The following is a 72,089-nucleotide window of genomic DNA, read 5'->3' on the forward strand; positions in this document are numbered from 1 at the left end:
CACCACCGTAGGGGATAACTCATTCAGAGGCATCTCACCCACACAAGTTGGTCAAGCACAAGAACACCTCAACCTCAGGAGGCTGTTCTTCCCCTTGTACTGTTCATCATCAGCCCAAGAGGCAATCCACCACCACACTGGAGTAGGGTACTACACCCCAACGGTGGCCCGAACCAGTATAAATCTTGTGTCTTTGTCTTGTGAGTTCGTCGGGTTCGTCCGCGAGATCTTAGAGAACTAGGGCGTGGATCGGTAGGGAGGAGATCTTCGCGCGCACCCCAGTGTTCGAACCTCAAGGGTTTTGCCGGAACCTGTAATCCGACATTTGGCGCGCCAGCTAGGGGTGCGCCGGAGCCTCTTCCCCGCCAATCGACCCGCCGACGCTCCGCGGCCCCGATGTCTGGCGACCCAAGGGCCGACTCCGACCACTGGGCAGCCTAGCCAGCCCGGGCGGCGCCACCTGCCCATGAAGACCTCAACCCCGCGCTCCAGGCGGCACGAGCGCCACCTAACGCTGCGGGGCGCGGGCGGCGCAGCCAGGCGTCGTCCACCCTCACTCCACGACAAGCGCGAGCCACTGCAAGGGCAGCAAGCCATGCCGCAGCAACGGCGCCACACACCTGGCGGGAGCAGGCGAACATGCGGGCCGCGCTCACGGTGGCGCGGGAGTTGCTGCGGTGCCAGCTGATGGGGAGCGGCCGCGACGCACTGCTGGAACGTGTCGCTGAGCTGCTGGATGCGGCGGCGTCAGGAGCGCCGCCTTTCTGCTATCTGCTCCCTTCCCGGGCCGCTACTGGACCTCACGACGGGCCTCGCCGCAACCACGCGCCCTCGGGTGCGCCTGGGGGCTTCATCGACACCAGGACGGCCGGCGGCGCCGGGGACACTTTGCCCCCACGCCGCCTCCGATGAGCATGGGCACGAGCGTTGCCCCCCATGGCCCCAGCGAGGCGTCGCGCTATCATCCTCAAGACGCCGTGCTGGGCCGGGCGACGTGGAGTGTGGGGCACTACGGCGAGGTGTTTGGGGTGACAGCCCTGGAAGCCTATGTGCCCCGCATGATGGACCAGGAGTACACGCCGGAGGACGACCCTGGCTCATTTCTCGGGCCAGGTTGGGAGGAGGAGGCATTAGGAGCTAAAGCCTTCCAGGAGCCGCCGGAGAGCCCCGCCAACTGCGCCGTCGACAACAGATACAGGGTACCACTAATCCCTTAGGAGCAAGCTTACGCTAACCATGGGTCGCAGGAGAATCAGGTCACCACAGCGGCTGGCGGCCCCAGCTCGGCGACCTCCCTCCCGCCATGAGGATCGCGCTGGGGGCAGCAGGAGAGAAGCCGGGAGCCAGATCCCTCGCTGTGTCGCACGGAGAAAGGTCCCCCCCAGAGGTAGGCCCTCTGCTGGGGAGGTGCTGAAAAGCCTACCCCCGGCAGAGGAGCCGTGGTCGCCGAGGGCACCGCTGGCGTCCCCTTTCCCCCCTTTGTGTCGTCCTGGTTGCCGGTCGGCTCAAAGGTGGTCGAGGGCGGCGCAAGGCGGGGCCCTCGCCTGGCGATATGAAGTAAGGCCGGTAGCTGTGAAGAAGGCCCAGTGCCTGTGAAGATCGCCGCCCGTGACACTCTCACGTAATAATGAGTGGGGCTGTACACGCCCCGGAGTCTCCGGAGAGCCGCCCTCGGGCCTCGGGGGCTCCCTCCCACGCCTAGTTGCAGCACTTAGCTCCGCGCTGGTGAGAAGACTTGAAGACAAGAAGACTAGACTAGGTGCCGAACGCGGCCATTTGCTTTGAATCTCTTTTCTGTAACCTTGCCTTCTGGATTTGGATTTAAGTTGAAGTTGAGTTTTCATCGATGCACGCGGGGGGTGCCTTTTCTCGTTCAAGCGATTTATTGCCATCCGGTTTTTGCCTTGCTCTAAAGCTCGTGCTCGCTGCCTTCCCCTCGCGGACCCCTCACGAGCGGGGCTGGGTGCGGCACACGCACCGAACGTGCTGGTTGGCGCTACATCCTCGTGAGGCCTGCTCGGGCGGATCTGCAGGCCTTTCGGGAGCTCCGCGGCAACTCTCAATCTTGCAATTCGATTCGGGGCCCGCCCCAGCCAAGGTAAGCCGCAGCAGCAAAACTTGACCCCAGGCTCGTGGATCCATGAAGGCGCACACTTGGCTTGGCATAACAGAGTAAAATTGCGATTTGTTTACATGAGGGGCTCCCCCTCTCAAAATGCTCTCACAAATCTTTAAGGGCCACGCCCAGGTTTTTGCATACAGGATAAAACAGCAGGGGAACATGAGATCAGCCAGATATGTCGCTCGCCGCATCGCCTTCGGACGCGTCACTCGCGTCGTTGCCGTCTTCGCCGGCATTGTCACCACCTTCGGCGACGCCTCCGTTGCCGTTGTTGACCACGTCACCTTCGTCTCCCGCGACTACCACCGCTTCGTCTTCGGAAGTGAAGGCCCTGACCAGCGCGTCCACGTTGTCCTCCACCCACCACGCCAGGTGATAAAGGCAAAGGTGTCCCGTCTTTCGATGAGATGATGAATATCGCTTTGATGGAAGTCGACTTTGACGATCCGACTACGAACGTGCGAGGACGTCGCGCCTTAGCAATCGCTAAACCAACTCCGAGAGGTTATCGACCACGCCGGAGCACGATCAACCTGACCACGAGGGTCTGTTTCCTGCGAGCAAACGAAGAACAGGCAAGAAACTGAGATTGCAATCTGGATATTGCGAATATAAGATGAAAGCTTTATTGATCAAGGTGGGGTTCTGTGACGCCTTTGTCTGGTCGCTGAACACAAACGAAGTACGCGAAGTTGCAGCTATGGCGAACTTTTAATCTAAACAAAACCCAAAGTCTAAACGACGCCCTAAGGGCTGTATATATGGAGGAAGAGGGGGGGGAACTTCGTGGCCCTTGAGGAAGGGGTCCGAAACCAACCCTATCTCTTGTTTCCCCACACATACGGACTCTAAAAACAGCCTATACTTATGTATTTCGAAATTACATGGGTCTGGCCCAATAATAAGGTGACGCAGCACCTAGAATAGCCTCTGGACGAAAGTTATGAAGTAGCATCTTGTATATTTCGTCCAAGGCTTCATGCACGCATTATGGTGGCTTCAACGTCCTGAAATCATCACTTGTAACTCCGTTCTTGTTCCCCATGCGCATGCCATCATCTCCATGCTTGTTCTTGCTCCAATGTTCATCCTTCTCAAAGCTAGGCCCTTCATTTGTAAGCAAAACAAATGTATCCAATTTAGGCAGCATCATATTCTCATGAACATTAGAATCATTAGCAAGAAACGAAAGTACCTGGTAATTTAATTGGCGTGCGCGAGCTCTAGTAATTGGTCCAGTATGTATAGCAGCAGGGCCTGTGGGTGTAATAATTGTATTGATGTCCTCATCATCCTCCCCTTCTTGAAATGAAGTCGTCCTCGGCGGAAGCTCATCTTCCTCACCCAAATAAGGCTTCAAATCTGCAATATTAAAAGTGGGACTAACCCCAAAATCTGCAGGCAGCTCAAGTTTATATGCATTATCATTTATTTTCTCTAACACCTTAAAAGGACCATCAGCACGTGGCATTAGCTTTGATTTGCGCAAATCAGGAAATCTATCCTTACGCAAATGTAACCAAACAAGATCTCCAGGTGCAAACACAACATGTTTTCTACCCTTATCTCCAGCAAGTTTATATTTAGCATTCATACGCTCAATGTTTTCCTTAGTTAACTCATGCATTTTTAAGATCAATTCAGCACGTTGTTTAGCATCAAAATTAACCTTCTCCGAAGATGGAAGAGGCAACAAATCAATAGGTGCACGAGGTAGGAAACCATACAATTTCAAAAGGGCACATCTTAGTAGTAGAATGCAATGAACGATTATAAGCAAACTCAATATGAGGCAAGCAGTCTTCCCACATTTTCTTATTATTCTTCAAAACAGCCCTAAGCATAGTAGACAATGTTCTATTGACTACTTCAGTTTGTCCATCAGTTTGGGGGTGACAAGTAGTACTAAAAAGCAGTTTAGTCCCCAACTTAGCCCATAAACATCTCCAAAAGTGGCTAAGAAATTTAGTATCACGATCTGAAACAATAGTATTTGGCACACCATGCAAGCGAATAATTTCACGAAAGAACAAATCAGCAACATTAACAGCATCATCGCTTTTATGACATGGTATAAAGTGCGCCATTTTCGAGAATCTATCCACGACAACAAATATGCTATCCCTCCCCTTCTTTGTTCGAGGTAAACCTAAAACAAAGTCCATAGATATATCCTACCAAGGAACACTAGGTACAGGCAAAGGCATATATAAACCATGAGGATTGAGTCGTGACTTAGCTTTTTGACATGTAGTGCAGCGAGCAACAAAACGCTCAACATCCCGTCTCATCTTTGGCCAAAAGAAATGTGTAGCAAGTACGTCCTCCGTCTTCTTCACGCCAAAGTGTCCCATTAATCCTCCTCCATGCGCCTCCTGCAACAACAAAAGACGAAGAGAGCTAGCTGGAATGCATAGCTTGTTAGCACGGAACACAAATCCATCATTAACGACAAACTTGTTCCAGGTTCTTCCTTCTTTACAATTCTGCAATACATCTTTAAAATCAGCATCATGCACATATTGATCTTTGATGGTCTCCAAACCAAATATTTTGAAGTCAAGTTGTGAAAGCATAGTATAGCGACGAGGCAATGCATCAGCAATAACATTTTCTTTACCCTTCTTGTGTTTAATGACATAAGGGAAAGTTTCAATGAATTCAACCCATTTAGCATGTCTACGATTCAGTTTAGCTTGACTTTTAATATGTTTCAAAGATTCATGATCAGAATGTATAACAAATTCTTTGGGCCATAAATAATGTTGCCATGTTTCTAAAGTCTGAACAAGAGCATATAGTTCTTTATCATAAGTAGAATAATTCAGACTAGGCCCACTCAATTTTTCAGAAAAGTATGCAACAGGTTTGCCATCTTGTAATAACACACCTCCTAATCCAATGCCACTAGCATCACATTCAAGCTCAAAAGTCTTATTAAAATCAGGAAGTTGGAGTAAAGGAGCATGTGTCAACTTATCTTTCAATACCGTGAAGGCTTCTTCCTGTGCGGTACCCCAAACAAAAGGCACATCCTTCTTTGTAAGCTCGTTGAGAGGTGCAGCAATGGTGCTAAAATCTCTCACAAAACGCCTATAGAAACCAGCGAGTCCAAGAAAACTCCGCACTTGTGTGACCGTTTTGGGCTGCGGCCAACTCTCAATAGCTTCAATCTTGGCTTTATCAACTTCAATTCCCTGTGGAGTAACAACATAGCCAAGAAAAGATACTCGGTCTGATAGAGGCAAAGGTGTCCCGTCTTTCGATGAGATGATGAATATCGCTTTGATGGAAGTCGACTTTGACGATCCGACTACGTACGTGCGAGGACGTCGCGCCTTAGCAATCGCTAAACCAACTCCGAGAGGTTATCGACCACGCCGGAGCACGATCAACCTGACCACGAGGGTCTGTTTCCTGCGAGCAAACGAAGAACAGGCAAGAAACTGAGATTGCAATCTGGATATTGCGAATATAAGATGAAAGCTTTATTGATCAAGGTGGGGTTCTGTGACGCCTTTGTCTGGTCGCTGAACACAAACGAAGTACGCGAAGTTGCAGCTATGGCGAACTTTTAATCTAAACAAAACCCAAAGTCTAAACGACGCCCTAAGGGCTGTATATATGGAGGAAGAGGGGGGGGAACTTCGTGGCCCTTGAGGAAGGGGTCCGAAACCAACCCTATCTCTTGTTTCCCCACACATACGGACTCTAAAAACAGCCTATACTTATGTATTTCGAAATTACATGGGCCTGGCCCAATAATAAGGTGACGCAGCACCTAGAATAGCCTCTGGACGAAAGTTATGAAGTAGCATCTTGTATATTTCGTCCAAGGCTTCATGCACGCATTATGGTTGCTTCAACGTCCTGAAATCATCACTTGTAACTCCGTTCTTGTTCCCCATGCGCATGCCATCATCTCCATGCTTGTTCTTGCTCCAATGTTCATCCTTCTCAAAGCTAGGCCCTTCATTTGTAAGCAAAACAAATGTATCCAATTTAGGCAGCATCATATTCTCATGAACATTAGAATCATTAGCAAGAAACGAAAGTACCTGGTAATTTAATTGGCGTGCGCGAGCTCTAGTAATTGGTCCAGTATGTATAGCAGCAGGGACTGTGGGTGTAATAATTGTATTGATGTCCTCATCACAGGCCCGGCAGGTGCGCTCTTGGCAGATAGTGGTGGTTGTGCCTGCTTTCTTGTATCACGGCTGGAGGTGGAACCTGATGGAGGTGCTGGTGCAGTGGAAGTAGAAGATGCACGCGGTGTCCATGATGAAGGTCGACCTGCAGAAAAGTTAGTTCGCGCCAATGCTTGTCGATCCTGCACTTCACGTTCACCTTTACAAGCAAGATGGAATAAACGAGTGATATTATTATAATCCTTATACTCTAGAATGGTCTGAATCTCTTTATTTAATCCACCCATAAAACGTGCAAGCATAGCTTCATTCTCCTCAACAATACCACATCTAATCATGCTAGTTTGTAATTCCTGATAATATTCTTCTACAAAAAATTTCCCTTGTCGTAAACGCTGCAGTTTTTGAAGCAATTCACGTTGATAATATGGTGGAACCCAACGAGTACGCATAGCAGTTTTCAAAGCAGCCCAAGTAGCTGGAATAGGATATAATCTACAATGTTCAGACCACCATACACATGCAAAACTAGTGAAAGCACAAATAGCAGCAGCAACCCGTCTCTCCTCGGGATATTGTAAACATGTAAAACGTTGTTCAGTTTCTAACTCCCAAGTAAGATATATATCAGGAACATATCTACCCTCAAATGGTGGAATATTCAATTTCAGTTTAGGGAGATGGTCATGATCTCGTACCTGAGGTGGTGGTGCCGGCCTACCGTTGCGAATATATACCTGAGGTCGACCTGCTGGTGGTGGTGCTGGTGGCTGCACGTAGTTCTGATTTTGATCAACCTCATCCTCATAATCGCCCGCATAATCGTCATCCTCCTCAGCCGCCGCAGGAGCAGGAGCCAAAGAAGCATCAACAGTAGGGACAGCAGCACCCGAATTTTGACCAATCTCAATTGGAACGCGCTGTGCCCGTCCCACTTGATTTGGAAGGCGGCGTTGGAGATGTGGTTGTTGTTGTTGTAGAGGTGCGACATGTGCAGCCGGTGGTGGTTGGGGAAGACGCTTGAGTAATTCAGTAAACTTGTCATCCAGCTTTGTCTCAAACGACTTCTCCACGGCATCTATCTTCTCCATAGCCTCTTCAAATCTGTTTAGCACATCTCCCACCTGGCCACTCATCATTTGCTGAAATTTATCATGCAACTCCTTGTTCGTCATGTTCTCCCAATCAGTCTCATCGGCTTGAGAACCTGCCATGGTTAGCAGCAATAGAAACACAAAAGAATATGATCCTGCAGACTACTAGAAGTGGTGGGATGGTGGTGTGTCACAAAACCTTCAAGCGAATCTCAAATTCTTACCAGTTCTTACCCAGCAGCAGGTGGTGATCGGCAACCGTTGTAGTCAAAAACTCTCAAAGCTTGGATATAGCGATTACCAGGGAGAGTCAAACGCACGATGTAGACTTATGTGGAGCTGGGAAGGCTTATAATATGGTAGCAAAATGGTAAGCAATAATCAATTCAGAGATGCAAAGTTGAATAAACGCTCAACGACGGTACTGTGCTGGTCCTAGGCTAGACCGTGCTAGAGACGCGAGCCTAGAACACTAACAAAATCACGGCGCTGCACGTAAACAAGGGAAAAGCACACTCAGGAATTTTTTTTTTCGCTCTTTTTTTTTTCCGAGACCTACTCAGGCAAGGAAACACGAAACGGAAAATATATGGATCTCTAAAACAAACCGACTATGAAAAGAACTCGGATTGGTGGTGGATATATGGCGGTAGTATATGGCAGCGGTGGTGGTATATGGCAGCGGTGGTGGTATATGGATACGGATTCAAAGCGGTGGCGGATAAGCAATGGTGGTAGATGGCAAGGCGATGATGATGGTGCGGCGGCGGCGTGACAACTTATGACCAGAACTCGAAACTCTAAAAGACTAGACTCTAAGACCAGCAACTTGACACGACGATGCAACCGCAAATTCAACAAAGCAAAAACCCTAAAAAGATTATGCAAAGGCTCAGATTGGTTCGGATATGATGAACTAACCCTAATTTTTTTTGTGGCTTTTTCGTGGACTGTAGGTATGAAGAACAGACTCGATCTAAACTACGAAAAACTGTAAAATCTCACCGAGCAACCTGGAAATCTGATACCACTTGATAAAGGCAAAGGTGTCCCGTGTTTCGATGAGATGATGAATATCGCTTTGATGGAAGTCGACTTTGACGATCCGACTACGAACGTGCGAGGACGTCGCGCCTTAGCAATCGCTAAACCAACTCCGAGAGGTTATCGACCACGCCGGAGCACGATCAACCTGACCACGAGGGTCTGTTTCCTGCGAGCAAACGAAGAACAGGCAAGAAACTGAGATTGCAATCTGGATATTGCGAATATAAGATGAAAGCTTTATTGATCAAGGTGGGGTTCTGTGACGCCTTTGTCTGGTCGCTGAACACAAACGAAGTACGCGAAGTTGCAGCTATGGCGAACTTTTAATCTAAACAAAACCCAAAGTCTAAACGACGCCCTAAGGGCTGTATATATGGAGGAAGAGGGGGGGGAACTTCGTGGCCCTTGAGGAAGGGGTCCGAAACCAACCCTATCTCTTGTTTCCCCACACATACGGACTCTAAAAACACCCTATACTTATGTATTTCGAAATTACATGGGCCTGGCCCAATAATAAGGTGACGCAGCACCTAGAATAGCCTCTGGACGAAAGTTATGAAGTAGCATCTTGTATATTTCGTCCAAGGCTTCATGCACGCATTATGGTGGCTTCAACGTCCTGAAATCATCACTTGTAACTCCGTTCTTGTTCCCCATGCGCATGCCATCATCTCCATGCTTGTTCTTGCTCCAATGTTCATCCTTCTCAAAGCTAGGCCCTTCATTTGTAAGCAAAACAAATGTATCCAATTTAGGCAGCATCATATTCTCATGAACATTAGAATCATTAGCAAGAAACGAAAGTACCTGGTAATTTAATTGGCGTGCGCGAGCTCTAGTAATTGGTCCAGTATGTATAGCAGCAGGGACTGTGGGTGTAATAATTGTATTGATGTCCTCATCACCAGGTCACCACGAATGGCCTGCGGTACAGGGGCAATGGCGGCGTCGAAGTCGAAGTCGGGGAAGGAGTTCCGAAGATGGCTGAAGACACGGGAGAACGCGCGCCCGAGCAGGCCCCAGCTTCTCTCTTCCATAAGCTGGCGAGCCCTATCAGACCGGGCTTCCAGGAACGTCACCACATTGGTGAAGAAGTTCAGGTGACTGGCGTAGTCATTCGAGTGGGGGTACGGTGCATTCTCGTCGCAGATGTAGCCCAAGGCGGTATTAGCCCTGTTCCGGAGGTCCTAAAGCATGGGGGCGTGCTCGCGCTCCAGTGTCCGCCGTTGAAGCAATTCCTCCCTGTTTTGCCGCGCGACGGCCTCGGCGTCATCAACCCGTTTCCGAAGAGAAAGCAGCTCGGCGCGGGCGGAGGCCAAGTCCGCCTGCGCCGTGACCAGGGCGGCAGCCGTGGCCTTCTCACGCCTCTCCGCCTCATCTAACCTGGGCCTAAGAGCGGTGGTCCTACCCGCTGCCTCAGTTCCCGCAAGCTTCAGCTTCAGGTCATGCCAACATTCAAGATCCGCGCGAACCTCGGCCACCCGGCGGTCGACTTCCTCCTGGACCTTGGCCTCGCGAGCCCCGACGACATCTTCCGCTTGGGCAACTTGACGCTCCCTCGTCTCCAGTTGCTCAAGCTCGAGGCTACGCTCCACGGCTTCCAGAGCCAACGCCTCCTCGCACTTCCGGACCTCCTCTTCCTCGGCAGGCGTCCCCCTCAACGACGCAAGGGCGTCTTTAAGCCCCTCCACTTGCCGCTCGAGGGACGCACTCTGATGTAGGGTGGAAACCTAGATGGCCGATCTTTCACGAAAGGAGCGGATCCCTACGAAGAACGCGATGAACACGAGGGGAAACACGAGGGAAACACGAGAGAAATCACTCAACCAACAAGAATAGATCACACATGTGCTAGATCGATGAACACAAAGGTGAGATACAAGATCCAAAGTCAACAAAGGACGATACAAAGGGTAACCGGTTCTTCTCCGTGAGGAGGTCTTGATGGGGGCCACCCAAGAGGGGGTCTTGAATCCAACGTGGATCGTCTCCGAAGAGGGGCAGCAGTCTCTCTCGAGGAGGAGATCCGTATGGATGAGCAATGCTCTATCTCACATATGAGCTAAACCAATGCTAATCCTAGAAAGATGGAGGAGAAGGAGTATATATAGTCTAGGGGGTCGAAGGGGTACACGGGCCTCGGCCCTTACTGTGCGCAGACAGGGGTGGCCGGATGTCCGGGCGACGGGCCGGATGTCCGGGGCTTCAGGAGGGGCCGGATGTTCGGGCTGGGGGCCGGATGTCCGGGCCAGGCCGGATGTCCGGGCTGGTCAGGCCGGATGTCCGGGCTCAGGATCCGTGGATGAAGACCGCGTGTAGAGGTCAAATCCGGGGCAAAAATTCGGAGGAATTTCTGGATGGAAATTGGGGAAAAGACGGGGAAAAGCTACAGAACATCACCCCCGGGCAGTTTTTAGGCCAAAATTTCGGCAACCAAAAATATTTTTCCCTATCCTATTTTTAGGTCCCGGGGAGTGTTCTGAGACACTCGCCATCATAGTGATTTTTTGTCGCACTTTTTCGTCATCGCTGCCCTGATTTCCGAAAAAATAGTCAAAAAAAATTTGTGCCCATCCTATCAGTTTGACCTGGGAAGAGTTTTGAGACACTCGCCATTATAGTGATTTTTCGCAAAAAAAGGGGAGCGCAAAAAAAAAGAGCGAAAAAAAAGAGGAATTTTTTTCCAGAGTGTGCTTTTCCCTTGTTTACGTGTAGCGCCGTGATTTTGTTAGTGTTCTAGGCTCGCGTCTCTAGCACGGTCTAGCCTAGGACCAGCACAGTACCGTCGTTGAGCGTTTATTCAACTTTGCATCTCTGAGTTGATTATTGCTGACCATTTTTGCTACCATATTATAAGACTTCCCAGCTCCACATACATCTACATCGTGCGTTTGACTCTCCCTGGTAGTCGCTCTATCCAAGCTTTGAGAGTTTTGACTACAACGGTTGCCGATCACCACCTGCTGCTGGGTAAGAACTGGTAAGAAATTGAGATTCGCTTGAAGGTTTTGTGACACACCACCATCACCACCACTTCCTAGTAGTCTGCAGGATCATATTCTTTTGTGTTTCTATTGTTGCTAACTATGGCAGGATCACAAGCCGATGAGACTGATTGGGAGAACATGACGAACAAGGAGTTGCATGATAAATTTCACCAAATGATGAGTGGCCAGGTGGGAGATGTGCTAAACAGATTTGAAGAGGCTATGGAGAAGATAGATGCCGTGGAAAAGTCGTTCGAGACAAAGCTGGATAACAAGTTTACTGAATTACTCAAGCGTCTTCCCCAACCACCACCGGCTGCACATGTCGCACCTCTACAACAACAACAACCACATCTCCAACGCCGCCTTCCAAATCAAGTGGGACGAGCACAGCGCGTTCCAATTGAGACTGGTCAAAATTCGGGTGCCGCTGCACCTATTGTTGATGCTTATTTGGCTCCTGCTACTGCGGCGGCTGAGGAGGATGACGATTATGCGGGCGATTATGAGGATGAGGTTGATCAAAATCAGAACTACATGCAGCCACCAGCACCACCACCAGCAGGTCGACCTCAGGTATATATTCGCAACGGTAGGCCGGCACCACCACCTCAGGTACGAGATCATGACCATCTCCCTAAACTGAAATTGAATATTCCACCATTTGAGGGTAGATATGTTCCTGATATATATCTTACTTGGGAGTTAGAAACTGAATAACGATTTACATGTTTACAATATCCTGAGGAGAGACGTGTTCCTGCTGCTGTTTGTGCTTTCACTAGCTTTGCATGTGTTTGGTGGTCTGAACATTGTAGATTATATCCTGTTCCAGCTACTTGGGCTGCTTTGAAAACTGCTATGCGTACTCGTTGGGTTCCACCATATTATCAACGTGAATTACTTCAAAAATTGCAGCGCTTAAGACAAGGGAAAAATTATGTAGAAGAATATTATCAAGAATTACAAACTGGCATGATCAGATGTGGTATTGTTGAGGAGAATGAAGCTATGCTTGCACATTTTATGGGTGGATTAAATAAAGAGATTCAGACCATTCTAGAGTAGATTATAATAATATCACTCGTTTATTCCATCTTGCTTGGAAAGCTGAACGTGAAGTGCAGGATCGACAGCCATTGACGCGAACTAACTTTTCTGCAGGTCGACCTTCATCATGGACACCGCGTGCATCTTCTACTTCCACTGCACCAGCACCTCCATCAGGTTCCACCTCCAGCCGTGATACAAGAAAGCAGGCACAACCACCACTATCTGCCAAGAGCGCACCTGCCGGGCCTGCACAGAGCTCTTCTTCTTCCATGGCATCGACACGGCACACAAGTGATATTATTTGTCGTCGTTGTAAGGGAAGAGGACATTATGCGAGAGAATGCAAATCTTAGCGTGTAATGATTGCTACTGAGGATGGTGGGTATGAGTCCGCTAGTGACTATGATGAGGAGACTTTGGCTCTTATTACACGTGAAGAACATGGTGGAGATGATTCTGAAAATGAGACGCAATACATGGCTCCTGAAGACGCTGACAGGTATGAATGTTTAGTTGCTCAACGTGTTTTGAGTGTGCAGGTCACACAAGCAGAGCAAAATCAGAGGCATAATTTGTTCCATACAAAGGGAGTTGTGAAGGAACGTTCTGTTCGCGTCATCATAGATGGAGGGAGCTGTAACAACTTGGCTAGCATGGAGATGGTGGAGAAGCTATCTCTCACCACAAGACCACATCCACATCCTTACTACATCCAATGGTTGAACAACAGCGGCAAGGTTAAGGTAACACGTACTGTTCGTGTGCATTTTAGTATCTCTACATATGCTGATTATGTTGATTGTGATGTGGTACCCATGCAAGCATGTTCCTTATTACTTGGTAGACCATGGCAATTTGATAAAAATTCTGTACACCATGGTAGAAACAATCAGTATACTCTTGTTCATAAGGATAAAAATATTACTTTGCTTCCTATGGCTCCTGATTCCATTTTGAAAGATGACATTAATAGAGCTAATAAAGCAAAACAGGAGAAAAGTAAGAGTGAAAATCAGATTGTGGCAAAAGAATTTGAGCAACAAATGAAACCTAATAATAAACCATCTAGTGTTGTTTCTGAAATTAAATTGAAAAGTGCATGTTTACTTGCCACAAAATCTGATATTGATGAGCTAGATTTCAGCAAATCTGTTTGCTATGCTTTTGTGTGCAAAGAGGCATTATTTTCATTCGAGGACGTGCCTTCCTCTTTGCACCCTGCTGTCACTAACATTTTGCAGGAGTTCGCTGACGTCTTCCCACAAGACGTGCCACCGGGATTACCACCTATTCGAGGGATTGAGCATCAAATTGACTTAATTCCCGGTGCATCGCTACCCAACCGTGCACCATACCGTACCAATCCAGAGGAGACGAAGGAGATTATGCGTCAAGTACAGGAGCTGCTCGACAAAGGTTATATACGCGAATCTCTTAGTCCTTGTGCTGTTCCTATTATACTAGTGCCTAAAAAGGATGGTACGTCACGTATGTGTGTTGATTGTAGAGGCATTAATAATATTACTATTCGTTATCGTCATCCTATTCCTAGGCTAGATGATATGCTTGATGAATTGAGTGGCTCTACAATATTCTCCAAAGTTGATTTGCGTAGTGGATACCATCAAATTCGTATGAAATTGGGAGATGAATGGAAAACTGCATTTAAAACTAAGTTTGGTTTATATGAGTGTTTAGTCATGCCTTTTGGGTTAACTAATGCACCTAGTACTTTCATGAGACCTTCGAACGAAGTTTTACGTGCTTTCATTGGACGATTTGTGGTAGTCTATTTTGATGATATACTGATTTATAGCAAATCTTTGGAAGAACATTTGGAACATTTACGTGCTGTTTTTATTGCTCTACGTGATGCACGTTTGTTTGGTAACCTTGGGAAGTGCACCTTTTGCACCGACCGAGTATCTTTTCTTGGCTATGTTGTTACTCCATAGGGAATTGAAGTTGATAAAGCCAAGATTGAAGCTATTGAGAGTTGGCCGCAGCCCAAAACGGTCACACAAGTGCGGAGTTTTCTTGGACTCGCTGGTTTCTATAGGCGTTTTGTGAGAGATTTTAGCACCATTGCTGCACCTCTCAACGAGCTTACAAAGAAGGATGTGCCTTTTGTTTGGGGTACCGCACAGGAAGAAGCCTTCACGGTATTGAAAGATAAGTTGACACATGCTCCTTAACTCCAACTTCCTGGTTTTAATAAGACTTTTGAGCTTGAATGTGATGCTAGTGGAATTGGATTAGGAGGTGTGTTATTACAAGATGGCAAACCTGTTGCATACTTTTCTGAAAAATTGAGTGGGCCTAGTCTGAATTATTCTACGTATGATAAAGAACTATATGCTCTTGTTCGGACTTTAGAAACATGGCAACATTATTTATGGCCCAAAGAATTTTTTATACATTCTGATCATGAATCTTTGAAACATATTAAAAGTCAAGCTAAACTGAATCGTAGACATGCTAAATGGGTTGAATTCATCAAAACTTTCCCTTATGTCATTAAACACAAGAAGGGTAAAGAAAATGTTATTGCTGATGCATTGTCTCGTCGCTATACTATGCTTTCACAACTTGACTTCAAAATATTTGGTTTGGAGACCATCAAAGATCAATATGTGCATGATGCTGATTTTAAAGATGTATTGCATAATTGTAAAGAAGGAAGAACCTGGAACAAGTTTGTCGTTAATGATGGATTTGTGTTCCGTGCTAACAAGCTATGCATTCCAGCTAGCTCTCTTCGTCTTTTGTTGTTGCAGGAGGCGCATGGAGGAGGATTAATGGGACACTTTGGCGTGAAGAAGACGGAGGTCGTACTTGCTACACATTTCTTTTGGCCAAAGATGAGACGGGATGTTGAGCGTTTTGTTGCTCGCTGCACTACATGTCAAAAACCTAAGTCACGACTCAATCCTTATGGTTTATATATGCCTTTGCCTGTACCTAGTGTTCCTTGGGAGGATATATCTATGGACTTTGTTTTAGGTTTACCTCGAACAAAGAAGGGGAGGGATAGCATATTTGTTGTCGTGGATAGATTCTCGAAAATGGCACACTTTATACCATGTCATAAAAGTGATGATGCTGTTAATGTTGCTGATTTGTTGTTCTTTCGTGAAATTATTCGCTTGCATGGTGTGCCAAATACTATTGTTTCAGATCGTGATACTAAATTTCTTAGCCACTTTTGGAGATGTTTATGGGCTAAGTTGGGGACTAAACTGCTTTTTAGTACTACTTGTCACCCCCAAACTGATGGACAAACTGAAGTAGTCAATAGAACATTGTCTACTATGCTTAGGGCTGTTTTGAAGAATAATAAGAAAATGTGGGAAGAATGCTTGCCTCATATTGAATTTGCTTATAATCGTTCATTGCATTCTACTACTAAGATGTGCCCTTTTGAAATTGTGTATGGTTTCCTACCTTGTGCACCAATTGATTTGTTGCCTCTTCCATCTTCGGAGAAGGTTATTTTTGATGCTAAAGAACATGCTGAATTGATTTTAAAAATGCATGAGTTAACTAAGGACAACATTGAGCGTATGAATGCTAAATATAAACTTGCTGGAGATAAGGGTAGAAAACATGTTGTGTTTGCACCTGGAGATCTTGTTTGGTTACATTTGCGTAAGGATAGATTTCCTAATTTGCGCAAATCAAAGCTAATGCCACATGCTGATGGTCCTTTTAAGGTGTTAGAGAAAATAAATGGTAATGCATATAAACTTGAGCTACCTGCAGATTTTGGGGTTAGTCCCACTTTTAACATTGCAGATTTGAAGCCTTATTTGGGTGAGGAAGATGAGCTTTCGTCGAGGACGACTTCATTTCAAGAAGGGGAGGATGATGAGGACATCAATACCATTGTTACACCCACAACCCCTACTGTTACATATAATGGACCAACTACTAGAGCTCGCGCACGCCAATTAAATTACCAGGTACTTTCGTTTCTTGGTAATGATTCTAATGTTCATGAGAATATGATGCTGCCTAAATTGGATACTTTTGTTTTGCTTACAAATGAAGGGCCTGGCTTGGAGAAGGATGAACATTGGAGCAAGAACAAGCATGGAGTTGATGGCATGCGCAAGGGGAACAAGAACAGAGTTACCAGTGATGATTTCAGGACTTTGAAGCCACCATAAGGAGTGAATGAAACCTTGGACGAAATATACAAGATGCCACTTCATAAATTTCGTCCAGAGGCTATTCTAGGTGCTGCGTCACCTTATTATTGGGCCAGGCCCATGTAATTTCTAAATACATAAGTATAGGCTGTTTTTAGAGTCCGTATGTGTGGGGAAACAAGAGATAGGGTTGGTTTCGGACCCCTTCTCCAAGGGCCACGAAATTCCCCCCTCTTCCTCCATATATACAGCCCTTAGGGCACCGTTTAGACTTTGGGTTTTGTTTAGATTAAAAGTTCGCCATAGCTGCAACTTCGCGTACTTCGTTTGTTCAACGACCAAACAAAGGCGTCACAGAACCCCACCTTGATCAATAAAGCTTTCATCTTATATTCGCAATATCCAGATTGCCATCTCAGTTTCTTGCTTGTTCTTCGTTTGCTCGCAGGAAACAGACCCTCATGGTCAGGTTGATCGTGCTCCGGCGTGGTCAATAACCTCTCGGAGTTGGTTTAGCGATTGCTAAGGCGCGACGTCCTCGCACGTTCGTAGGCGGATCGTCAAAGTCGACTTCCATCAAAGCGATATCCATCATCTCATCGAAAGACGGGACACCTTTGCCTCTATCACACCACCACTTCCGCATAGCACCACCATAGCCTTTCCCGTTACCAACTCCGACAATTTTGACCCGTTTTGTTTTGAGAATTTGAGTTGTAGTTTCCGTGTCCTATTGTGTTTCGGCTACATTGGTATCACCGTCACCTTCATATCATCTTGGTATAACGATATCATCATACTCTCTTGCATTTGCATTGATAAACCCATGGCCTTACTTTTGCGTAGCTTACCCATCGAGACTAGCCTGAGCATTGCCGGCAACGTGACTTGTGCACATTAGTGTTCATACTTCACATAGCATACATACCATCATTGAGTTGCATATCTTGGTATCATCTCTTGTGTCACAAAAGTTGTCTTCGCATACACAATTGCTATCTTGGTTCGTGAAGCATTGCATGAGAAAAGAGCTCAAACAACAAAGAGCCAAACAAGCTTTTAAGCAAAAGGGAACGATAAGCAAAGAGCTTATAAGCAAGAACCATAACATCATACAACATTAAGATTGTCATACTCGATCATCTTGGATCAAAGCATAGAAACATCATACATATAGCATACTTGGGATAGAAGTCGTTGCATTTTTGCTTAGTAGGTTGTGCACAAGTTCGTATCCGCCTATTGTGCAATCGTGCTAGCGTCTCTCTAGTGTTGTGCAACAAGAGCATCTTGGTGGATTCCACATTTTGGCTCACCCTTGGTTGCCCAACCCCACTTATCTATTTGCGTGTGTGTTTTCGTGTACCATATCTTGCTATTGGTCTACTTGTTGCATTTGCAAATTTGTGAATCTTTTCCAACATTATTGAGTCTCACTTACAATTGCACCAAATTTTGTGCCACCATCCTAACCAAGCTCCACCATAAGCTTTTACTTGTGTAGGTGTGAGAACCGACAAGAAACGGTACCAATTGTGCTATTCCCTTGATACACATTGGAGTGATCTTTGATCCATTTTCAACATCGGTCAAAGTACATTTGGTATTGGTTCTTCTCTTTCTCCCACTCACATATCTTTGTTTGAAATGATGGATAGGCCAAGTACTTCTACCAATCCACTCTTCTTGGAGCAAGACGACGATATGTCATCCTACCTCACCAAGACTCAACTATTTGGTGCACACCGAGCTTTGCATCAAGAACAACTTGCTTTGGGCGATCGCATCGACAACCTCGCCATCGATCTACGACAATCTGAGCAACGTACAAGAGACTACTTCGACACATCCATGAGTTCTCTCAAAGAAGATATCTGAACCATGATGGTCCGCTCTTCTACAACTTCGTCCTCGTCAAGACGGAGCCGCTCAAGTCGACACTACGACGACACCATCTTCGGTTCAAGTACACCGACATCGAACACTCTTCGTCGTGCCGCGCATCAAGACCGTCAAGCTAACCGCAATCCTCTACACGACACTGACTCTCAAGAGCATCGACATCGTCACAACCAAGCTGCTTTCGCACAAGCATAAGAACGGCAACGCCAACGACAACAAGAACAAGAGGAGCGAGCGCGACAACATCAAGATGCACAAGACGCCGAGGCGCAACATCAAGAATGACAACTACTTGAAGCTCAAGCACTTGAGGCGCAACGTGCTATTCAAGACTCAAGTCGTGCCGTAGCCAATCGAGGCCGACAAGCTCGACTACATCAAGAAGCACTTCGCGACGAAGCTCAAGAAAGGATTTACGAAGCACATGTGCATCGACAAGCTCCTCGACATGATCGACAAGTTCCTCGTCAAGATCGACAAGCTCCTCCCCATGCGAGACAAGAACGTCAAGTCCATCGAGAGCAAGAAGACAATGGACCACCTCCTCGCCAACAGCATCATGAGGAAGACAACCCTCCTCACCAAGAGCAACATGAGGAAGACAACCCTCCTCGCCAAGAGCGACATGAGATTGCCAATCCTCACCGACATGGGCATCATCATCCCCGACCCCAACACAATGAAGAGCAACGATATGGCCAGCTAAAGTTCACCATGCCCAATTTTACCGGAAGCAATGACCCCGAAGAGTACATATCATGGGCATTGAAGGTTGACAAAATCTTCCGCTTGCACAACTACGAAGAAGAGAAGAAGATCGCAATGGGATCCCTCGAATTCCAAGACTACGTATTCATTTGGTGGGAACAAGTCATTGAGCGCCAGGCGGCAAGAGGTGAACCACCCATCACCACTTGGGCACAAATGAAGGATGTCATGAGAGCACGATTCGTGCCAAACTACTACAAACGCGACCTCTTCAAGAAACTCCAACAACTCAAGCAAGGAACCAAGAGCGTTGAAGAGTACTACAAGGAAATTGATAGAGGCAAAGGTGTCCCGTCTTTCGATGAGATGATGAATATCGCTTTGATGGAAGTCGACTTTGACGATCCGACTACGAACGTGCGAGGACGTCGCGCCTTAGCAATCGCTAAACCAACTCCGAGAGGTTATCGACCACGCCGGAGCACGATCAACCTGACCACGAGGGTCTGTTTCCTGCGAGCAAACGAAGAACAGGCAAGAAACTGAGATTGCAATCTGGATATTGCGAATATAAGATGAAAGCTTTATTGATCAAGGTGGGGTTCTGTGACGCCTTTGTCTGGTCGCTGAACACAAACGAAGTACGCGAAGTTGCAGCTATGGCGAACTTTTAATCTAAACAAAACCCAAAGTCTAAACGATGCCCTAAGGGCTGTATATATGGAGGAAGAGGGGGGGAATTTCGTGGCCCTTGAGGAAGGGGTCCGAAACCAACCCTATCTCTTGTTTCCCCACACATACGGACTCTAAAAACAGCCTATACTTATGTATTTCGAAATTACATGGACCTGGCCCAATAATAAGGTGACGCAGCACCTAGAATAGCCTCTGGACGAAAGTTATGAAGTAGCATCTTGTATATTTCGTCCAAGGCTTCATGCACGCATTATGGTGGCTTCAACGTCCTGAAATCATCACTTGTAACTCCGTTCTTGTTCCCCATGCGCATGCCATCATCTCCATGCTTGTTCTTGCTCCAATGTTCATCCTTCTCAAAGCTAGGCCCTTCATTTGTAAGCAAAACAAATGTATCCAATTTAGGCAGCATCATATTCTCATGAACATTAGAATCATTAGCAAGAAACGAAAGTACCTGGTAATTTAATTGGCGTGCGCGAGCTCTAGTAATTGGTCCAGTATGTATAGCAGCAGGGACTGTGGGTGTAATAATTTTATTGATGTCCTCATCATCCTCCCCTTCTTGAAATGAAGTCGTCCTCGACGGAAGCTCATCTTCCTCACCCAAATAAGGCTTCAAATCTGCAATATTAAAAGTGGGACTAACCCCAAAATCTGCAGGCAGCTCAAGTTTATATGCATTATCATTTATTTTCTCTAACACCTTAAAAGGACCATCAGCACGTGGCATTAGCTTTGATTTGCGCAAATCAGGAAATCTATCCTTACGCAAATGTAACCAAACAAGATCTCCAGGTGCAAACACAACATGTTTTCTACCCTTATCTCCAGCAAGTTTATATTTAGCATTCATACGCTCAATGTTTTCCTTAGTTAACTCATGCATATATAGCGATTACCAGGGAGAGTCAAACGCACGATGTAGACTTATGTGGAGCTGGGAAGGCTTATAATATGGTAGCAAAATGGTAAGCAATAATCAATTCAGAGATGCAAAGTTGAATAAACGCTCAACGACGGTACTGTGCTGGTCCTAGGCTAGACCGTGCTAGAGACGCGAGCCTAGAACACTAACAAAATCACGGCGCTGCACGTAAACAAGGGAAAAGCACACTCAGGGATTTTTTTTTCGCTCTTTTTTTTTTGCGCTCTTTTTTTTTTGCGCTCCTCTTTTTTTTTTGCGAAAAAATCACTATAATGGCGAGTGTCTCAAAACTCTTCCCAGGTCAAACTGACAGGATGGGCACAAAATTTTTTGACTATTTTTTTTTCGGAAATCAGGGCAGCGACGACGAAAAAGTGCGACAAAAAATCACTATGATGGCGAGTGTCTCAAAACACTACCCGGGGCCTAAAAATAGGATAGGGAAAAAATATTTTTGGTTGCCGAAATTTTGGCCTAAAAACTGCCCGGGGGTCTCCAGACTCTTTTTTTTTCCGAGACCTACTCAGGCAAGGAAACACGAAACGGAAAATATATGGATCTCTAAAACAAACCGACTATGAAAAGAACTCGGATTGGTGGTGGATATATGGCGGTAGTATATGGCAGCGGTGGTGGTATATGGATACGGATTCAAAGCGGTGGCGGATAAGCAATGGTGGTAGATGGCAAGGCGATGATGATGGTGCGGCGGCGGCGTGACAACTTATGACCAGAACTCGAAACTCTAAAAGACTAGACTCTAAGACCAGCAACTTGACACGACGATGCAACCGCAAATTCAACAAAGCAAAAACCCTAAAAAGATTATGCAAAGGCTCAGATTGGTTCGGATATGATGAACTAACCCTAATTTTTTTTTGTGGCTTTTTCGTGGACTGTAGGTATGAAGAACAGACTCGATCTAAACTACGAAAAACTGTAAAATCTCACCGAGCAACCTGGAAATCTGATACCACTTGATAGAGGCGAGGGTGTCCCGATCTTTCGATGAGATGATAACTATCGATTTGGTGGAGACGACTTTGACGATCCGACTACAAACGTGCACGATGTTGCGCCTTATCAATCGCTAAACCAATCTCCTGAGGTTACTGACGATGCCGGAAGCACGATCAGCCTGACCACGAAGGTCTATTCCTGCAAGCAATCGAAGAACGAGCAAGAATATGATAATGCAATCTGAATATTGCGAATATATATGAAGTATTGATAGTGGTGGGGATCCGTAAGCGGTCTTGGTCTGGTCGTTGGACACAAACGAAGTACACGAAGTTGCAATGGCTAACTTTTAACTAAACAAATCCCCAAAGTCTAAACGATGCCCTAAGGGCTGTATATATGGAGGAAGAGGGGGGGAATTTCGTGGCCCTTGAGGAAGGGGTTCGAAACCAACCCTATCTCTTGTTTCCCCACACATACGGACTCTAAAAACAGCCTATACTTATGTATTTCGAAATTACATGGGCCTGGCCCAATAATAAGGTGACGCAGCACCTAGAATAGCCTCTGGACGAAAGTTATGAAGTAGCATCTTGTATATTTCGTCCAAGGCTTCATGCACGCATTATGGTGGCTTCAACGTCCTGAAATCATCACTTGTAACTCCGTTCTTGTTCCCCATGCGCATGCCATCATCTCCATGCTTGTTCTTGCTCCAATGTTCATCCTTCTCAAAGCTAGGCCCTTCATTTGTAAGCAAAACAAATGTATCCAATTTAGGCAGCATCATATTCTCATGAACATTAGAATCATTAGCAAGAAACGAAAGTACCTGGTAATTTAATTGGCGTGCGCGAGCTCTAGTAATTGGTCCAGTATGTATAGCAGCAGGGACTGTGGGTGTAATAATTGTATTGATGTCCTCATCATCCTCCCCTTCTTGAAATGAAGTCGTCCTCGACGGAAGTCATCTTCCTCACCCAAATAAGGCTTCAAATCTGCAATATTAAAAGTGGGACTAACCCCAAAATCTGCAGGCAGCTCAAGTTTATATGCATTATCATTTATTTTCTCTAACACCTTAAAAGGACCATCAGCACGTGGCATTAGCTTTGATTTGCGCAAATCAGGAAATCTATCCTTACGCAAATGTAACCAAACAAGATCTCCAGGTGCAAACACAACATGTTTTCTACCCTTATCTCCAGCAAGTTTATATTTAGCATTCATACGCTCAATGTTTTCCTTAGTTAACTCATGCATTTTTAAGATCAATTCAGCACGTTGTTTAGCATCAAAATTAACCTTCTCCGAAGATGGAAGAGGCAACAAATCAATAGGTGCACGAGGTAGGAAACCATACACAATTTCAAAAGGGCACATCTTAGTAGTAGAATGCAATGAACGATTATAAGCAAACTCAATATGAGGCAAGCAGTCTTCCCACATTTTCTTATTATTCTTCAAAACAGCCCTAAGCATAGTAGACAATGTTCTATTAACTACTTCAGTTTGTCCATCAGTTTGGGGGTGACAAGTAGTACTAAAAAGCAGTTTAGTCCCCAACTTAGCCCATAAACATCTCCAAAAGTGGCTAAGAAATTTAGTATCACGATCTGAAACAATAGTATTTGGCACACCATGCAAGCGAATAATTTCACGAAAGAACAAATCAGCAACATTAACAGCATCATCGCTTTTATGACATGGTATAAAGTGCGCCATTTTCGAGAATCTATCCTCGACAACAAATATGCTATCCCTCCCCTTCTTTGTTCGAGGTAAACCTAAAACAAAGTCCATAGATATATCCTCCCAAGGAACACTAGGTACAGGCAAAGGCATATATAAACCATGAGGATTGAGTCGTGACTTAGCTTTTTGACATGTAGTGCAGCGAGCAACAAAACGCTCAACATCCCGTCTCATCTTTGGCCAAAAGAAATGTGTAGCAAGTACGTCCTCCGTCTTCTTCACGCCAAAGTGTCCCATTAATCCTCCTCCATGCGCCTCCTGCAACAACAAAATACGAAGAGAGCTAGCTGGAATGCATAGCTTGTTAGCACGGAACACAAATCCATCATTAACGACAAACTTGTTCCAGGTTCTTCCTTCTTTACAATTCTGCAATACATCTTTAAAATCAGCATCATGCACATATTGATCTTTGATGGTCTCCAAACCAAATATTTTGAAGTCAAGTTGTGAAAGCATAGTATAGCGACGAGACAATGCATCAGCAATAACATTTTCTTTACCCTTCTTATGTTTAATGACATAAGGGAAAGTTTCAATGAATTCAACCCATTTAGCATGTCTACGATTCAGTTTAGCTTGACTTTTAATATGTTTCAAAGATTCATGATCAGAATGTATAACAAATTCTTTGGGCCATAAATAATGTTGCCATGTTTCTAAAGTCCGAACAAGAGCATATAGTTCTTTATCATAAGTAGAATAATTCAGACTAGGCCCACTCAATTTTTCAGAAAAGTATGCAACAGGTTTGCCATCTTGTAATAACACACCTCCTAATCCAATGCCACTAGCATCACATTCAAGCTCAAAAGTCTTATTAAAATCAGGAAGTTGGAGTAAAGGAGCATGTGTCAACTTATCTTTCAATACCGTGAAGGCTTCTTCCTGTGCGGTACCCCAAACAAAAGGCACATCCTTCTTTGTAAGCTCGTTGAGAGGTGCAGCAATGGTGCTAAAATCTCTCACAAAACGCCTATAGAAACCAGCGAGTCCAAGAAAACTCCGCACTTGTGTGACCGTTTTGGGCTGCGGCCAACTCTCAATAGCTTCAATCTTGGCTTTATCAACTTCAATTCCCTGTGGAGTAACAACATAGCCAAGAAAAAATACTCGGTCGGTGCAAAAGGTGCACTTCCCAAGGTTACCAAACAAACGTGCATCACGTAGAGCAATAAAAACAGCACGTAAATGTTCCAAATGTTCTTCCAAAGATTTGCTATAAATCAGTATATCATCAAAATAGACCACCACAAATCGTCCAATGAAAGCACGTAAAACTTCGTTCATTAGTCTCATGAAAGTACTAGGTGCATTAGTTAACCCAAAAGGCATGACTAACCACTCATATAAACCAAACTTAGTTTTAAATGCAGTTTTCCATTCATCTCCCAATTTCATACGAATTTGATGGTATCCACTACGCAAATCAACTTTGGAGAATATTGTAGAGCCACTCAATTCATCAAGCATATCATCGTGCCTAGGAATAGGATGACGATAACGAATAGTAATATTATTAATGCCTCTACAATCAACACACATACGCGACGTACCATCCTTTTTAGGCACGAGTATAATAGGAACAGCACAAGGACTAAGAGATTCGCGTATATAACCTTTGTCGAGCAGCTCCTGTACTTGACGCATAATCTCCTTCGTCTCCTCTGGATTGGTACGGTATGGTGCACGGTTGGGTAGCGATGCACCGGGAATTAAGTCAATTTGATGCTCAATCCCTCGAATAGGTGGTAATCCCGGTGGCACGTCTTGTGGGAAGACGTCAGCGAACTCCTGCAAAATGTGAGTGACAGCAGGGGGCAAAGAGGAAGGCACGTCCTCGAATGAAAATAATGCCTCTTTGCACACAAAAGCATAGCAAACAGATTTGCTGAAATCTAGTTCATCAATATCAGATTTTTTGGCAAGTAAACATGCATTTTTCAATTTAATTTCAGAAACAACACTAGATGGTTTATTATTAGGTTTCATTTGTTGCTCAAATTCCTTTGCCACAATCTGATTTTCACTCTTATTTTTCTCCTGTTTTGCTTTATTAGCTCTATTAATGTCATCTTTCAAAATGGAATCAGGAGTCATAGGAAGCAAAGTAATATTTTTATCCTTATGAACAAGAGTATACTGATTGTTTCTACCATGGTGTACAGAATTTTTATCAAATTGCCATGGTCTACCTAGTAATAAGGAACATGCTTGCATGGGTACCACATCACAATCAACATAATCAGCATATGTAGAGATACTAAAATGCACACGAACAGTACGTGTTACCTTAACCTTGCCGCTGTTGTTGAACCATTGGATGTAGTAAGGATGTGGATGTGGTCTTGTGGTGAGAGATAGCTTCTCCACCATCTCCATGCTAGCCAAGTTGTTACAGCTCCCTCCATCTATGATGACGCGAACAGAACGTTCCTTCACAACTCCCTTTGTATGTAACAAATTATGCCTCTGATTTTGCTCTGCTTGTGTGACCTGCACACTCAAAACACGTTGAGCAACTAAACATTCATACCTGTCAGCGTCTTCAGGAGCCATGTATTGCGTCTCATTTTCAGAATCATCTCCACCATGTTCTTCACGTGTAATAAGAGCCAAAGTCTCCTCATCATAGTCACTAGCGGACTCATACCCACCATCCTCAGTAGCAATCATGACACGCTGAGATTTGCATTCTCTCGCAAAATGTCCTCTTCCCTTACAACGACGACAAATAATATCACTTGTGTGCCCTATCGATGCCATGGAAGAAGAAGAGCTCTGCACAGGCCCGGCAGGTGCGCTCTTGGCAGAGAGTGGTGGTTGTGCCTGCTTTCTTGTATCACGGCTGGAGGTGGCACCTGATGGAGGTGATGGTGAAGTGGAAGTAGAAGATGCACGCGGTGTCCATGATGAAGGTCGACCTGCAGAAAAGTTAGTTCGCGCCAATGGCTGTCGATCCTGCACTTCACGTTCAGCTTTACAAGCAAGATGGAATAAACGAGTGATATTATTATAATCCTTATACTCTAGAATGGTCTGAATCTCTTTATTTAATCCACCCATAAAACGTGCAAGCATAGCTTCATTCTCCTCAACAATACCACATCTAATCATGCCAGTTTGTAATTCCTGATAATATTCTTCTACAGAATTTTTTCCTTGTCTTAAACGCTGCAATTTTTGAAGTAATTCACGTTGATAATATGGTGGAACCCAACGAGTACGCATAGCAGTTTTCAAAGCAGCCCAAGTAGCTGGAACAGGATATAATCTACAATGTTCAGACCACCAAACACATGCAAAGCTTGTGAAAGCACAAACAGCAGCAGGAACACGTCTCTCCTCAGGATATTGTAAACATGTAAATCGTTGTTCAGTTTCTAACTCCCAAGTAAGATATATATCAGGAACATATCTACCCTCAAATGGTGGAATATTCAATTTCAGTTTAGGGAGATGGTCATGATCTCGTACCTGAGGTGGTGGTGCCGGCCTACCGTTGCGAATATATACCTGAGGTCGACCTGCTGGTGGTGGTGCTGGTGGCTGCACGTAGTTCTGATTTTGATCAACCTCATCCTCATAATCGCCCGCATAATTGATAGAGGCAAAGGTGTCCCGTCTTTCGATGAGATGATGGATATCGCTTTGGTGGAAGTCGACTTTGACGATCCGACTACGAACGTGTGAGGACGTCGCGCCTTAGCAATCGCTAAACCAACTCCGAGAGGTTATCGACCACGCCGGAGCACGATCAACCTGACCACGAGGGTCTGTTTCCTGCGAGCAAACGAAGAACAAGCAAGAAACTGAGATTGCAATCTGGATATTGCGAATATAAGATGAAAGCTTTATTGATCAAGGTGGAGTTCTGTGACGCCTTTGTCTGGTCGCTGAACACAAACGAAGTACGCGAAGTTGCAGCTATGGCGAACTTTTAATCTAAACAAAACCCAAAGTCTAAACGACGCCCTAAGGGCTGTATATATGGAGGAAGAGGGGGGGGAATTTCGTGGCCCTTGAGGAAGGGGTCCGAAACCAACCCTATCTCTTGTTTCCCCACACATACGGACTCTAAAAACAGCCTATACTTATGTATTTCGAAATTACATGGGCCTGGCCCAATAATAAGGTGACGCAGCACCTAGAATAGCCTCTGGACGAAAGTTATGAAGTAGCATCTTGTATATTTTGTCCAAGGCTTCATGCACGCATTATGGTGGCTTCAACGTCCTGAAATCATCACTTGTAACTCCGTTCTTGTTCCCCATGCGCATGCCATCATCTCCATGCTTGTTCTTGCTCCAATGTTCATCCTTCTCAAAGCTAGGCCCTTCATTTGTAAGCAAAACAAATGTATCCAATTTAGGCAGCATCATATTCTCATGAACATTAGAATCATTAGCAAGAAACGAAAGTACCTGGTAATTTAATTGGCGTGCGCGAGCTCTAGTAATTGGTCCAGTATGTATAGCAGCAGGGCCTGTGGGTGTAATAATTGTATTGATGTCCTCATCAGAAATGGAGATTGCCATGATACGAGCCAATGTCAAAGAAGAAGATGAGCAAACTATGGCACGTTTCTTGAATGGATTCAATCACCCTATCAAGAAGATTGCCGACTTCCAACCATCTCGAACCTCATCGAGCTAGTGCATCAAGCTACCAAAGCGGAACGGCAAGTACAAGACGACTTCAAGTATGCCAAGTTCTCATCCAAGTCCTATGGCCTCTCCAACAATCAAGCTTCGACGACTCCCACCACGAGCAATGGCGACAAGTCAAGTTACAAGAAAGCTTCGACAAGCTCAAGTCGTCCTCCTACTACAAGCAACTTCAAGCCGAAAGCTTCATCATCATCTACTCCAACCGATGAGACCATCAAGACAAGTTCCATCAAATGTTTCACATGCGGAGGCCGAGGCCACAAGTCCTTCGAGTGCACAAACAAGCGCACCATGATCCTCAACGACGACGGCACCTACGACTCCATGAGTGAAGGAGAAATGGAAGCTCTTGAGCAAGTGGCCATGCACCAACAAGTGAACAATGAATAAGAAGATGATCACATCTTTTGTGACGAAGACTCAAGTCCCGCTCTTGTTGTCTCCAAGGTCTTGACTCTTCAACATCAACAAGACGAAGATCAAAGATGCCATATCTTCCACACAAAGGCCGGCATCAATGGACGGTCCGTCAAGGTCATCATCGATGGAGGGAGTTGCCATAACTTGGCAAGTGAAGAACTATGCTCCAAACTCCAATTGGTCAAGATGAAGCACCCGCACCCCTACAAGGTTCAATGGCTAAGCGACACCGGCACCATACAAGTCGAGCAGAGAGTACAAGTCTCTTTCAAGATCGGCTCCTATGAAGACACTTTGGAGTGTAATGTCCTTCCGATGACCGTGTGCCACCTCTTTCTTGGACGGCCATGGCAATTTGACCGAGGTGTCATTCACAATGGGCGTACAAATCACTATAGCTTCAAGATGAAAGGAAAAAAGTTTGTGCTACGTCCTATGTCTCCAAGCCAAGTTCTCGCCGACAAGCAAAACACCCATCGTGGAGAGAATAGTGAGAGAGTGAACCACCAAAAAGTGTGTGAGCGCCACAAGCCCAAATTGAGTGCCTCCACGATGAGCGACAAGAAAAACTTAGTCCTATTTGCCACCAAACGTGAGATGAGAGAAGTGTGTGAGAACCCATCAAGTGTCCTACACTATGTCCTATTGTGCAAGGATGAGGCACCAAAAACTAACAACTCTCACGATCTACCTTTGGTGTTATCTTCTTTATTGCAGGAATTCCAAGATGTTTTCCCCGATGAGCTACCTCCGGGTCTACCTCCACTACGAGGCATTGAGCACCGAATTGATCTCATCCCCGGAGCGCCGCTCCCAAACAAAGCGCCCTACCGCGTCAACCCCGAAGAAACCAAAGAAATTCAAAGGCAAGTAAAGCATCTCATAGACCATGGACATGTGCGTGAAAGTTTGAGTCCTTGTGCCGTACCGGTCATTCTTGTGCCAAAACGAGACGGTAGCTTTCGCATGTGTTCCGATTGTAGACCTATCAAATGCGCTCCAGGAGCCGGGTGTTCGGGCTAAGGCCGGATGTCCGGGGTAGCCGGATGTCTGGGGGTCGAGCCGGATGTCCGGGCTCCAAATCCGAGGATGACCTCGAGGAACTCGATTTTGGGGGCGGAAATTGATGATTTTGGGGGCAAAATTGGAGAGATTTCGTGGATGGAAAGTGGGGAAAATTGGGGGAAAGCTAGATCCACAAGTAACAAAGCAAATCCACGGATCAAATTCAACAAAACATCATCAAACCAACAAATCACAAAAAAAAAATTGGGGGCTATTTTTGGTGGGGATTTTCGAATTTGGGAAAAAATCAACAAAAATAGGCTAGAAAACACAACGGGGAGGCTCCGAAATCGTGATCAACGTGGCTCATGATACCAAGATGATGTAGGGCGGAACCCTAGATGGCCGATCTTTCACGAAAGGAGCGGATCCCTACGAGGAACGTGATGAACACGAGGGGAAACACGAGGGAAACTCGAGAGGAACACGAGAGAAATCACACAACCAACAAGAATAGATCACACATGCGCTAGATCGATGAACACAAAGGTAAGATACAAGATCCAAAGTCAACAACGGACGATACAAACGGTAACCGGTTCTTCTCCGTGAGGAGGTCTTGAATCCACGAGGGGATCTTCCCGTGAGGGGTCTTGAATCCAAGGTGGATCTTCTCCGTAGAGGGGCCGCAGTCTCTCTCGTGGAGTAGATCCGATATGGATGAGCAAAGCTCTATCTCTAAGTGAGCTAATCCTTTGCTAACCCTAGAAAGATGGAGGAGAAAGAGTATATATAGTCTAGGGGGTCGAAGGGGTACACGGGCCTCGGCCCTTACTGTGCGCAGACAGGGGTGGCCGGATGTCCAGGCGACGGGCCAGATGTCCGGGGCTTCAGGAGGGGCCGGATGTCCGGGCTGGAGGGTAAAACTTCTGGATGCCTTCTGTCATCGATGCCGGATTTCCGGGGAAAGGGCCGGATGTCCGGGCTGTGGCGAGGCGCCGGATGTCCGGGGCTGGCGTCGGATGTCCGGCCGTTGATGCTGTTGGACGTCTGTTGGTGCAGCTCCTTGGCGGCTGCACAGGCGCCGGATGTCCGGCCTTTGGCCCAGATGTCCGGCCGCTGTAGCTTCAGCAACTCCGTCTTCTTCCGTCGTCGCTTCCAGGCCTCCCTCACGGATGGTGTAGTTGTACCTTGGCACTTGCACTCCTCCTCGTCGTCCGTAGTGTTCCGACAATACCTATGCATGCACACGAGTGGAGTGTCAAGTAGTATACCATCCTCGAAGGGGTCAAGTGAGCACGTGTAAAGGAGATGATTCACCTTTGCTTATGTGAAGTAGATGTCGCACGTGTCACTCGCCGAATGGACTCTTGACATGGTGATGTCCATAGGATGCTCCGCATCATCTCCCCTCCCTTGGGAAAGATCCGACCTCGGATCGAAAACCAGATCACCATGGAAAAGAGATGGCTTCGCCGTGTAGAAGTGGACATTCACCAAGTACGTGTCATCTTGAAGCTCGAAATGGGCACTCTCCAATGTCGCACCGTCTTGTGATTCCTTCAAAAGGAGTAAGGACAACAAACACTTAGAAAAACAAATGTGGTTAGCGTTAGTGCAAAACCAAGCATTCAAGAGGTGATTCACCAAACAAGTGTCGTCATCATGCAAAGCATATGGTATGACAAAGGATTGAGACATGGCATGTAAGTATATCAATCGAGCACAAGCAAAGATATCATGGGGGCGAGCATGTAAATTGGAGGTAGAGATGCAAATATGTGTGTCAAGAGAATAAGCATCTACCTCAGGTTCATAGCAAGCATGGGCAAAGCGCTCAATGAAAGGTCTATGGTAGGCATAGGAATCATTCACGACACCTAAGAAGATGAGATGTCTAAACACATGGGTTAAGTGCAAGACAATCCAAGCATAATGTGCATAGGGTGTAGTGAACATAGTGTGGCACTCAACACAATAGAAAGAGCAATTGTTCATCATGTGTGAGGCAATCAAGTCAATCATGTGACAAGCAATGGGACATGGCATATGTGAAGGGATGACATTGTTGCAACCAAACATATGAGAGGAGCAAGTAATCCAAGAATTGGATGCAACACACAAGGCATATATATCATGATGCATGGGACGGTGAAAATTACAAGTCGAAGCAAGATCTCTATCAACGGTGCAATCAAGTGATCCAAGATGAACAATAAGTCTCATGGTGCAAGCAACACAAGTAGTATGATTCACAATATCCATGCTCAAGAAAGATATCACCTTGATGGCGTGTCCTTGTGCACTCTTCACAATGCCGAAGTGGTAGGAAAGGTGGCGTAGAAACGAGTCGTGGTCGAATGTATGAGGCTCGCTCTCAAGAGCTCGAATGGTCAACTCACGTGAAGCGGAAGTCGACACAAAGTCCAAGTATCCTACACATGCACACAACAAAACAAAGAACGTATGCGCATGGTAGATAAACACATCATCCATCATGATGGTTTTCTTCTCTTGCACATAGCCCATTAGAAACACAAGTGCATGAATAATATGATGCAATAATGGCTATATTCATGGCACGAGGAATATGGTGCAAAGAGGTAAGGCAAGCATGCTTCACAAGAAATATGTCAAAATCTCCAAATATATGTGAGAATGCTATGGGGGCAAACTCATTATCAAGACTAAGGGCATTGGTGCACTCAATACATGTCAAATCATCTATCATGATAGAGGCAATATATGGAGAGATATGACAAGAAGCAATAACAATCATGTGCAAAGCATGTAGGTGGTTGTCATCAACCGAATGAAATGAGCAAGTATCAATCATTGGTGATGCAACAAGGCAAGCAATAGTAATCAAGTCGTGCAAACTAGTGGAGCGAAGATGCAACACACTAGAGCGAATCATGGCAATCATGTCATGTGAGTAAAGAATAGGCATAGGCAATGTACATGACATATCGCAAGCACGAACACAAATCAAGATCATAGTATCATCATAGGCATGGGGCACAAAGCAATCATGGCAATAACAAACAATATCTCCACCACGCTTGCAAATACACATACAAGTACTAGAATCAATCATCATGTGTAATGCAAAGCATGGGTCACAAATGCATAGCAAAGGCATAGTAATGGGCATATCATGCAAAGTGAACATGGCAAGATGGGCAAAGGATATATAATGGACAACAACCCATAACCATGTGAGGGCCATGTAAAAGAAATGCGCGAAGTGTTTGCGTGAAGTGAGCGGTGGGAAAGGCAATCCATCGGATCCCAAGTCATCATTGCTCTCTAGAGCTCGTTTTGTCTACTCGTGGGATTGCGAGGTTGACAAGTATTCATGGGTACCTACACAAAAGAGACACAAACCAAAGAAATTGTGCGCGTGGTAAATGTACACATCATCCATCATGATGTGTATGTGCAAGTGAGTGTTAGCACAAGATAAGCATCGCTCAAAGAAATTTGATGCATGGTATAAGAACATGTCATCCATCATGAAAGAATAGTTGTTATGTATGACACGATGGGGATGCAAATTGAGCATACTAGTATATGGCACAACAATATCATTATGATTCATGGAGAGCATATTGTGCACATAATTATTGGGATCATGCAGTGGATAGGATGGATCAAAATCTCCTAAAATGTATGAGGAAACTATGGGGGTCTCCTCATGAGCAATATTGTAATCATATGGAGAAAATGGACAACATCCACAACAATGCATATCCGAAGCTAGGTGGTCATGGCATGGCATATGAGATAAATGATGCAAAGGGAGCATGTCAATATCATCACAAGAAAAACAAATGCCAATAACCATGGGCTTGTCATCTATGCCATATGTGCAAATTGGGTTAATTTTAATGGTATATGCATAGTCACTACAAAGAGATTGCAAATATGACATATGATTGATCTCATGCATAGCATATGACAAGTCAAGCGGATTGTCAAACATGATGTGACCTAAAGAATTGTCACAAGAAATCCTATGTAACATGGCATCACAACTAATAGACTCCACATGGCAATCATCATACTCATCATAAATGGGTAAATCATCCCATGGGGAAATCTCACTAGCATGAAGCAAGGTAATAGGTGGATCAACATCATGCAAGCAATCAATGTCAAGAATGTCCACTAGTGGGACTAGAGCATCACCGTCACCTATGTTACCTTGTTCATTCCACTCAAGTGGTGTAGGTGAGGTGGGAAAGACCAAATGGTGGTCATCTTCATCTTGATGGAACCATGTGGGGGGTGCATCATATTCCACCATGGCCATCGTCATGTCCATAGGAAGGACGAAGTCGTCGTGAATCGGCGCGTCATCATAAATGAGACCTAGCACCAAATGAGAAGACACAATAGAGGTAGAGGTTAAGTCGTTAGAGTTCAAAATCTCCTCACTCTCTCTATGTGGTGGTTCACTCACTCCCTCAAAGTAGGTGCACTCAATCGCACGTATGGTGGAGTCACTCATCTCACTCAAGTGGTGGGGGTTGTGGCTCTCCTCACATGGGAATTGGGGCAACACATCGGATATGGGGCTAGTGGTGAAGTCACTCTCACTCTCAATATGGTGGCACAAGTCACTCAAGTCATCATACGTCGCCGTGGTCGAAGTGAAATACTCAACCATCTCATCGCCGGCGTCGTGGATGAAGGCCAAAGATGGCACATCATCACTCTCGCCTCCTAAGATGGAAGCATCATCCTTGCTCGTCACCATGTCGCTTGCCTCAAAAGCTTGGTCCTTGAAGGTCTCCGTAGTCGTACTCGTCGCCGCACCATCTTGAAAAAGAGTCGTGGAGGACTCGGCATCATCAATGCCACAAAGAGGGATGGCGGTGAAGTCGAACTTGGGAGCATCGTCTTGGAGCTCGTCGGGCTTGGACATCTTGGTGGTACTAGCCTCATGCTCGTCGTCTTTGAGCTTGGTCTTCGAGAAGTGTGCTTGGGGTAGAGAAGCCTTGGCCTTCATGAGTTCTTGTTCCGCCTTGAGAGCACCAATGTAGTTGTCGTCGAGGGACTTGTAGTTCTCGAGGAAGATAGTCTTGGAGATGGCATTGTTCAATCCCATCATGAAGTGGAACTTCATTGACATGGGGTCGTCCACACCGGCTCGTCGCAAGGCAATCTTCATCTCCTTGAAGTACGCGTCGATGGACTTGGATCCTTGGTTGGTGTTCTCCAATTGGCGTAGAAGTTGTTCCGTGTAGGTTGGAGGCACAAACTCTCGCCGCAAAGCTTTCTTCGTCTTGGGCCAACTCATGTCGTAGGTTTCCGAAGGTGTGTGAAGCCACCATGTCGAGGCGTAGTCGTGGAAGTTTCTTGTGGCGCACTTCACTTGATCTTCGGGAGGAACTTGATGTAGCTTGAGGTAGTCGTCCATTAGGTGCTCCCACTCGAGATACTCCTCGGGTTCTTCAGTCCCATAGAAAGGAATCGCATGGTCGGCGTCGAGGTCGTAGTAGCTCGTGGAAGTCGCGGACTTGAGCTTGGGGAGCTTCTCTTGAGCGTAGTCTTGAGGTGCTTGTTGGCGAAGATGCCGTATATCCGAAGGCGAAGATGCCTTGAAGTCGCTTGGCGAAGATGCCAAGGGAGATGGTGAAGTCGTTGAGCGGTTATTGGTGTAGAGCTCTTGACCTTCACGTTCTTGGTGGTGATGGTGTCGATGCCGATGTGACCTTGCCGGAGATGGTAGCTCGGAGGCATGTGCTCTTGAGCGTCTTCTCGAAGATGAGGAAGATCGCTTGTATGACTTGATGAGGGATTTGATCTCCTCCATTTGAGCTTGCATCTTGTCGTCGTTGGAGTTGTTCGTGGCATCGAACTCATCGTTGTTGTAGACCGAAGGTGAAATGCCTTGCCTATCCATCACAAGACTCGAGCAAATGTGAGTGGGAGAAAGAGAAGAACGAGACCAAATGTACCTTGACCGATGTTGAAGATGGATCAATGATCACTCAATGTGTAACAAGGAAATAGCACAATTGGTACCAATTCTTGTCGGTTTCTCACACCTACACAAGTAAGGCTTATAGTGGAGCTCAGTGAGGATAGTGGCACAAAAAAATTGATGCAAAATGTTAGCAAGAGTCAATAATGTTGAAAATGATTCACAAATTCGCAAGTGAAACAAGTAGACCAATAGCAAAGAGTGGCACACAGAAACACACACACGGATAGATAAATGGGGTCGTGCAACCAAGGAATGAGCACAAAATGTGGAGTCCACGGAAAACGCTCGTGTTGCACAACTCAAGAGAGACGCTAGCACGATTGCTCAATAGGCGGATACGACACTTGTGCACAACCTATGATATGCAAAATGGATAAACTTCTATCCCAAGTATGCTATGTATGTATGGTTCCCGGTGTTTCTCTCAAGATGATCCAAGATGATCGGATATGACAATCTTATATGCAATGTGGTATGATGCTATGGCACTTGCTTACAAGCTTCTTTGCTCTTCTCTTTTGCTTAAAAGCTTTTTATTTTTTTTATTTTTTTGTATGTATGGCCACTTTGCAAAATTGATAGAGGCAAAGGTGTCCCGTCTTTCGATGAGATGATGGATATCGCTTTGGTGGAAGTCGACTTTGACGATCCGACTACGAACGTGCGATGACGTCGCGCCTTAGCAATCGCTAAACCAACTCCGAGAGGTTATTGACCACGCCGGAGCACGATCAACCTGACCACGAGGGTCTGTCTCCTGCGAGCAAACGAAGAACAAGCAAGAAACTGAGATTGCAATCTGGATATTGCGAATATAAGATGAAAGCTTTATTGATCAAGGTGGGGTTCTGTGACGCCTCTGTCTGGTCGTTGAACACAAACGAAGTACGCAAAGTTGCAGCTATGGCGAACTTTTAATCTAAACAAAACCCAAAGTCTAAACGACGCCCTAAGGGCTGTATATATGGAGGAAGAGGGGGGAATTTCGTGGCCCTTGGGGAAGGGGTCCGAAACCAACCCTATCTCTTGTTTCCCCACACATACGGACTCTAAAAACAGCCTATACTCAAGTATTTCGAAATTACATGGGCCTGGCCCAATAATAAGGTGACGCAGCACCTAGAATAGCCTCTGGACGAAAATATGAAGTAGCATCTTGTATATTTCGTCCAAGGCTTCATGCACGCATTATGGTGGCTTCAACGTCCTGAAATCATCACTTGTAACTCCGTTCTTGTTCCCCATGCGCATGCCATCATCTCCATGCTTGTTCTTGCTCCAATGTTCATCCTTCTCAAAGCTAGGCCCTTCATTTGTAAGCAAAACAAATGTATCCAATTTAGGCAGCATCATATTCTCATGAACATTAGAATCATTACCAAGAAACGAAAGTACCTGGTAATTTAATTGGCGTGCGCGAGCTCTAGTAATTGGTCTAGTATGGATAGCAGCAGGGGCTGTGGGTGTAACAATGGTATTGATGTCCTCATCAAAAATGCACAAACCAAGATAGCAATAGTGTGTATGCGGGAACAAACTTGTGACACAAGAGATGATATGATACCAATATGGTATGGTATGTATGCTATGGGAAGAATGATCACTAATGTGCACAAGTAACGTTGCCGGCAATACTCAAATGGCTAGTGATGAGGACATGACTACCTTGGATACGACCAAACATATTGCATACATGCATATTTGTCAGGTGATTTCTAGTGCAAACTATTCAATAATCTATTTATGTTATCCAGAACAAAAATACTTCACACACTTTTGTGTTTTGTCTAATTGCAGGTGTATGGGACATTTGTACAATCCACATATGAAGATAAGGCAAAAGGAGAAGTTTAGGTTCTGTTCAAAAAGTCCTCTCACGTCACTTTTGGGCCAAGAGAAGATAGAGTCCAAGTCTCTCACGTTCTGGATTCAGATTCGGACTGCACAGACATACCTGACTCAAAACGCCAACAACGTTTTCATACGGACTCCGAATTGGGTGATTCTTTTTTTGTTGGAAACTAGATTTCGTGCTCTTTCCAACCCAATTGGATTCACCTTTAAATTCGTCCGGAGCATTGAGTTATGGTCGAAACAATCTGACGTTGCACCAGAATCCGAGTCAAACAACAAGTCCAAAGGTGTTGCATCACCTCCACTTGGGCCCATGAGCCTTGTACGACCTAGGGTTGGTTTTAGGATGCCTTGGGACGTCCTCCCACCTCCTTGGCCGCCACCCCTTGCTCCTATATAAGTAGATCCATCTAGTAGCTTTTTCCTTGGGATTTGTTTAGTTAAAAGTTAGCCATTGCAACTTCGTGTACTTCGTTTGTATCCAACGACCAGACCAAGACCGCTTACGGATCCCCACCATTATCAATACTTCATATATATTCGCAATATTCAGATTGCTTTATCATATTCTTGCTCATTCTTCGATTGCTTGCAGGAATAGACCTTCGTGGTCAGGCTGATCGTGCTTCCGGCATCGTCAGTAACCTCAGGAGATTGGTTTAGCGATTGCTAAGGCGCAACGTCGTGCACGTTTGTAGTCGGATCGTCAAAGTCGACTCCACCAAATCGATAGTTATCATCTCATCGAAAGATCGGGACACCCTCGCCTCTATCAAGTGGTATCAGTTTTCAGGTTGCTCGGTGAGAATTTCCAGTTTCCCCTAGATTAGATTTATTTTCTTACCTATTGTCCAAGAAAAAGCCACAAAAAAGTTAGATCTATTCATCCTTTTGTCCAAGCCAGTCTGAGCCTTTGCAATTTTCTATTCATTGTTTGCATTATTGAATTATCGGTTGCATCGTCGTGTCGAGTTGCTGGTCTTAGGGTCTAGTTCGTTTAGAGTTTCGAGTTCTGTTCACATTAGTCACGTCGCCGCTGCATCGTTATCCCTTCTGCTGTCCACCACACCATCCATCAAATTCCACCATGTGCTACCCATAGTTCATTGTCACAATCATAGTTGAGGTCGTTCACATCTTCGCTTGATCCAATCTGCATCTTATCTAGTTTGTCTTGGAAAGAGGGAGAGAAAAAAAAAGACAGAGAAAAAAAAAAGAGAAAAAAAAGTCAGAAAAAAAAGAGAAAGAAAAAAGTGTGAGGAAAAAAAAGAGAAGAAAAAAAAACAAAATTCGGATATATCTAGACTCGATCTCGTAGTTGAATTCGGATTGGAATCTGTTTTGTGCACTGTTTAGTAAAACAGGCATAACTTCCTCATACGAAGTCCGTTTTGACTCCGCGAGTACTCAAATGAAAGCTAGCGACGAGCCGCATCTAAATAGTTGTAGAGACTAGTTCAATATTTGACACCTCAAAATCGTCTTCTAAATAGGTCTTTTTGCCCTCCGAAGTTCGCGGACACAACTTATTCCAGTTTTTCAAGCCAGTTTCAGAATTCATTCACTCCTCATATCAACTCGGAATTGAGTGATTCTTTTTGCATTGGAAAGCTTGAGTTAGTAGCATTATTTTGAAAAAAATATCAGAAAATTGGCACAAACTTTTCAAGAGGAAAGTTGGAGAGAGTTGTTGTATATCCTGCTTGGCAGTTGTTTTTCATCATTATCTTTACTGCCGTTGTGATCTTCACTTATATCTTGCTGTCCAGAGCTACTTAGTATCCTTAATTGATGCTAGTTGTGCTACGCCGTGACCTCATTAGTGTTCTAGGCTCGCGTCTCTAGTCCGGTCTAGCCTAGGACCAGCACAGTACCGTCGTTGAGCGTTTATTCAACATTACATCTCTGAATTGATTATTGCTAATATTTTGCTACCATATATAGCCAACCCAGCTCCACATATTTCTACACCGTGTATACGTACGTTCCCCTGGAAATCGCTTTACTCAATCTTTGGAGTTATTTGACACCGCTGGTTGCCTGTCACCACCTGCTGCTTGGTAAGAACTTGTAAGATATTGATATTTGCTTTACTGTGAGCGCTTTACCACCACATCCTAGTAGTTCATAGGAACATTATTCTTGAATTTTGTTTCTTGTTTCTACTAATCATGACAGGATCTAGAGTCAATTCATGGGGTTTGTCGATCGTGGGAGATGTGCCATCACCTATGCAAATACCACAACCGTCACGAGAGGTGCACAAACATCCAAATGCACATGATCAGGTTAATGTTTCTATACCACCATTTAATGGCCGTTTTAGACCCGCTTTATATATTGAATGGGAGTTTGACCTAAATAATATATTTGCTTCCAATAATTTTGATGTGCGTAAAAAAGTTAAGGTTGCGGTTGGTTCTTTCACTGGTTATGCTGTAGTTTGGTGGAGTGAATATTGTCGGTTACACCCTAATGATATACCTACTACTTGGGATGATTTGAAACTTGCCATGCGACATACATTCGTTCCCGCTTATTGTACTCGTGACATGATTACAAAGTTGCAACATTTAAAACAAGGTAGTGACACCGTAACGAAATATTATGATACTTTACAAACTACCTTGCTGCATTCCTCTTTAGAAGAAAGTGAAGAAGATTTTATGGATAGATTTTGGGGAGGATTAAATCGTGACATTCAGGAGATACTAATACATGAAGAGTGTTATCCTATGGACCATTTGTTTCATCTTGCTTGCAAAGCTGAACAGGAAATAAAACGACGTGTTGCGCACAAGGAGAACAAGCGCGAGATGCACATTCCAAGAGTTGATATGGTTGTCCTTTCAACTACTAAGCATACTATGACGACCACATCCGTTGTTGTGAGGACTACATCACCTCCACCATGTGACACATCATCACCGAGAGTGCCTACCTCATCTGAGTTGATCATAAGAGGTAATGACAAAGGTACCAATCTTCCACTTCCACATGAGTATGATGAATGTCTTGTCAATTTAAGTGCACCATGCGGTGAGCTACCCACTACTTTGATCACACCAGCTACCTTAGAGGACTATGTTGATGATTTGACTTTGCCATGTGATCAAACAATTTTGAGTGAGCCCATTGAATTAACTATCGATGCAAAAGAATCAAGTGAATCAGGGAATAAATCAGATTTGGATCAAATATGTTTGAAAATAATTGTGCCAATGTTTAATCATTTTGATATGACCTCTAATCTTGGTGATGGTTCATCAATGTTGGGATGGTTTAATGATGAATATTGTCCATCTTTTCATATGAATAAGAGCTTCACTTATATGTGCAAACTGAGTTGCAATACTTTCATGCCTTCTACTTCTTGTGATAATATTTTGGCTTTATATTTTATTAACTATGAAAGTTACTCATGTATACATGTGTCATGTGTGCAAAATCCACGGGAAGTAAAAATGGATGACATATACATATACAACATGTACACCTTGTCTCTTTTGTTAGCCACATTTCAGATTAAGCAACGCCGAGGACGGCTTTGTTTTCAAGAAGGGGAGGATGATGAGGACATGACTACCTTGGATACGACCAAAAATATTGCATACATGCATATTTGTCAGGTGATTTCTAGTGCAAACTATTCAATAATCTATTTATGTTATCCAGAACAAAAATACTTCACACACTTTTGTGTTTTGTCTAATTGCAGGTGTATGGGACATTTGTACAATCCACATATGAAGATAAGGCAAAAGGAGAAGTTTAGGTTCTGTTCAAAAAGTCCTCTCACGTCACTTTTGGGCCAAGAGAAGATAGAGTCCAAGTCTCTCACGTTCTGGATTCAGATTCGGACTACACAGACATACCTGACTCAAAACGCCAACAACTTTTTCATACGGACTCCGAATTGGGTGATTCTTTTTTTGTTGGAAACTAGATTTCGTGCTCTTTCCAACCCAATTGGATTCACCTTTAAATTCGTCCGGAGCATTGAGTTATGGTCGAAACAATCTGACGTTGCACCAGAATCCGAGTCAAACAACAAGTCCAAAGGTGTTGCATCACCTCCACTTGGGCCCATGAGCCTTGTACGACCTAGGGTTGGTTTTAGGATGCCTTGGGACGTCCTCCCACCTCCTTGGCCGCCACCCCTTGCTCCTATATAAGTAGATCCATCTAGTAGCTTTTTCCTTGGGATTTGTTTAGTTAAAAGTTAGCCATTGCAACTTCGTGTACTTCGTTTGTGTCCAACGACCAGACCAAGACCGCTTACGGATCCCCACCATTATCAATACTTCATATATATTCGCAATATTCAGATTGCTTTATCATATTCTTGCTCGTTATTCGATTGCTTGCAGGAATAGACCTTCGTGGTGATAGAGGCAAAGGTGTCCCGTCTTTCGATGAGATGATGGATATCGCTTTGGTGGAAGTCGACTTTGACGATCCGACTACGAACGTGCGAGGACGTCGCGCCTTAGCAATCGCTAAACCAACTCCGAGAGGTTATCGACCACGCCGGAGCACGATCAACCTGACCACGAGGGTCTGTTTCCTGCGAGCAAACGAAGAACAAGCAAGAAACTGAGATTGCAATCTGGATATTGCGAATATAAGATGAAAGCTTTATTGATCAAGGTGGAGTTCTGTGACGCCTTTGTCTGGTCGCTGAACACAAACGAAGTACGCAAAGTTGCAGCTATGGCGAACTTTTAATCTAAACAAAACCCAAAGTCTAAACGACGCCCTAAGGGCTGTATATATGGAGGAAGAGGGGGGGAATTTCGTGGCCCTTGAGGAAGGGGTCCGAAACCAACCCTATCTCTTGTTTCCCCACACATACGGACTCTAAAAACAGCCTATACTGATGTATTTCGAAATTACATGGGCCTGGCCCAATAATAAGGTGACGCAGCACCTAGAATAGCCTCTGGACGAAAGTTATGAAGTAGCATCTTTTATATTTCGTCCAAGGTTTCATGCACGCATTATGGTGGCTTCAACGTCTTGAAATCATCACTTGTAATTCCGTTCTTGTTCCCCATGCGCATGCCATCATCTCCATGCTTGTTCTTGCTCCAATGTTCATCCTTCTCAAAGCTAGGCCCTTCATTTGTAAGCAAAACAAATGTATCCAATTTAGGCAGCATCATATTCTCATGAATATTAGAATCATTACCAAGAAACGAAAGTACCTGGTAATTTAATTGGCGTGCGCGAGCTCTAGTAATTGGTCCAGTATGTATAGCAGCAGGGGCTGTGGGTGTAACAATGGTATTGATGTCCTCATCACGTGGTCAGGCTGATCGTGCTTCCGGCATCGTCAGTAACCTCAGGAGATTGGTTTAGCGATTGCTAAGGCGCAACGTCGTGCACGTTTGTAGTCGGATCGTCAAAGTCGACTCCACCAAATCGATAGTTATCATCTCATCGAAAGATCGGGACACCCTCGCCCCTATCAGCTAGTCTCGATAGGCAAGTGACGCAAAATGGGCTAGGGGTTATCAATGCAATTGCAAGGGGAATATACAATGGTGTCGTCGAGGTTACCGTCCTTGGCGATGATGAGTGGCGGTGTTCTTGATGTAGATACCAAGATGATGGAGACTCGTCCCTAAGTAGCCGAAACACCTTAGGAAACGGGAAAAACCACAACTCAAAATCTCAAGGACAAAAGTCAAACGGTGGTAGTGTAAGCGGTGGTGGTTTTGCGGAAGCTCAATGGGGTTGCGGAAATGCAATGATGGGTTTTGAGACGCAATGCGGAAGTCGAGGGTAAGGTGGATGGACTATACACTGTGTCGGAGTTCGAAACACGGTCCCTAAGTAGCCGAAACACCTTAGGATACACAACCCACAACACAAACAAAATTGGGTTAAGTTGGGTTGGTGGAAGTGTATGGTGGGTAAGCCTATGCGGAAGTTATGGTGGAGGGCCTAGGCAAACTTGCCAAATTTCGGAAACTTTGATGGAGTCAAATGGTGATGTAACCTATCTAGATGGATAGAGGATGTCAATAGCTACTCAACGAGCTAAAGAACGCAAAGATCGGACTCCGGATGTGGAAGTTATGCACAAAACGGTGAAACGAAAAAGCTGAAATGTACAGGGGCCGGACATCCGGGGGTTTGGCCGGATTTCCGGAACCTGATGTCCAGAACCTTGCGCGAAAATGCGCTCCAGGAGCCGGATGTCCGGGCTAAGGCCGGATGTCCGGGGGTCGGGCCGGATGTCCGGGGGTCGGGCCGGATGTCCGGGCTCCAAATCCGAGGATGACCTCGAGGAACTCGATTTTGGGGGCGGAAATTGATGATTTCGGGGGCAAAATTGGAGAGATTTCGTGGATGGAAAGTGGGGAAAATTGGGGGAAAGCTAGATCCACAAGTAACAAAGCAAATCCATGGATCAAATTCAACAAAACATCATCAAACCAACAAAACACAAAAAAAGTTTGGGGGCTATTTTTTGGTGGGGATTTTTGAATTTGGGACAAAATCAACAAAAATAGGCTAGAAAACACAACGGGGAGGCTCCGAAATCGTGATCAACGTGGCTCATGATACCAAGATGATGTAGGGCGGAACCCTAGATGGCCGATCTTTCACGAAAGGAGCGGATCCCTACGAGGAACGTGATGAACACGAGGGGAAACACGAGGGAAACACGAGAGGAACAAGAGAGAAATCACACAACCAACAAGGATAGATCACACATGCGCTAGATCGATGAACACAAAGGTAAGATACAAGATCCCAAGTCAACAACGGACGATACAAACGGTAACCGGTTCTTCTCCGTGAGGAGGTCTTGAATCCACGAGGGGATCTTCTCGTGAGGGTTCTTGAATCCAAGGTGGATCTTCTCCGTAGAGGGGCCACAGTCTCTCTCGTGGAGTAGATCCGATATGGATGAGCAAAGCTCTATCTCTAAATGAGCTAATCCTTTGCTAACCCTAGAAAGATGGTGGAGAAAGAGTATATATAGTCTAGGGGGTCGAAGGGGTACACGGGCCTCGGCCCTTACTGTGCGCAGACAAGGGTGGCCGGATGTCTGGGCGACGGGCCGGATGTCCGGGGCTTCAGGAGGGGCCGGATGTCCGGGCTGGGGGCCGGATGTCCGGGCTGGAGGGTAAAACTTCTGGATGCCTTCTGTCGTCGATGCCGGATTTCCGGGGGAAGGGCCCGATATCCGGGATCTAGCGAGGCGCCGGATGTCCGGCCGCTGATGCTGTTGGCCGTCTGTTGGTGCAGCTCCTTGGTGGCTGCACAGGCGCCGGATGTCCGGCCGCTGTAGCTTCATCAGCTCCGTCTTCTTCCGTCGTCGCTTCGAGGCCTCCCTCACGGATGGTGTAGTTGTACCTTGGCGCTTGCACTCCTCCTCGTCGTCCGTAGTGTTCCGACAATACCTATGCATGCACACGAGTGGAGTGTCAAGTAGTATACCATCCTCGAAGGGGTCAAGTGAGCACGTGTAAAGGAGATGATTCACCTTTGCGTATGTGAAGTAGATGTCGCACGTGTCACTCGCCGAATGGACTCTTGACACGGTGATGTCCATAGGATGCTCCGCATCACCGAGGATGCACGTGAAGACGGACAAGCCGCCAACTTCACGGATGAAGAGAACCAACGGAAACGGGCAAGTTCACCTTCCAGGCCCCGGACATCCGGCCAAGTCCCCGGACATCCGGCCCCTGGAGCAACCACAGCAGCAGCAGCAGCCCAGACGCCCAAGCCTACAGGGCCCGGACATCCGGCCTCAGCCCGGTAATCCGGCCAAAAGCCCGGACATCCGGCGCCATGCAACAGAACATCCAGAAGTTTTGCCCTCCAGCCCGGACATCCGGCCCCTCCTGAAGCCCCGGACATCCGGCCCGTCGCCCGGACATCCGGCCACCCCTGTCTGCGCACAGTAATGGCCGAGGCCCGTGTACCCCTTCGACCCCCTAGACTATATATACTCCTCCTCCATCTTTCTAGGGTTAGCATTGGTTTAGCTCATATGTGAGATAGAGCATTGCTCATCCATACGGATCTCCTCCTCGAGAGAGACTGCGGCCCCTCTTCGGAGACGATCCACGTTGGATTCAAGACCCCCTCTTGGGTGGCCCCATCAAGACCTCCTCACGGAGAAGAAGCGGTTACCCTTTGTATCGTCCTTTGTTGACTTTGGATCTTGTATCTCACCTTTGTGTTCATCGATCTAGCGCATGTGTGATCTATTCTTGTTGGTTGAGTGATTTCTCTCGTGTTTCCCTCGTGTTTCCCCTCGTGTTCATCGCGTTCTTCGTAGGGATCCGCTCTTTCGTGAAAGATCGGCCATCGAGGGTTCCACCCTACATCATCTCCCCTCCCTTGGAAAAGATCCGACCTCGGATCGAAATCCTCATCACCATGGTACGGGGATAGATCTTTGATGTTGAAGATGTCGCCCACGGAGTACTTGTCGCGTGGGATGTCGATCTTGTATGCGTTGTTGTTGTAGCGTGCAAGCACCTTGAAGGGTCCATCCGCTCGGGGTAGTAGCTTGGACTTGCGTTCCTTGGGGAAGCGATCCTTGCGAAGGTGTAGCCACACAAGACCTCCAACATTGAACATCATGGGTTGCTTGTTGACGTTGAGCTTGGTCGCGAGTCGTTGTACTTGGTGCTCGATGGTGTTTCTTGTATCTTCGTGCATCTTCTTGAGGAAGTTGACTCGGGCACTCGCGTCCATGTTTGTGCGCTCTTGTAGCGGTAGAGGTAGAATGTCCAATGGAGACAATGGGTTGAAGCCATAGACGACCTTGAAGGGGGACTTGCCGGTACTCGAATGTCTTGCACGATTGTAGGCGTACTCGGAGATGGGTAGGCACTCCTCCCACTCCTTGATGTTCTTCTTTATCAACACGCGTAGTAGAGTGGAGAGCGTGCGGTTGGTCACCTCCGTTTGGCCGTCGGTTTGTGCATGGTATGCCGAAGAGAACAAAAGCTTGATTCCGAGCTTGGCGCACAATGTCTTCCAAAAGTAACTCAAGAACTTAACGTCGCGGTCCGAGACAATCGTCTTTGGCACTCCATGAAGGCGCAAGATTTCCCTACAAAACAAATTTGCAACATGTGAAGCATCGTCTATCTTGTTGCAAGGAATAAAATGTGCCATTTTGGAGAATCGGTCCACAACAACAAAAACGGAATCCTTGCCATTTCGAGTTCTAGGCAAACCAAGCACAAAGTCCATGCTAATGTCTTCCCATGGGTGATATGGAATTGGAAGTGGCATATAGAGGCCATGAGATTGAGCTTTGGACTTAGCTTTGCGACATGTAGAGCACCGGTTGGTGAAGCGATTGACGTCGCGGAACATCTTGGGCCAAAAGTAGTTCTTGGAGAGCGTAGCAAATGTCTTGTCGCGTCCAAAGTGTCCCATGAGTCCGCCTCCATGAGATTCCTGCAAAAGCAACAAGCAAAGAGAGGACTCGGGGATGCAAAGTTTGTTAGCTCTCATAAGATATCCATCTTTGATGTAGTATCGATCCCAAGAAGTATCCATACAAGTCTTTTATATGCTCAAAGCCAATGACATTTAACTCAAGTTGATTAACAAGCATGCATAAATTTTCCTTACCTTTAATATCCTTGATGACATAAGGAAACGACTCAATGAACTCACTCCATTTAGCATGACGCTTGTTCAACTTAGTTTGACCCTTAAGGTATTTAAGCGTTTCATGGTCGGTATGGATGATGAACTCATGAGGGCATAGGTAATGTTCCCATTCATGCAAAACTCGCACCAAAGCATATAGCTCTTTGTCATAGATAGGGTAATTGAGTTGCGCTCCGGAGAGTTTCTCACTAAAATAAGCAATTGGGCGCTTCTCTTGCGTTAACACACCTCCTATGCCATTACCACTAGCATCGCAATGAATTTTGAAAGGTTTGTCAAAGTTGGGTAATGCAAGCACGGGAGCATGAGTAAGCAAATTCTTAAGCTCATTGAAAGCGATATCTTGAGATGTTCCCCAAACAAACGCTGCATTTTTCTTACTCAAAGGATGCAAAGGTGAAGCAATGGTGCTAAAATCCTTCACAAATCTGCGATAGAAACCGGCTAAACCAAGAAAACTACGCACTTGTTGCAAATTGGTTGGTTGGGGCCAAGTTTTAATAGCATTGATCTTAGATTCATCAACATGAACACCCTTAGAAGATACTACGAAACCTAAGAAAACAAGCTTATCAACACCAAATAGGCATTTTTCCATATTAGCATAAAGTTGCTCTTTTCGAAGAGTTTGTAGCACGGTGCGAAGGTGGGTGACATGCTCTTTGAGACATTTGCTAAACACAAGGATATCATCAAAGTAGACAACAACAAATTCACCAATGTAAGGGCGAAACACGTAATGCATAAGACGCATGAAAGTACCGGGTGCTTCCGATAAACCCATAGGCATGACTAACCACTCATATAGACCAAACTTTGTTTTGAAAGCAGTTTTCCATTCATCACCCTCTTGTATGCGGATTTGATAGTAACCACTTTTAAGATCAATTTTGGAAAAGATAGTGGCACCGCAAAGTTCATCAAGCATATCATCAAGGCGTGGAATGGGATACCTATAACGAACGGTGATAGCATTGATAGGTCTACAATCGGAACACATGCGAAAGCTACCGTCTCGTTTTGGCACAAGAATGACCGGTACGGCACAAGGACTCAAACTTTCACGCACATGTCCATGGTCTATGAGATGCTTTACTTGCCTTTGAATTTCTTTGGTTTCTTCGGGGTTGACGCGGTAGGGCGCTTTGTTTGGGAGCGGCACTCCGGGGATGAGATCAATTCGGTGCTCAATGCCTCCTAGTGGAGGTAGACTGATGAGGGCATCAATACCATTGTTACACCCACAGCCCCTGCTGCTATACATACTGGACCAATTACTAGAGCTCGCGCACGCGAATTAAATTACCAGGTACTTTCGTTTCTTGGTAATGATTCTAACGTTCATGAGAATATGATGCTGCCTAAATTGGATACATTTGTTTTGCTTACAAATGAAGGGCCTAGCTTTGAGAAGGATGAACATTGGAGCAAGAACAAGCATGGAGATGATGGCATGCGCATGGGGAACAAGAACGGAGTTACAAGTGATGATTTCAGGACGTTGAAGCCACCATAATGCATGCATGAAGCCTTGGACGAAATATACAAGATGCTACTTCATAACTTTCGTCCAGAGGCTATTCTAGGTGCTGCGTCACCTTATTATTGGGCCAGGCCCATGTAATTTCGAAATACTTGAGTATAGGCTGTTTTTAGAGTCCGTATGTGTGGGGAAACAAGAGATAGGGTTGGTTTCGGACCCCTTCCACAAGGGCCACGAAGTTCCCCCCTCTTCCTCCATATATACAGCCCTTACGGCGTCGTTTAGACTTTGGGTTTTGTTTAGATTAAAAGTTCACCATAGCTGCAACTTCGCGTACTTCGTTTGTGTTCAACGACCAGACAAAGGCGTCACAGAACCCCACCTTGATCAATAAAGCTTTCATCTTATATTCGCAATATCCAGATTGCAATCTCAGTTTCTTGCTTGTTCTTCGTTTGCACGCAGGAAACAGACCCTCGTGGTCAGGTTGATCGTGCTCCGGCGTGGTCAATAACCTCTCGGAGTTGGTTTAGCGATTGCTAAGGCGCGACGTCATCGCACGTTCGTAGTCGGATCGTCAAAGTCGACTTCCACCAAAGCGATATCCATCATCTCATCGGAAGACGGGACACCTTTGCCTCTATCATAGACCCGGAGGTAGCTCATCCGGGAAAACATCTTGGAATTCCTGCAATAAAGAAGATAACACCAAAGGTAGATCGTGAGAGTTGTTAGTTTTTGGTGCCTCATCCTTGCACAATAGGACATAGTGTAGGACACTTGATGGGTTCTCACACACTTCTCTCATCTCACGTTTGGTGGCAAATAGGACTAAGTTTTTCTTGTCGCTCATCGTGGAGGCACTCAATTTGGGCTTGTGGCGCTCACTCTCTTTTTGGTGGTTCACTCTCTCACTATTCTCTCCACGATGGGTTTTTTGCTTGTCGGCGAGCACTTGCCTTGGAGACATAGGACGTAGCACAAACTCTTTCCCTTTCATCTTGAAGCTATAGTGATTTGTACGCCCATAGTGAATGACACCTCGGTCAAATTGCCATGGCCGTCCAAGAAGGAGGTGGCACACGGTCATCGGAAGGACATCACACTCCAAAGTGTCTTCATAGGCGCCGTTCTTGAAAGAGACTTGTACTCTCTGCTCGACTTGTATGGTGCCGGTGTCGCTTAGCCATTGAACCTTGTAGGGGTGCGGGTGCTTCATCTTGACCAATTGGAGTTTGGAGCATAGTTCTTCACTTGCCAAGTTATGGCAACTCCCTCCATCGATGATGACCTTGACGGACCGTCCATTGATGCCGGCCTTTGTGTGGAAGATATGGCATCTTTGATCTTCGTCTTGTTGATGTTGAAGAGTCAAGACCTTGGAGACAACAAGAGCGGGACTTGAGTCTTCGTCACAAAACATGTGATCATCTTCTTCTTCATTGTTCACTTGTCGGTGCATGGCCACTTGCTCAAGAGCTTACATTTCTCCTTCACTCATGGAGTCGTAGGTGCCGTCGTCGTTGAGGATCATGGGGCGCTTGTTTGTGCACTCGAAGGACTTGTGGCCTCGGCCTCCGCATGTGAAACATTTGATGGAACTTGTCTTGATGGTCTCATCGGTTGGAGTAGATGATGATGAAGCTTTCGGCTTGAAGTTGCTTGTAGTAGGAGGACGACTTGAGCTTGTCGAAGCTTTCTTGTAACTTGACTTGTCGCCATTGCTCGTGGTGGGAGTCGTCGAAGCTTGATTGTTGGAGAGGCCATAGGAATTCGATGAGAACTTGGCATACTTGAAGTCGTCTTGTACTTGCCGTTCCACTTTGGTAGCTTGATGCACTAGCTCGATGAGGTTCGAGTATGGTTGGAAGTCGGCAATCTTCTTGATAGGGTGATTGAGTCCATTCAAGAAACGTGCCATAGTTTGCTCATCATCTTCTTTGACATTGGCTCGTATCATGGCAATCTCCATTTCCTTGTAGTACTCTTCAACGCTCTTGGTTCCTTGCTTGAGTTGTTGGACTTTCTTGAAGAGGTCGCGGTTGTAGTAGTTTGGCACGAATCGTGCTCTCATGACATCCTTCGTTTGTGCCCAAGTGGTGATGGGTGGTTCACCTCTTGCCGCATGTTTCTCAATGACTTGTTCCCACCAAATGAGGACGTAGTCTTGGAATTCGAGGGATGCCATTGCGATCTTCTTCTCTTCTTCGTAGTTGTGCAAGCGGAAGATTTTCTCAACCTTCAATGCCCATGATATGTACTCTTCAGGGTCATTGCTTCCGGTAAACTTGGGCATGGTGAACTTTAGCTGGCCATATCGTTGCTCTTCATTGTGTTGGGTTGGGGTCGGGGATGATGACGCCCATGTCGGTGAGGATTGGCAATCTCATGTCGCTCTTGGCGAGGAGGGTTGTCTTCCTCATGTTGCTCTTGGTGAGGAGGGTTGTCTTCCTCATGATGCTCTTGGCGAGGAGGTGGTCCATTGTCTTCTTGCTCTCGATGGACTTGACGTTCTTGTCTCGCATGAGGAGGAGCTTGTCGATCTTGACGAGGAACTTGTCGATCATGTCGAGGAGCTTGTCGATGCACACGTGCTTCGTAAATCCTTTCTTGAACTTCGTCGCGAAGTGCTTCTTGATGTAGTCGAGCTTGTTGGCCTCGATTGGCTACGGCACGACTTGAGTCTTGAAGAGCACGTTGCGCCTCAAGTGCTTGAGCTTCACGTAGTTGTCGTTCTTGACGTTGCGCCTCGGCGTCTTGTGCATCTTGATGTTGTCGCGCTCGCTCCTCTTGTTCTTGTTGTCGTTGGCATTGCCGTTCTTGTGCTTGTGCGAAAGCAGCTTGGTTGTGACGATGTCGATGCTCTTGAGAGTCGGTGTCGTGTAGAGGATTGCGGTTAGCTTGACGGTCTTGACGCGCGGCACGACGAAGAGTGTTCGATGTCGGTGTACTTGAACCAGAGATGGTGTCGTCGTAGTGTCGACTTGAGCGGCTCCGTCTTGACAAGGACGAAGTTGTAGAAGAGCGGACCATCATGGTTCGGATATCTTCTTTGAGGGAACTCATGGATGTGTCGAAGTAGTCTCTTGTACGTTGCTCAGATTGTCGTAGATCGGTGGCGAGGTTGTCGATGCGATCGCCCAAAGCAAGTTGTTCTTGATGCAAAGCTCGCTGTACACCAAATAGTTGAGTCTTGGTGACGTAGGATGACATGTCGTCGTCTTGCTCCAAGAAGAGTGGATTGGTAGAAGTACTTGTCCTATCCATCATTTCAAACAAAGATATGTGAGTGGGAGAAAGAGAAGAACCAATACCAAATGTACCTTGACCGATGTTGAAAATGGATCAAAGATCACTCCAATGTGTATCAAGGGAATAGCACAATTGGTACCGTTTCTTGTCGGTTCTCACACCTACACAAGTAAAAGCTTATGGTGGAGCTTGGTTAGGATGGTGGCACAAAATTTGATGCAATTGTAAGTGAGAGTTAATAATGTTGGAAAAGATTCACAAATTTGCAAATGCAACAAGTAGACCAATAGCAAGATATGGTACACGAAAACACACACGCAAATAGATAAGTGGGGTTGGGCTACCAAGGGTGAGCCAAAATGTGGAATCCACCAAGATGCTCTTGTTGCACAACACTAGAGAGACGCTAGCACGATTGCACAATAGGCGGATACGAACTTGTGCACAACCTACTAAGCAAAAATGCAACGACTTCTATCCCAAGTATGCTATATGTATGATGTTTCTATGCTTTGATCCAAGATGATCGAGTATGACAATCTTAATGTTGTATGATGCTATGGTTCTTGCTTATAAGCTCTTTGCTTATTGTTCCCTTTTTCTTAAAAGCTTGTTTGGCTCTTTGTTGTTTGAGCTCTTTTCTTATGCAATGCTTCACGAACCAAGATAGCAATTGTGTATGCGAAGACAACTTTTGTGACACAAGAGATGATACCAAGATATGCAACTCAATGATGGTATGTATGCTATGTGAAGTATGAACATGATGCGGAGCATCCTACGGTCATCCCCATGGACCTACCATCGTCTCATCAAGAGCCAAGAGGACCTATGACACGAGCACGAGCTAGAGCTCTCGAGAACGAGGTGACTTCCTTCCTTAGTGATATCACATATGATCCACTCGAGACATGGCTACTACCTAAGTCCGATATGCTATGCATCATTAGGTGTCAAGAGGAGCCTCCCGAGGATGCACGTGAAGACGGAAAAGCCGCCAAGTTCACGGATGAAGAGAACCAACGGAAACGGGCAAGTTCACCTTCCAGGCCCCGGACATTCGGCCAAGTCCCCGGACATCCGGCCCCTGGAGCAACCACAGCAGCAGCAGCCCAGACGTCCAAGCCTACAGGGCCCGGACATCCGGCCCCAGCCCGGAAATCCGGCCAAAAGCCCGGACATCCGGCGCCACGCTACAGAACATCCAGAAGTTTTGCCCTCCAGCCCGGACATCCGGCCCCCAGCCCGGACATCCGGCCCCTCTTGAAGCCCCGGACATCCGGCCCGTCGCCCGGACATCCGGCCACCCCTGTCTGCGCACAGTAAGGGCCGAGGCCCGTGTACCCCTTCGACCCCCTAGACTATATATACTCCTTCTCCTCCATCTTTCTAGGGTTAGCATTGGTTTAGCTCATATGTGAGATAGAGCATTGCTCATCCATACGGATCTCCTCCTCGAGAGAGACTGCGGCCCCTCTTCGGAGACGATCCACGTTGGATTCAAGACCCCCTCTTGGGTGGCCCCCTCAAGACCTCCTTTCGGAGAAGAACCGGTTACCTATGTATCGTCCCTTGTTGGATTTGGATCGTGTATCTCTTTGTGTTTCGAGGATCTAGCACATGTGTGATTGTTCTTGTTGGTTTGAGTGATTCTCTCGTGTCTTCCCCTCGTGTTCTTCGTGTTCTTAGTTGGGATCCGCTCCTTTCGTGAAAGATCAGCTATATAGGGTTCCACCCTACATCATCTTGGTATCATGAGCCACGTTGATTACGATTTCGGAGCCCCCTCTCTTTTATTTCTAGCTTGGTTTTGTTGTTTTTCGTCCTAACCCGAAAATTGCCCCACAAAAATAGCCCCAAATTTTTTTTTTGTGATTTGTTGTTGTCATGAAGTTTTGTTGGATTTGATCCGCGGATTTCGTGTGTTGCAGGTAGATCTAGCTTTTCCCCATCTTTTCCCCAATTTCCATCCACAAAATCTTCCGAATTTCGCCCCGGATTTGACCTCTCCACGCGGTGTTCATCCACGGATCCCGAGCCCGGACATCCGGCCATCAGCCCGGACATCCGGCCCCTGACAGCATCAACTCCACCCTCCACTCCGTTTACCGCCTAACTTTCGTCCAATTTTGTTCCGGAGCCCACATACACTTCCGCATACCACCACCACTTCCGCATAGCACCACCATAGCCTTTCCCGTTACCAACTCCGACAATTTTGACCCATTTTGTTTTGAGAATTTGAGTTGTGGTTTCCGTATCCTATTGTGTTTCGGCTATCTAGGTACGGTTCGGCAACAACATCACCACCGCTCATCTTCGCCAAGGACTACTACGAACGGCTACATTGGTATCACCTTCGCCAAGGCCGATATCATCATACTCTCTAGCATTTGCATTGATAACCCCATAGCCTCACTTTCGCGTAGCTTACCCATCGAGACTAGCCTTTGAGTATTGCCGGCAACGTGACTTGTGCACATTAGTGTTCATACTTCCCATAGCATACATACCATCATCGTGTTGCATATCTTGGTATCATCTCTTGTGTCACAAAGTTGTCTTCGCATACACAATTGCTATCTTGGTTCGTGAAGCATTGCATAAGAAAAGAGCTCAAACAACAAAGAGCCAAACAAGCTTTTAAGCAAAAGGGAACGATAAGCAAAGAGCTTATAAGCAAGAACCATAGCATCATACAACATTAAGATTGTCATACTCGATCATCTTGGATCAAAGCATAGAAACATCATACATATAGCATACTTGGGATAGAAGTCGTTGCATTTTTGCTTAGTAGGTTGTGCACAAGTTCGTGTCCACCTATTGTGCAATCGTGCTAGCGTCTCTCTAGGGTTGTGCAACAAGAGCATCTTGGTGGATTCCACATTTTGGCTCACCCTTGGTTGCCCAACCCCACTTATCTTTTTGCGTGTGTGTTTCCGTGTACCATATCTTGCTATTGGTCTACTTGTTGCATTTGCAAATTTGTGAATCTTTTCCAACATTATTGAGTCTCACTTACAATTGCATCAAATTTTGTGCCACCATCCTAACCAAGCTCCACCATAAGCTTTTACTTGTGTAGGTGTGAGAACCGACAAGAAATGGTACCAATTGTGCTATTTCCTTACTACACATTGGAGTGATCTTTGATCCATTTTCAACATCGGTCAAGGTACATTTGGTATTGGTTCTTCTCTTTCTCCCACTCACATATCTTTGTTTGGAATGATGGATAGGCCAAGTACTTCTACCAATCCACTCTTCTTGGAGCAAGACGACGACATGTCATCCTACGTCACCAAGACTCAATTATTTGGTGCACACCGAGCTTTGCATCAAGAACAACTTGCTTTGGGCGATCGCATCGACAACCTCGCCACCGATCTTCGACAATCTGAGCAACGTACAAGAGACTACTTCAACACATCCATGAGTTCCCTCAAAGAAGATATCCGAACCATGATGGTCCGCTCTTCTACAACTTCGTCCTCGTCAAGACGGAGCCGCTCAAGTCGACACTACGACGACACCATCTCCGGTTCAAGTACCATCGACACTACGACAACTACGTGAAGCTCAAGCACTTGAGGCGCAACGTGCTCTTCATGACTCAAGTCGTGTCGTAGCCAATCGAGGCCGACAAGCTCGACTACATCAAGAAGCACTTCGCGACGAAGCTCAAGAAAGGATTTACCAAGCACGTGTGCATCGTCAAGCCCCTCGTCAAGATCGACAAGCTCCTCGTCAAGATAGACAAGTTTCTCCTCAAGCGAGACAAGAACGTCAAGTCCATCGAGAGTAAGAAGACAATGGACCCCCTCCTCGCCAAGAGCAACATGAGATCGACAACCCTCCTCGCCAAGAGCAACATGAGGAAGGCAACCCTCCTCGCCAAGCACAACATGAGATTGTCAATCCTCAACGACATGGGCGTCATCATCCCCGACCCCAACACAATGAAGAGCAACGATATGGCAAGCTAAAGTTCACCATGCCCAAGTTTACCGGAAGCAATGACCCTGAAGAGTACATATCATGGGCATTGAAGGTTGACAAAATCTTCCGCTTGCACAACTATGAAGAAGAGAAGAAGATCGCAATGGCATCCCTCGAATTCCAAGAGTACGTCCTCATTTGGTGGGAACAAGCCATTGAGCGCCATGCGGCAACAGGTGAACCACCCATCACCACTTGGGCACAAATGAAGGATGTCATGAGAGCACGATTCGTGCCAAACTACTACAGCCGCGACCTCTTCAAGAAACTACAAGAACTCAAGCAAGGAACCAAGAGCGTTGAAGAGTACTACAAGGAAATGGAGATTGCCATGATATGAGCCAATGTCAAAGAAGATGATGAGCAAACTATGGCACGTTTCTTGAATGGACTCAATCACCCTATCAAGAAGATTGCCGACTTCCAACCATACTCGAACCTCATCGAGCTAGTGCATCAAGCTACCAAAGTGGAACGGCAAGTACAAGACAACTTCAAGTATGCCAAGTTCTCATCCAAGTCCTATGGCCTCTCCAACAATCAAGCTTCAACGACTCCCACCACGAGCAATGGCGACAAGTCAAGTTACAAGAAAGCTTCGACAAGCTCAAGTCGTCCTCCTACTACAAGCAACTTCAAGCCGAAAGCTTCATCATCATCTACTCCAACCGATGAGACCATCAAGACAAGTTCCATCAAATGTTTCACATGCGGAGGCCGAGGCCACAAGTCCTTCGAGTGCACAAACAAGCGCACCATGATCCTCAACGACGACGACACCTACGACTCCATGAGTGAAGGAGAAATGGAAGCTCTTGAGCAAGTGGCCATGCACCGACAAGTGAACAATGAAGAAAAGATGATCACATCTTTTGTGACGAAGACTCAAGTCCCGCTCTTGTTGTCTCCAAGGTCTTGACTCTTCAACATCAACAAGACGAAGATCAAAGATGCCATATCTTCCAGACAAAGGCCGGCATCAATGGACGGTCCGTCAAGGTCATCATCGATGGAGGGAGTTGCCATAACTTGGCAAGTGAAGAACTATGCTCCAAACTCCAATTGGTCAAGATGAAGCACCCGCACCCCTACAAGGTTCAATGGCTAAGCGACACCAGCACCATACAAGTCGAGCAGAGAGTACAAGTCTCTTTCAAGATCGGCGCCTATGAAGACACTTTGGAGTGTGATGTCCTTCCGATGACCGTGTGCCACCTCCTTCTTGGACGGCCATGGCAATTTGACTGAGGTGTCATTCACAATGGGCGTACAAATCACTATAGCTTCAAGATGAAAGGGAAAGAGTTTGTGCTACGTCCTATGTCTCCAAGCCAAGTGCTCGCCGACAAGCAGAACACCCATCGTGGAGAGAATAGTGAGAGAGTGAACCACCAAAAAGAGAGTGAGTGCCACAAGCCCAAATTGAGTGCCTCCACGATGAGCGACAAGAAAAACTTAGTCCTATTTGCCACCAAACGTGAGATGAGAGAAGTGTGTGAGAACCCATCAAGTGTCCTACACTATGTCCTATTGTGCAAGGATGAGGCACCAAAAACTAACAACTCTCACGATCTACCTTTGGTGTTATTTTCTTTATTGCAGGAAATCCAAGATGTTTTCCCCGATGAGCTACCTCCGGGTCTACCTCCACTACGAGGCATTGAGCACCGAATTGATCTCATCCCCGGAGCGCCGCTTCCAAACAAAGCGCCCTACCGCGTCAACCTCGAAGAAACCAAAGAAATTCAAAGGCAAGTAAAGCATCTCATAGAGCATGGACATGTGCGTGAAAGTTTGAGTCCTTGTGCCGTACCGGTCATTCTTGTGCCAAAACGAGACGGTAGCTTTCGCATGTGTTCCGATTGTAGACCTATCAATGCTATCACCGTTCGTTATAGGTATCCCATTCCACGCCTTGATGATATGCTTGATGAACTTTGCGGTGCCACTATCTTTTCCAAAATTGATCTTAAAAGTGGTTACTATCAAATCCGCATACGAGAGGGTGATGAATGGAAAACCGCTTTCAAAATAAAGTTTGGTCTATATGAGTGGTTAGTCATGCCTATGGGTTTACCGGAAGCACCCGGTACTTTCATGCGTCTTATGCATTACGTGTTTCGCCCTTACATTGGTGAATTTGTTGTTGTCTACTTTGATGATGTCCTTGTGTTTAGCAAATCTCTCAAAGAGCATGTCACCCACCTTCGCACCGTGCTACAAACTCTTCGAAAAGAGCAAGTTTATGCTAATATGGAAAAATGCCTATTTGGTGTTGATAAGCTTGTTTTCTTGGGTTTCGTAGTATCTTCTAAGGGTGTTCATGTTGATGAATCTAAGATCAATGCTATTAAAACTTGGCCCCAACCAACCAATTTGCAACAAGTGCGTAGTTTTCTTGGTTTAGCCGGTTTCTATCGCAGATTTGTGAAGGATTTTAGCACCATTGTTTCACCTTTGCATGCTTTGAGTAAGAAAAATGCACCGTTTGTTTGGGGAACATCTCAAGATATCGCTTTCAATGAGCTTAAGAATTTGCTTACTCATGCTCCCGTGCTTGCATTACCCAACTTTGACAAACCTTTCGAAATTCATTGCGATGCTAGTGGTAATGGCATAGGAGGTGTGTTAACGCAAGAGAAGCGCCCAATTGCTTATTTTAGTGAGAAACTCTCCGGAGTGCAACTCAATTACCCCATCTATGACAAAGAGCTATATGCTTTAGTGCGAGTTTTGCATCAATGGGAACATTACCTACGCCCTCATGAGTTCATCATCCATACCGACCATGAAACGCTTAAATACCTTAAGGGTCAAACTAAGTTGAACAAGCGTCATGCTAAATGGAGTGAGTTCATTGAGTCGTTTCCTTATGTCATCAAGTATATTAAAGGTAAGGAAAATGTTGTGGCGGATGCACTTTCCCGTATATGCATGCTTGTTAATCAACTTGAGTTAAATGTCATTGGCTTTGAGCATATAAAAGACTTGTATGAGCATGATCCTACATTTTCTATTCCTTATGCCAAGTGTTTGACGCATACTTCTTGGGATCGATACTACATCAAAGATGGATATCTTATGAGCGCTAACAAACTTTGCATCCCCGAGTCCTCTTTTTGCTTGTTGCTTTTGCAGGAATCTCATGGAGGCGGACTCATCGGACACTTTGGACGCGACAAGACATTTGCTACCCTCTCCAAGAACTACTTTGGCCCAAGATGTTCCGCAACGTCAATCGCTTCACCAACCGGTGCTCTACATGTCGCAAAGCTAAGTCCAAAGCTCAATCTCATGGCCTCTATATGCCACTTCCAATTCCAGATCACCTATGGGAAGACATTAGCATGGACTTTGTGCTTGGTTTGCCTAGAACTCGAGATGGCAAGGATTCCGTTTTTGTTGTTGTGGACCGATTCTCCAAAATGGCACATTTCATTCCTTGCAACAAGATAGACGATGCTTCACATGTTGCAAATTTGTTTTGTAGGGAAATCTTGCGCCTTCATGGAGTGCCAAAGACGATTGTCTCGGACCGCGACGTCAAGTTCTTGAGTTACTTTTGGAATGTGCGCCAAGCTCGGAATCAAGCTTTTGTTCTCTTCGGCATACCATCCACAAACCGACGGCCAAACGGAGGTGACCAACCGCATGCTCTCCACTCTACTACGCTTGTTGATAAAGAAGAACATCAAGGAGTGGGAGGAGTGCCTACCCATTGCCGAGTACGCCTACAATCGTGCAAGAAATACGACTACCGGCAAGTCCCCCTTCAAGGTCGTCTATGGCTTCAACCCATTGTCTCCATTGGACATTCTACCTCTACCGCTACAAGAGCGCACAAACATGGACGCGAGTGCCCGAGTCAACTTCCTCAAGAAGATGCACTGATAGAGGCAAAGGTGTCCCGTCTTTCGATGAGATGATGAATATCGCTTTGATGGAAGTCGACTTTGACGATCCGACTACGAACGTGCGAGGACGTCGCGCCTTAGCAATCGCTAAACCAACTCCGAGAGGTTATCGACCACGCCGGAGCACGATCAACCTGACCACGAGGGTCTGTTTCCTGCGAGCAAACGAAGAACAGGCAAGAAACTGCGATTGCAATCTGGATATTGCGAATATAAGATGAAAGCTTTATTGATCAAGGTGGGGTTCTGTGACGCCTTTGTCTGGTCGCTGAACACAAACGAAGTACGCGAAGTTGCAGCTATGGCGAACTTTTAATCTAAACAAAACCCAAAGTCTAAACGACGCCCTAAGGGCTGTATATATGGAGGAAGAGGGGGGGGAATTTCGTGGCCCTTGAGGAAGGGGTCCGAAACCAACCCTATCTCTTGTTTCCCCACACATACGGACTCTAAAAACAGCCTATACTTATGTATTTCGAAATTACATGGGCCTGGCCCAATAATAAGGTGACGCAGCACCTAGAATAGCCTCTGGACGAAAGTTATGAAGTAGCATCTTGTATATTTCGTCCAAGGCTTCATGCACGCATTATGGTGGCTTCAACGTCCTGAAATCATCACTTGTAACTCCGTTCTTGTTCCCCATGCGCATGCCATCATCTCCATGCTTGTTCTTGCTCCAATGTTCATCCTTCTCAAAGCTAGGCCCTTCATTTGTAAGCAAAACAAATGTATCCAATTTAGGCAGCATCATATTCTCATGAACATTAGAATCATTAGCAAGAAACGAAAGTACCTGGTAATTTAATTGGCGTGCGCGAGCTATAGTAATTGGTCTAGTATGTATAGCAGCAGGGACTGTGGGTGTAATAATTGTATTGATGTCCTCATCATCCTCCCCTTCTTGAAATGAAGTCGTCCTCGACGGAAGCTCATCTTCCTCACCCAAATAAGGCTTCAAATCTGCAATATTAAAAGTGGGACTAACCCCAAAATCTGCAGGCAGCTCAAGTTTATATGCATTATCATTTATTTTCTCTAACACCTTAAAAGGACCATCAGCACGTGGCATTAGCTTTGATTTGCGCAAATCAGGAAATCTATCCTTACGCAAATGTAACCAAACAAGATCTCCAGGTGCAAACACAACATGTTTTCTACCCTTATCTCCAGCAAGTTTATATTTAGCATTCATACGCTCAATGTTTTCCTTAGTTAACTCATGCATTTTTAAGATCAATTCAGCACGTTGTTTAGCATCAAAATTAACCTTCTCCGAAGATGGAAGAGGCAACAAATCAATAGGTGCACGAGGTAGGAAACCATACAATTTCAAAAGGGCACATCTTAGTAGTAGAATGCAATGAACGATTATAAGCAAACTCAATATGAGGCAAGCAGTCTTCCCACATTTTCTTATTATTCTTCAAAACAGCCCTAAGCATAGTAGACAATGTTCTATTGACTACTTCAGTTTGTCCATCAGTTTGGGGGTGACAAGTAGTACTAAAAAGCAGTTTAGTCCCCAACTTAGCCCATAAACATCTCCAAAAGTGGCTAAGAAATTTAGTATCACGATCTGAAACAATAGTATTTGGCACACCATGCAAGCGAATAATTTCACGAAAGAACAAATCAGCAACATTAACAGCATCATCGCTTTTATGACATGGTATAAAGTGCGCCATTTTCGAGAATCTATCCACGACAACAAATATGCTATCCCTCCCCTTCTTTGTTCGAGGTAAACCTAAAACAAAGTCCATAGATATATCCTCCCAAGGAACACTAGGTACAGGCAAAGGCATATATAAACCATGAGGATTGAGTCATAACTTAGCTTTTTGACATGTAGTGCAGCGAGCAACAAAACGCTCAACATCCCGTCTCATCTTTGGCCAAAAGAAATGTGTAGCAAGTACGTCCTCCGTCTTCTTCACGCCAAAGTGTCCCATTAATCCTCCTCCATGCGCCTCCTGCAACAACAAAAGACGAAGAGAGCTAGCTAGAATGCATAGCTTGTTAGCACGGAACACAAATCCATCATTAACGACAAACTTGTTCCAGGTTCTTCCTTCTTTACAATTCTGCAATACATCTTTAAAATCAGCATCATGCACATATTGATCTTTGATGGTCTCCAAACCAAATATTTTGAAGTCAAGTTGTGAAAGCATAGTATAGCGACGAGACAATGCATCAGCAATAACATTTTCTTTACCCTTCTTGTGTTTAATGACATAAGGGAAAGTTTCAATGAATTCAACCCATTTAGCATGTCTACGATTCAGTTTAGCTTGACTTTTAATATGTTTCAAAGATTCATGATCAGAATGTATAACAAATTCTTTGGGCCATAAATAATGTTGCCATGTTTCTAAAGTCCGAACAAGAGCATATAGTTCTTTATCATAAGTAGAATAATTCAGACTAGGCCCACTCAATTTGCGTAGTGGATACCATCAAATTCGTATGAAATTGGGAGATGAATGGAAAACTGCATTTAAAACTAAGTTTGGTTTATATGAGTGGTTAGTCATGCCTTTTGGGTTAACTAATGCACCTAGTACTTTCATGAGACTAATGAACGAAGTTTTACGTGCTTTCATTGGACGATTTGTGGTGGTCTATTTTGATGATATACTGATTTATAGCAAATCTTTGGAAGAACATTTGGAACATTTACGTGCTGTTTTTATTGCTCTACGTGATGCACGTTTGTTTGGTAACCTTGGGAAGTGCACCTTTTGCACCGACCGAGTATCTTTTCTTGGCTATGTTGTTACTCCACAGGGAATTGAAGTTGATAAAGCCAAGATTGAAGCTATTGAGAGTTGGCCGCAGCCCAAAACGGTCACACAAGTGCGGAGTTTTCTTGGACTCGCTGGTTTCTATAGGCTTTTTGTGAGAGATTTTAGCACCATTGCTGCACCTCTCAACGAGCTTACAAAGAAGGATGTGCCTTTTGTTTGGGGTACCGCACAGGAAGAAGCCTTCACGGTATTGAAAGATAAGTTGACACATGCTCCTTTACTCCAACTTCCTGATTTTAATAAGACTTTTGAGCTTGAATGTGATGCTAGTGGCATTGGATTAGGAGGTGTGTTATTACAAGATGGCAAACCTGTTGCATACTTTTCTGAAAAATTGAGTGGGCCTAGTCTGAATTATTCTACTTATGATAAAGAACTATATGCTCTTGTTCGGACTTTAGAAACATGGCAACATTATTTATGGCCCAAAGAATTTGTTATACATTCTGATCATGAATCTTTGAAACATATTAAAAGTCAAGCTAAACTGAATCGTAGACATGCTAAATGGGTTGAATTCATTGAAACTTTCCCTTATGTTATTAAACACAAGAAGGGTAAAGAAAATGTTATTGCTGATGCATTGTCTCGTCGCTATACTATGCTTTCACAACTTGACTTCAAAATATTTGGTTTGGAGACCATCAAAGATCAATATGTGCATGATGCTGATTTTAAAGATGTATTGCAGAATTGTAAAGAAGGAAGAACCTGGAACAAGTTTGTCGTTAATGATGGATTTGTGTTCCGTGCTAACAAGCTATGCATTCCAGCTAGCTCTCTTCGTCTTTTGTTGTTGCAGGAGGCGCATGGAGGAGGATTAATGGGACACTTTGGCGTGAAGAAGACGGAGGACGTACTTGCTACACATTTCTTTTGGCCAAAGATGAGACGGGATGTTGAGCGTTTTGTTGCTCGCTGCACTACATGTCAAAAAGCTAAGTCACGACTCAATCCTCATGGTTTATATATGCCTTTGCCTGTACCTAGTGTTCCTTGGGAGGATATATCTATGGATTTTGTTTTAGGTTTACCTCGAACAAAGAAGGGGAGGGATAGCATATTTGTTGTCGTGGATAGATTCTCGAAAATGGCGCACTTTATACCATGTCATAAAAGCGATGATGCTGTTAATGTTGCTGATTTGTTCTTTCGTGAAATTATTCGCTTGCATGGTGTGCCAAATACTATTGTTTCAGATCGTGATACTAAATTTCTTAGCCACTTTTGGAGATGTTTATGGGCTAAGTTGGGGACTAAACTGCTTTTTAGTACTACTTGTCACCCCCAAACTGATGGACAAACTGAAGTAGTCAATAGAACATTGTCTACTATGCTTAGGGCTGTTTTGAAGAATAATAAGAAAATGTGGGAAGACTGCTTGCCTCATATTGAGTTTGCTTATAATCGTTCATTGCATTCTACTACTAAGATGTGCCCTTTTGAAATTGTATGGTTTCCTACCTCGTGCACCTATTGATTTGTTGCCTCTTCCATCTTCGGAGAAGGTTAATTTTGATGCTAAACAACGTGCTGAATTGATCTTAAAAATGCATGAGTTAACTAAGGAAAACATTGAGCGTATGAATGCTAAATATAAACTTGCTGGAGATAAGGGTAGAAAACATGTTGTGTTTGCACCTGGAGATCTTGTTTGGTTACATTTGCGTAAGGATAGATTTCCTGATTTGCGCAAATCAAAGCTAATGCCACGTGCTGATGGTCCTTTTAAGGTGTTAGAGAAAATAAATGATAATGCATATAAACTTGAGCTGCCTGCAGATTTTGGGGTTAGTCCCACTTTTAACATTGCAGATTTGAAGCCTTATTTGGGTGAGGAAGATGAACTTCCGTCGAGGACGACTTCATTTCAAGAAGGGGAGGATGATGAGGACATCAATACAATTGTTACACCCACAGCCCCTGCTGCTATACATACTGGACCAATTACTAGAGCTCGTGCACGCCAACTAAATTACCAGGTACTTTCGTTTCTTGGTAATGATTCTAATGTTCATGAGAATATGATGCTGCCTAAATTAGATACATTTGTTTTGCTTACAAATGAAGGGCCTAGCTTGGAGAAGGATGAACATTGGAGCAAGAACAAGCATGGAGATGATGGCATGCGCAAGGGAAACAAGAACGGAGTTACAAGTGATGATTTCAGGACTTTGAAGCCACCTTAATGGGTGCATGAAGCCTTGGACGAAATATACAAGACGCCACTTCATAAATTTCGTCCCGAGGCTATTTTAGGTGCTGCGTCACCTTATTATTGGGCCAGGCCCATGTAATTTCGAAATACATAAGTATAGGCTATTTTTAGAGTCCGTATGTGTGGGGAAACAAGAGATAGGGTTGATTTCGGACCCCTCCACCAAGGGCCACGAAATTCCCCCCCTCTTCCTCCATATATACAGCCCTTAGGGCATCGTTTAGACTTTGGGTTTTGTTTAGATTAAAAGTTCGCCATAGCTGCAACTTCGCATACTTCGTTTGTGTTCAACGACCAGACAAAGGCGTCACAGAACCCCACCTTGATCAATAAAGCTTTCATCTTATATTCGCAATATCCAGATTGCAATCTTAGTTTCTTGCTTGTTCTTCGTTTGCTCGCAGGAAACAGACCTTCGTGGTCAGGTTGATCGTGCTCCGGCGTGGTCAATAACCTCTCGGAGTTGGTTTAGCGATTGCTAAGGCGCGACGTCCTCGCACGTTCGTAGTCGGATCGACAAAGTCGACTTCCACCAAAGCGAAATCCACCATCTCATCGAAAGACGGGACACCTTTGCCTCTATCACAATCCCTCGAATAGGCGGTAATCCCGGTGGCACGTCTTGCGAAAAAATGTCAGCGAACTCCTGCAAAATGTTAGTGACAGCAGGAGGCAAAGAGGAAGGCACGTCCTCGAATGAAAATAATGCCTCTTTGCACACAAAAGCATAGCAAACAGATTTGCTGAAATCTAACTCATCAATATCAGATTTGGTGGCAAATAAACATGCACTTTTCAATTTAATTTCAGAAGCAACACTAGATGGTTTATTATTAGGCTTCATTTGTTGCTCAAATTCTTTTGCCACAATCTGATTTTCACTCTTATTCTTCTCCTGTTGTGCTTTATTAGCTCTATTAATATCATCTTTCAAAATGGAATCAGGAGTCATAGGAAGCAAAGTAATATTTTTATCCTTATGAACAAGAGTATAGTGATTGTTTCTACCATGGTGTACAGAATTTTTATCAAATTGCCATGGTCTACCAAGTAATAAGGAACATGCTTGCATGGGTACCACATCACAATCAACATAATCAGCATATGTAGAGATACTAAAATGCACACGAACAGTACGTGTTACCTTAACCTTGCCGCTGTTGTTGAACCATTGGATGTAGTAAGGATGTGGATGTGGTCTTGTGGTGAGAGAGAGCTTCTCCACCATCTCCATGCTAGCCAAGTTGTTACAGCTCCCTCCATCTATGATGACGCGAACAGAACGTTCCTTCACAACTCCCTTTGTATGGAACAAATTATGCCTCTGATTTTGCTCTGCTTGTGTGACCTGCACACTCAAAACACGTTGAGCAACTAAACATTCATACCTGTCAGCGTCTTCAGGAGCCATGTATTGCGTCTCATTTTTAGAATCATCTCCACCATGTTCTTCACGTGTAATAAGAGCCAAAGTCTCCTCATCATAGTCACTAGCGGACTCATACCCACCATCCTCAGTAGCAATCATGACACGCTGAGATTTGCATTCTCTCGCAAAATGTCCTCTTCCCTTACAACGACGACAAATAATATCACTTGTGTGCCCTGTCGATGCCATGGAAGAAGAAGAGCTCTGCACAGGCCCGGCAGGTGTGCTCTTGGCAGATAGTGGTGGTTGTGCCTGCTTTCTTGTATCACGGCTGGAGGTGGCACCTGATGGAGGTGATGGTGAAGTGGAAGTAGAAGATGCACGCGGTGTCCATGATGAAGGTCGACCTGCAGAAAAGTTAGTTCGCGCCAATGGCTGTCGATCCTGCACTTCACGTTCAGCTTTACAAGCAAGATGGAATAAACGAGTGATATTATTATAATCCTTATACTCTAGAATGGTCTGAATCTCTTTATTTAATCCACCCATAAAACGTGCAAGCATAGCTTCATTCTCCTCTACAATACCACATCTAATCATGCCAGTTTGTAATTCCTGATAATATTCTTCTACAGAATTTTTTCCTTGTCTTAAACGCTGCAATTTTTGAAGTAATTCACGTTGATAATATGGTGGAACCCAACGAGTACGCATAGCAGTTTTCAAAGCAGCCCAAGTAGCTGGAACAGGATATAATCTACAATGTTCAGACCACCAAACACAGGCAAAGCTAGTGAAAGCACAAACAGCAGCAGGAACACGTCTCTCCTCAGGATATTGTAAACATGTAAATCGTTGTTCAGTTTCTAACTCCCAAGTAAGATATATATCAGGAACATATCTACCCTCAAATGGTGGAATATTCAATTTCAGTTTAGGGAGATGGTCATGATCTCGTACCTGAGGTGGTGGTGCCGGCCTACCGTTGCGAATATATACCTGAGGTCGACCTGCTGGTGGTGGTGCTGGTGGCTGGACGTAGTTCTGATTTTGATCAACCTCATCCTCATAATCGCCCGCATAATCGTCATCCTCCTCAGCCGCCGCAGGAGCAGGAGCCAAAGAAGCATCAACAGGAGGGACAGCAGCACCCGAATTTTGACCAATCTCAATTGGAACGCGCTGTGCCCGTCCCACTTGATTTGGAAGGCGGCGTTGGAGATGTGGTTGTTGTGGTTGTAGAGGTGCGACATGTGCAGCCGGTGGTGGTTGGGGAAGACGCTTGAGTAATTCAGTAAACTTGTTATCCAGCTTTGTCTCAAACGACTTCTCCACGGCATCTATCTTCTCCATAGCCTCTTCAAATCTGTTTAGCACATCTCCCACCTGGCCACTCATCATTTGCTGAAATTTATCATGCAACTCCTTGTTCGTCATGTTCGCCCAATCAGTCTCATCGGCTTGTGAACCTGCCATGGTTAGCAGCAATAGAAACACAAAAGAATATGATCCTGCAGACTACTAGAAGTGGTGGTGATGGTGGTGTGTCACAAAACCTTCAAGCGAATCTCAAATTCTTACCAGTTCCATAACCCACAGGTCCCAGGATCGCAACCTGGCTCTGATACCACTTGATAGAGGCAAAGGTGTCCCGTCTTTCGATGAGATGATGAATATCGCTTTGATGGAAGTCGACTTTGACGATCCGACTACGAACGTGCGAGGACGTCGCGCCTTAGCAATCGCTAAACCAACTCCGAAAGGTTATCGACCACGCCGGAGCACGATCAACCTGACCACGAGGGTCTGTTTCCTGCGAGCAAACGAAGAACAGGCAAGAAACTGAGATTGCAATCTGGATATTGCGAATATAAGATGAAAGCTTTATTGATCAAGGTGGGGTTCTGTGACGCCTTTGTCTGGTCGCTGAACACAAACGAAGTACGCGAAGTTGCAGCTATGGCGAACTTTTAATCTAAACAAAACCCAAAGTCTAAACGACGCCCTAAGGGCTGTATATATGGAGGAAGAGGGGGGGGGGGAACTTCGTGGCCCTTGAGGAAGGGGTCCGAAACCAACCCTATCTCTTGTTTCCCCACACATACGGACTCTAAAAACAGCCTATACTTATGTATTTCGAAATTACATGGGCCTGGCCCAATAATAAGGTGACGCAGCACCTAGAATAGCCTCTGGACGAAAGTTATGAAGTAGCATCTTGTATATTTCGTCCAAGGCTTCATGCACGCATTATGGTGGCTTCAACGTCCTGAAATCATCACTTGTAACTCCGTTCTTGTTCCCCATGCGCATGCCATCATCTCCATGCTTGTTCTTGCTCCAATGTTCATCCTTCTCAAAGCTAGGCCCTTCATTTGTAAGCAAAACAAATGTATCCAATTTAGGCAGCATCATATTCTCATGAACATTAGAATCATTAGCAAGAAACGAAAGTACCTGGTAATTTAATTGGCGTGCGCGAGCTCTAGTAATTGGTCCAGTATGTATAGCAGCAGGGACTGTGGGTGTAATAATTGTATTGATGTCCTCATCACGGTCGGTGCAAAAGGTGCACTTCCCAAGGTTACCAAACAAACGTGCATCACGTAGAGCAATAAAAACAGCACGTAAATGTTCCAAATGTTCTTCCAAAGATTTGCTATAAATCAGTATATCATCAAAATAGACCACCACAAATCGTCCAATGAAAGCACGTAAAACTTCGTTCATTAGTCTCATGAAAGTACTAGGTGCATTAGTTAACCCAAAAGGCATGACTAACCACTCATATAAACCAAACTTAGTTTTAAATGCAGTTTTCCATTCATCTCCCAATTTCATACGAATTTGATGGTATCCACTACGCAAATCAACTTTGGAGAATATTGTAGAGCCACTCAATTCATCAAGCATATCATCGAGCCTAGGAATAGGATGACGATAACGAATAGTAATATTATTAATGCCTCTACAATCAACACACATACGCGACGTACCATCCTTTTTAGGCACGAGTATAATAGGAACAGCACAAGGACTAAGAGATTCGCGTAGATAACCTTTGTCGAGCAGCTCCTGTACTTGACGCATAATCTCCTTCGTCTCCTCTGGATTGGTACGGTATGGTGCACGGTTGGGTAGCGATGCACCGGGAATTAAGTCAATTTGATGCTCAATCCCTCGAATAGGTGGTAATCCCGGTGGCACGTCTTGTGGGAAGACGTCAGCGAACTCCTGCAAAATGTGAGTGACAGCAGGGGGCAAAGAGGAAGGCACGTCCTCGAATGAAAATAATGCCTCTTTGCACACAAAAGCATAGCAAACAGATTTGCTGAAATCTAGTTCATCAATATCAGATTTTGTGGCAAGTAAACATGCACTTTTCAATTTAATTTCATAAACAACACTAGATGGTTTATTATTAGGTTTCATTTGTTGCTCAAATTCCTTTGCCACAATCTGATTTTCACTCTTATTTTTCTCCTGTTTTGCTTTATTAGCTCTATTAATGTCATCTTTCAAAATGGAATCAGGAGTCATAGGAAGCAAAGTAATATTTTTATCCTTATGAACAAGAGTATACTGATTGTTTCTACCATGGTGTACAGAATTTTTATCAAATTGCCATGGTCTACCTAGTAATAAGGAACATGCTTGCATGGGTACCACATCACAATCAACATAATCAGCATATGTAGAGATACTAAAATGCACACGAACAGTACGTGTTACCTTAACCTTGCCGCTGTTGTTGAACCATTGGATGTAGTAAGGATGTGGATGTGGTCTTGTGGTGAGAGATAGCTTCTCCACCATCTCCATGCTAGCCAAGTTGTTACAGCTCCCTCCATCTATGATGACGCGAACAGAACGTTCCTTCACAACTCCCTTTGTATGGAACAAATTATGCCTCTGATTTTGCTCTGCTTGTGTGACTTGCACACTCAAAACACGTTGAGCAACTAAACATTCATACCTGTCAGCGTCTTCAGGAGCCATGTATTGCGTCTCATTTTCAGAATCATCTCCACCATGTTCTTCACGTGTAATAAGAGCCAAAGTCTCCTCATCATAGTCACTAGCGGACTCATACCCACCATCCTCAGTAGCAATCATGACACGCTGAGATTTGCATTCTCTCGCAAAATGTCCTCTTCCCTTACAACGACGACAAATAATATCACTTGTGTGCCCTGTCGATGCCATGGAAGAAGAAGAGCTCTGCACAGGCCCGGCAGGTGTGCTCTTGGCAGATAGTGGTGGTTGTGCCTGCTTTCTTGTATCACGGCTGGAGGTGGCACCTGATGGAGGTGATGGTGAAGTGGAAGTAGAAGATGCACGCGGTGTCCATGATGAAGGTCGACCTGCAGAAAAGTTAGTTCGCGCCAATGGCTGTCGATCCTGCACTTCACGTTCAGCTTTACAAGCAAGATGGAATAAACGAGTGATATTATTATAATCCTTATACTCTAGAATGGTCTGAATCTCTTTATTTAATCCACCCATAAAACGTGCAAGCATAGCTTCATTCTCCTCAACAATACCACATCTAATCATGCCAGTTTGTAATTCCTGATAATATTCTTCTACCGAATTTTTTCCTTGTCTTAAACGCTGCAATTTTTGAAGTAATTCACGTTGATAATATGGTGGAACCCAACGAGTACGCATAGCAGTTTTCAAAGCAGCCCAAGTAGCTGGAACAGGATATAATCTACAATGTTCAGACCACCAAACACATGCAAAGCTAGTGAAAGCACAAACAGCAGCAGGAACACGTCTCTCCTCAGGATATGCAAAGGCTCAGATTGGTTCGGATATGATGAACTAACCCTAATTTTTTTTTGTGGCTTTTTCGTGGACTGTAGGTATGAAGAACAGACTCGATCTAAACTACGAAAAACTGTAAAATCTCACCGAGCAACCTGGAAATCTGATACCACTTGATAGAGGCAAAGGTGTCCCGTCTTTCGGTGAGATGATGAATATCGCTTTGATGGAAGTCGACTTTGACGATCCGACTACGAACGTGCGAGGACGTCGCGCCTTAGCAATCGCTAAACCAACTCCGAGAGGTTATCGACCATGCCGGAGCACGATCAACCTGACCACGAGGGTCTGTTTCCTGCGAGCAAACGAAGAACAGGCAAGAAACTGAGATTGCAATCTGGATATTGCGAATATAAGATGAAAGCTTTATTGATCAAGGTGGGGTTCTGTGACGCCTTTGTCTGGTCGCTGAACACAAACGAAGTACGCGAAGTTGCAGCTATGGCGAACTTTTAATCTAAACAATACCCCAAAGTCTAAACGACGCCCTAAGGGCTGTATATATGGAGGAAGAGGGGGGGGGGAATTTCGTGGCCCTTGAGGAAGGGGTCCGAAACCAACCCTATCTCTTGTTTCCCCACACATACGGACTCTAAAAACAGCCTATACTTATGTATTTCGAAATTACATGGGCCTGGCCCAATAATAAGGTGACGCAGCACCTAGAATAGCCTCTGGACGAAAGTTATGAAGTAGCATCTTGTATATTTCGTCCAAGGCTTCATGCACGCATTATGGTGGCTTCAACGTCCTGAAATCATCACTTGTAACTCCGTTCTTGTTCCCCATGCGCATGCCATCATCTCCATGCTTGTTCTTGCTCCAATGTTCATCCTTCTCAAAGCTAGGCCCTTCATTTGTAAGCAAAACAAATGTATCCAATTTAGGCAGCATCATATTCTCATGAACATTAGAATCATTAGCAAGAAACGAAAGTACCTGGTAATTTAATTGGCGTGCGCGAGCTCTAGTAATTGGTCCAGTATGTATAGCAGCAGGGACTGTGGGTGTAATAATTGTATTGATGTCCTCATCATGCACGAAGATACAAGA

This window comes from Triticum aestivum, chromosome 2D (genome assembly GCF_018294505.1).
Source record: "Triticum aestivum cultivar Chinese Spring chromosome 2D, IWGSC CS RefSeq v2.1, whole genome shotgun sequence".
NCBI classification, from domain to species: domain Eukaryota; kingdom Viridiplantae; phylum Streptophyta; class Magnoliopsida; order Poales; family Poaceae; genus Triticum; species Triticum aestivum.